Consider the following 72,089-nt stretch of genomic DNA (forward strand, 5'->3'; position numbering starts at 1 on the left):
ATGTGGAATTGGGGTGGGGGGATTGGATGGGAGGGTGGTCAGGGTGCATGTGAGTAGGGAGAGAGGGTAAGAGGGATGGAGGGAGAGAGAGGGAACTGGGATTGACATGTAAAATAAAAAAATAATAATAAAAGAAAAGAAAGAAAATGAATCTTCTGACAGTATATTGGTTGCTTTCTATCTTCTCTTTTATCATATTCACTTAAGGATATGTCATGTTCTTGGGTAGCAATAACTTCACAATATATTTAGGTATATATGTTGTTGCTAAATCTAGACTTAAATGTATTACACAATAGTGTTTTATCTATTGGGAGATGTTGTGGTTCTATATGAGTTATAGAATTTCTTTATATCTATTTCTATGAAAGATATAATTGAATTTACAATATAAATTACATTGACTACATGATATGAATATGTAAAAGTACCACTTGATTAGATTTCTACTTGCAAAAATGTCTAACTAAGACTCTTTGCTGACTAGCAAATTTTCCAAAGTCTCTGGTGGGTGGTGTACTTCTGTATATATGCTTCCCTTATTGATGAATAAAATACCTATTATTTTATAGCCAGGTATGAAGTGTTGGCAGAGTGGCAAGACAAGATGTATTCTGGGGAGATGAGGCTATGAGGAGCAGCTGGGGAGATGCTGTGTATCTGCCAAGGAAGAAAGGGAACCAGGCATCATCAGTAAGCCCAAGACTATGTAGAAATGCATAGATTAATAGACATGTTAATAATTAAGAGAGAGGTAACCAAATAAGAAGCCTGAGCCATCAGCCAATCTATTTATAATTAATATAACCTTCTTTGTGTTTATTTGTGGCTAATTAGTTGTGGGACATGGTGGAAAAGATATTCGATCTACAGTTCTCTCTGTATATTTAAAAGATAATGCATTTTCACATATATTAACAAATATTGTGGGTTTTTTTTTTTTTTACATTTATTTTCATTACCCAATTCCCCAAAGCAGGATATTGTACAGACTTGAAACTAAAGTATCATTAGGTGACTAAATGACACTGTAGAGTTTATAGTGTAGGACACATATTAAATATTTGGTTTGTAAAGCAATTATTCAGTGATTTTCTACGTTATATATCATACAGCAATATTTCCTTTTAATAAGTGGCCAATGTCACAGCATCTTCTTATGGGGGTGATAGGGACTCTGTATGTCTGTTTTGCTTATTACAGTAGTTACCCTACCCATTGTTGTGCCTTCACTGTCCTCAAAAAAAGGACATTTCTGTTTAAGGACTTCAGAGATTGACATTTATAAGAAAAATTGTAATGGTATTATCAAGCCCTCAATGACTATTGTAGAATTATGTTTTTTACATGGTGAAGATGTGTAATTCTTATTGGTTTAATAAAAAGCTGAATGACCAATAGGTAGGTAGAATTTTCAGGTATAGAGGACACTGGGAAGAAGAAAGGCTGGAAACCAGGAGATGCAGAACAAGCAGCATTGGCATTACAACCTAGCTATGTGAAAGAACATAGATGGAAAGGTATGGGTTAATTTAAATTGTAAGAGCTAGTTGGATGACTAAGCTAAGGGCCATGCTTTTAAAATTAATAAGAAGCTTCTGTGTTATCATTTGTGAGCTGGTGGCCCAATGAAAATCCAACTATGTAGAATTATGCAGATTTCAGTATCGGCTATAACCTATACCCTCTACCTCAAGAAAGAAAGAACGAAAGAAAGACAGAAAGAAAGAAAGAAAGAAAGAAAGAAAGAAAGAAAGAAAGAACAAAAAAACTACCTTATTGATAAAGGTGGACCTGAATGCTATCTACTAAATGCAATAGAAATTTCTTCAATTTTTTTTATTGCTTCTCAATAGGAATAGCCTTGCTTCTGTATTTTAGTTTCAGTATCAAAAATTTTAAAAAAGCCTTTGACCTTATTGAACAGAGAACTGAGAATAATATATTAAGTACCATTGCAAAAGATAGAAATCAAGATATGAAACAGGACAGGAGAGGAGAGGAGAGGAGAGGAGGGAGGGAAAGGAGGGGAAGGGAGGGAAGGGAAGGGAAGAGAAAAGAAGAGAGGAGAGGTGACAAATAAAGAAAAATTCATCAATAGAGAAAGCAACCTAATGTTAATATATGTTCTCTAAGTTACCATGGACACACAGCCATGGTACACAAAATTGTAATGCACATACATGCAAAATAAAAAGCAAATATGAACAAATTTTAAAAGCAAGATAATAAAGCAAAGTTTCTATCTCTCCATTCATTTAAAAGCAAAGCTTAGTTTAGAAATAAAAGTTATTCTACTCTTTTCTTCCATTGTGGGCAAAAAAAAAAAAAACTAATTACAAAAGGCTATTCTGGACCCTTATGGCCTGGAGATCCTATCAAAGAAATTCATATTTTTAAGGCTTTAACCAGCAAATTACCAACCACAGACACTCAAGCCTTTCTTTTGATCTTCATAATGTCTTAAAATTATTCCATTCTTTTTATTAACGCTGTTGGGTAATAATGTAGACACTAGTAGTTTAGTTAAATTATAATATGAACAATTTAGCTTTTATTAAAATTTCTTCCAACATGGCTGTAATAGTTTTATCAAAGAATCTCATCATACAAGTCTATTAACATGAGTTGTTATTTTGGATTTTTTCTTTAACTTGTGAAGATTTTTGCCCCTCCTCTTTTCCTTTGTCCCTTTGTTACACTCAATTGTCTTCTCCAAACATTATCATTGTATTCTGTATTCATGTTAATACTTACTTTCCTGATAATTGAATTTTGCCTTTTCACTTTTTAAGTTATCAATATTGTAAAGAGAAAAAATAAGAGTTTTGGGGGCTAGGGATATGGCTCATTGGTTAATTTCCCAGGGCAAATAGAGGAACAAATAAAGTAATGTATTTAAAGAAATGAAGAGGTTTTTTTAGAATGGCTTACAAGCTGTGGTCCAGGTAGTCAACAATAGCTATAAAAACTAATGGAAGTTCCAAAGTCTAGTAGTTATTCAGCTGAATGTCTCAGCTTGTCTTTAATGTGTTCCAGAATCCAAAAGAAGTAAGATCTAATGCCAGTGAAGGAGTCAATTTCCAGTGAGATCAAGATCAAACAATCAAAGAAAGCTAGCTTCCCTCTTCTGAATCCTTTCTATAGACCACAAAAGAAAAAAAAAACCCTATAGTGCAGATTAAAGGTGGATATTCCCGCCTCTAGAGATCTAGATTAAAATTGGGTCATCTCACTGTAAATGATTTTATTAAAAAATAATATCCTTCACACATGTAGATAGTAGCTTGAAGCTAGGGTTTTATATAATTTCAGATGTAGTGAAATTGGAAAGAAAAAATAGCCATCACAGTACATGTCAGTATATGGCTGTTGGAGAGGTCTGGGTTTACTTTTCAACACCCATAATACGTAGCTCACAACCAACCAACTGTAAGCTTAACTTAGCCCCAAAGAAACCTAAAGATTTGTCCTCGACATGTACCTACACTCATGTGTACAGATGCACATACAAATACACATCTCCATATATTAAAAGAAGAAAATAATTTTTTAAAAATATTTTATCTTCTACTGTATTCCAGTTGTATTATTTCATTGATATATCTTTCATACTAATCTTGTTTTTTTTCCTAATCAGGCATTGTGTTTATTTTTATTGTTTTAAACTGAAAATTGTTTTTAATCTACCTTCTGGTCATAGGCAAGAATAAATTTAACTCTAAAGTATGTATACGTTTCAAAACAACACTGTCAAAATACTATTTTTAATTTTTAAAATAATTAATATACAACAATAACTTTTCTATGAATTAAATCATATAGCAAAATGCAATATAGCCATATATATGATTTAATATATAATTAAATCATGTACCACATTATATATGGCTGTATTAAAATCTATCTTACTCAATAGTCTTATTCATGGCTGCACTTTTTATCATGACTTAATTTTGCATGAATCGTTTTCTATTATTATAGATTTTCATGTATTTCACCCTTTATAGTTTGCAATGCACTTGGTGACTCCCTCCTGCCTTTTTGCTAGATTTACTGTACATTTTAATTATGTGTGTACTATAATTAAGTACTAAAGCAATAACTATTTGTCTTCCAAACTTCAATTTTCTTCACATGCAGTAAAATCCAAGGGAAATTTATACTTATTTGCTTCTACTCCTCATATAGCATTCTGTATTTCTTTATAGAGAGCTGAGTTTCTGCTCACTTGCCAATCTATTACCTGAAATGCTTGCAATGGTATTTATTTGGTTCAGTTATAGCAAACAGCTGTATAAAGTGCAAATGATAGGCATTTTGCAGTACTTGCTTCTGTCCTGTTCTCACCTCTGTGGCAATCTTAAAGATTTTTCTTTTTCTTATGGCATGTAAACACCATATGACATACATAGCTATGAGGAGACATTTTATTTTGAGTTGCTGAAAATATATATCTAAACTCATCACTGTGAACATATCTGTAGTGATATATTATTTATGATTTGTTAAAGGTTGCCTAGAGATTCAGAAAGCAAACTCAGGTGCAAGCCATAGAAGCCAGGCACACACCTTTAATCCCAGCAGCCAAAAGCAAGGAGGTGGTGGTACACACCTTTAATCCTAGGCCTCCGGATTAAGAGGTAGACAGATCTACTCCAAAATGATCCAGTCCTAAAGAGAAACAGCTCACACAAAGATGACCTCAGAACCTGGGATCACAGGCCTTTAATCCCAGCATTAGAGACATACGACAGCAATAAGGAGTCAGTAGGAGGTATTAATTCTCCAGTCACATTGAGGATAGAAGGGATTCATTTTTCCAGCCACATTGAAGATACAAAGACATTTAACTCTCAGGTTTTTCCAGCCACACTGAGGAGAGGCAGCAGGATCAGCCCATTCAGCCTGATGTAGTGGTAAGAGCTGGAGGCCTGCTACTTTGCTTTTTGTACTTTCAGCTTGAATTTTGATCCCCAGTGTCTGTCTCTATGTCATTTATTTATCATGTTACATATATCTGAGTTTGAATATATCTAACTTCAGTACTGGGGATTTGGTGTTTTAAAATGTGTACATTTTCTGTTTTCTATTAATTCTTTAAAATTTGATTAGTCCCTTTCTCAACTCTAAAATGACAAGTATATGTATTACATTACTATGAGTCTACTTTTATATCTGTTTTGACATATTTCCAGAAAGACAGATCAGCTTTGTATTTGATGGCTTCTGACTTATTGAAATCTCTCAGCTGAAATTACTTACCTATTTTGTATGGTGCTATCATAAGAATTTCAGTGAAATCTTTTATATTGGTTATTTAAAATTATATCAGTGTGGCTGACATTTCAAAAAGGTCAAATCTAATTTATTTTCATACTTCTAAATATTGAAGTGTGTGATGTGTGCATAATATATAAAAATTAAATCATATAGCAAATCTAGTTCTGTTATAATAGTTTTGAAAAAATTAAAATAGTATATTAACAGGATGACTTTGAAAAATATAGGTCTGAAAATCTTAATTAATATAGACTATTTTAGATGAAATAAAATGATAGGTATTTGTAAGTTACTGACCTGGCTATAATGAGTTGGGCATTTTGTATATATCTAGTGTAGCTTTAAATTGATGACTACTATCTATCATTTAAGATAATATGCCAGCAGACTCAAATGGAATGAAATTAATTTAATTTTCATCTTCTGGTTTTAGAAAACAAATAAATGAAACTGTAAAGTGCTCAACATTAAATGCATATGATTTGATCATGAGCTTTGAATTAACCAAATTCCAGTAATATAGTCCTCACATATTTTACAATTGTTGTATTAAAGAAAATAAATTACTCCCATAACAGTATTCCATCTTCATTATGCTATATAGACCCATGCTCACAACACTGAGTTCTATAATAGGCAAATGCCCCAAAGACATTTGGTATTACAATTTTATCCTTCAAAGCTTTCAAATGTTGTTAAGCACACATCCTTGATCTTGAACATTTGCTTTATTTTTCCTCAAAATAAAACATTAAAATTAATACTTCTTTTGAACACTACATTTCCCATGTATGAAATCTTTTTCAAGCATGGCACACCAGTTACATTCCTTTTTGTGTCATCTAGCAATGCTTAGGAAGCTTATTATTCCAGAGAGAACCAAATATTTCATTTTGAAATAATGCTTAGTAATTGGCCATAACTATCCCAGTTATCATTTCTAGTTCGATCCTTTTTGCTGGGAGAAAAAAAAATGAATTTTAGTGTGGCAATTACATCTATTTCGTAGAAACCTCTGAGAGGTAAGGCTACATAAAACATGGGAATGGTGACTTTAACATTAATTTCTTGAAATGATTAGGGATTTTATTGCTTTTAGTTTTATTAGGTTAAAATTTGTAATGGGCATTTCCATTGAGCCATTGTCCTTTTAATCCTGAAAATTCCATTTTTACTATTGATGAAGCCCTAAATATGAATGGGAGCATTGCATTTGCATAATATTAGCAGCTTAAGGATGAGGAAAAGAGCTTGAATATCATCTAAGTCTTCATTGCCCTTCTGACTACAGAGATTTAAGTAATGTTGAGGAAATGAGATAATATAACAAATGTCACAAAGTTCTACAACTATGTAAGCTAAAACTGAGTAAGCAGATATTTTTAAGATTGGAGAAAGTTCTAGAATGTGAAAAGATGTGGTAACTGAGGGTGACACTGGAGAAAAATGAAGCAATTGAGTCCAAATAGAATATAAGATAAATTTTAACTATTAGTTCTTCTTGAATGTCTGGTAGAATTCTGCACTGAATCCATCTGGCCCTTGACTTTTTTTGGTTGGAAGGCTTTCGATGACTGCTTCTATTTCATTGCGGGTTATATGTCTATTTAAGTTGTTTGTCTGTTCTTGATTTAATTTTGGTAAGTGATAGTTATCCAGAAATTTGTCCATTTCCTTTGAATTTTCAATTTTTGTGGAATACAGATTTTCAAAGTATTACCTGAAAATTGTCTGGATTTCATCTGTGTCCGTTGTTATGTTACCCTTTTCTTTTCTGATTTTGGTAATTTGCATGTTCTCTCTCTGCTTTTTGGTTAAATAGGATAAAGGTTTGTCACTCCTCAAACTCTTCCACAAAATAGAAACAGAAGGTTCATTACCAAAATCTATTTATGAGGCCACAATAACCTTGGTACCCAAGCCTCACAAAGACACAACTAAGAAAGAAAACTACAGACCAAGATCCCTGATGAATATCGATGCAAAAATACACAATAAAGTACTGGCAAACCGAATTAAAAAAATGCATCAGAGAAATCATCCACCATGACCAAATAGGCTTCATCCCTGGAATGCAGGGATGATTTAACATATGAAAACCTATTAACGTGATCCACCATATAAACAAACTGAAAAATAAAAACTGTATGATTATCTCCCTAGATGCTGAAAAAGTCTTTGACAAAATTCAACACCCTTTCATGATAAAGGTCTTGGAGAGATCAGCGATAACAGGAACATACCTAAACATAATAAGAGCAATATATAGCAAACCAACTGCCAACACAAAACTGAATGGAGAGAAACTTAAGCCAATTCCTTTAAAATCAGGACCAAGACAAGGCTGCCTCTCTTTCCATATCTCATCAATATCGTACTTGAAGTTCTAGCTAAAGCTAAAGGAGATCAAGGGGATCCAAATTGGAAAGGAAAAAGTCAAACTATCTCTATTTGTAGATGATATGATAGTTTACATAAGCAACACAATAAACTCTACCAGGGAACTCCTACAGCTGACAAACAACTTCAGCAAACTAGCAGGATCCCTGGTGCACAAAAGGACTTTGTGAACACATGCCCCATGGAGGGATAACTGCCTTAATCTAGAGACAGGAGAGAAGCCCTAGTCCCTACTTCACATGACCTGTCAGATATACATGACCCCAACTGGATGGCATTCCCCTACATATGGAATTGGGGTGGGGGATGGGAGGGGAGGGTGGTTAGAATACAATTGAGAGGGCAGAAAGGGTAAAAGGGAAGGAAGGGGGGGGAGGGGACTCCAAAATTTAAGTTCAAGGACAAGTTACTGGGGGAAAGGATTTCTATTTTTGTTTCCACAGAAAATGAAAAGATGTGGATTCCTTCCAGACTAATGTGGTTTTTTCAAGCCAGATCGCCTGAAACAGAGTATGAGGTGATCCTACATTCAAAACAGCTGGACAAAGCAGCCTTACAGACTAGAGCCAGGATTTCTGAATCTTCTTCGAATCCCCCATGACAGTGCCCCTTTCCAGCAGGAAGTAGTTGGGAAAGAACCAAATTCCCAAATATTGTCTATAAATATTTGTTTTCATTTAAATGGACTTTGTTATATAAAATAAATTTTAAAAATTAAAAAAAAGATAAATACACACACACAAAAAAAATCAGTAGTCCTACTTTTTTCAGACGACAAAGAGACTGAGAAAGAAATCAGAGAAACATCACCCTTTACAATAGCCACAAGCAACATAAAGTATCTTGGTGTAACGCTTACCAAACAAGTAAAAGATCTATATAATAAGAACTTTGTGACTCTAAAGAAAGAAATTAAAGAAGATACCAGAAAATGGAAAGACCTCCCATGTTCTTGGATAGGTAGGATAAGCATAGTAAAAATGGCAATCATGCCAAAAGCAATCTATAGATTCAGTGCAATCCCCATTAAAATTCCACGACAGTTCTTCACTGACCTTGAAATAATCAACTTTATATGGAAAAACAAAAGAACAAAGATAGCCAAAACAACCCTATACAATAAAAGAACGTCAGGAGGCATCACCATTCCTGACTTTAAGATCTACTACAGAGCTATAGTTCTGAAAACAGCCTGGTATTGGCATAAAAATAGACAGGTAGACCAATGGAATCTAATTGAAAATCCTGATATTAACCCACACTCCTATGAACACCTTATTTTTGACAAAACAGCTAAAATTATAAAGGGGGCAGAGACGGCATCTTCAACAAATGGTGCTGGCACAATTGTATGATGGTGTGTAGAAGACTGCAGATAGACACATGTCTGTCGCCATGCACAAAATTCAAGTCCAAATGGATCAAAGATCTCAGCATCAATCCTGCAACATTGAACCTCTTAGAAGAGAAAGTAGGAGGTACCCTTCAACAAATTGGTATAGGAGACAGCTTCCAGAACGTAACTCCAGGGGCACAGACACTGAGATCAACAATTAATAAAAAGGACCTCTTCAAACTTAGAAGCTTCTGTAAGGCAAAGGACACATTGGACAAGACCAAAGGGCAGCCCATAGACTGGGAAAAAAATGTTCACCAAACCTATATTCGACAAAGGGCTGATCTCCAAAATATACAAAGAACTCAAAAAACTAGTCAATAAAACACCAAATAACCCTATTAAAAAATGAGGTACAGAAATGAAGAAAGAATTCTCAATAGAGGAAATCAAAAAGGCTGAAAGGCACTTAAGAAAGTGCTCAACATCCTTAGCTTTCAGGGAAATGCAAATCAAAACAACTTTGAGATACCATCTTAATCCTGCCAGAATGGCTATAAATAGAAACACCAATGACAACTCATGCTGGAGAGGATGTGGAGAAAGGGGAACACTCCTCCACTGCTGGTGGGAGTGCAATCTCGTACAGCCATTTTGGAGATCAGTATGGCGGTTCCTCAGGAAAATGGGAATCAGTTTACCACAGGACCGGGCAATACCCTCTTCGGCATATACCATGATCCACAACCATGCAACAAAGACATCTGTTCAACTATGTTCATAGCAGCACTATTTGTAATAGCAAGAACCTGGAAGCAACCTAGATGCCCCTCAATTGAAGAATGGTTAATGAAGATTTGGCACATCTACACAATGGAATACTGTGCAAAAAAAAAAAAAAAAAAAAAAAAATGGTATCTTGAAATTCGCAGACAAAAGGATGACACTTGAAGAAACCATCCTGAATGAGTTAATCCAGTCACAAAAAAGAGGAACATAGTATGTACTCACTCATATATGAATTTTAGACCTAGATCAAAGGATCACCAGCCTATAATTCACACCACCAGAGGAACTAGGATACAAGGTGTAGTCTAAGAGATTTATATAAAGTCCCTCACAGAACAGGGAAGGGACAAGTCCCCCAGAGCTCAGGGGAAGTGGGGGGGGGAGCAAATGGAGAGAGAAGTAGGAAAAAAACAAGGAAGAGGAAATAAAAACAGGTGTGACCAGGGAGATTGAGCCTGGTTAGGAATAGAAAACAGAAGAGAGAGAGAGAGAGGGAGAGAGAGTGAGAGAGAGAGAGAGAGAGAGGGAGAGAGAGAGAGCTTAAAAGAGGGAGCCAATAATGGTTTGAAGATAAAATTGAACACAAAGGAAGGTATAGAGAACTACAAGACTGCTACCAACTAACAATCTGAGCAACCATGGAAAGGCTACCATAAATGCCCTTCCAGGAGAGTGATATCAACAACTAACTTATCCATGGAGCCCTCATCTAATGCCTTTTGGAAACAGGAGCAAACACCCATACATAAACACTGAGTCAAACTAGAACCCAGATGCAGATGGAGAGGACAAGACCTGGCAGCAGAAACACATAGAGACAGCCTACCTGAGCAAGGAAGAGTTAATGGGCCCCAGACTGATAGCTGAGAAGCCAGTATGGCACTGAGTCACCACCCCCCAAATATGTGCCTCAGGCAGAAAGACTGAGCAGTCTAAGGAACCTCAAACAGTATCCCTGGTGCACAAAAGCACCTTGCTAACACATCCCCAATGGGATAACTGACTTAATCTAGAGACAGGAGAGAAGCCCTATTCTCTACTTCACAAGACCTGTCATATCTACATGACCCCAACTGGATGGCATTCCCCTACATATGGAATTGGGGTATGGGGATGGGAGGGGAGTGTGATTAGGGTGCATGTGAGAGGGAAGAGAAGGTAAAAGACAGGGAGGGAGAGAAGTAGGGAGGGAGGGAGGGAGAGGGAACTGGGATCGACATGTAAATTAATAAATTAAATTAAAAAATGCTTTGACTCCAATACTTAAGTTCAAGGACAAGTTACTGGGGGAAAGGATTTCTATTTTTGTTTCCACAGAAAATGAAAAGATGTGGATTCCTTCCAGACTAATGTGGTTTTTTCAAGCCAGATCGCCTGAAACAGAGTATGAGGTGATCCTACATTCAAAACAGCTGGACAAAGCAGCCTTACAGACTACAGCCAGGATTTTTGCATCTTCTTAGAATCCCGCATGACAGCACCCTTTACCAATGGGAAGTAGTTTAGAAAGAACAACACCCAAGTTCCCAAATATTGTCTATAAATGTTTGCTTTCATTTAAATGGACTTTCATTAAATGGACAGGTTCAGGTGCCCACTGTGCCAGAAGAGGGCATCAGATTCCCCAAAGCAGAGCTACTGTGTGAGTGCTTGGCACTGAAACTCCCCAGGCCTCTCAGCCAGTGCTGTTATCTCCACAGCCATCTCCCTAGTCCCCTTCTCATGGAATCTTAAAGGTAAGGGGATCAAGAAAGTCTTAAAATAACCTCCGACATTGTGTAGTCGTCCTATGCCCATTTTCTCATTACTAACAGAGTCTCAGTTATAAGTTCTCACTGTACAGTTAATTTGAAAACTTACACTAACTCAGGCAATTTTGGATTCAAGTACAGTTAAGGCCACCCTAGTGGCCTAGAAAGGTTGGCAATTCCCAAGGAAAAGGTAACCTGATGTTGGATGTACATGTTCCCTGGAAGGTTTTGACAATATAAATACTACCAGCACATCACTCATTTTCAGGGCATAAGTCAGGGCATAAAAAATAAATAAAAATTTTAACTACTATAAAATTTTCATCATTATTGCTGTCTCAAAGTTCCCGATATTGACCTTCACAGTAAAATCAGCAGTGGGGACACTTGCTATAGCTGGCAATCATTTCCAGCAGTGTCTCAAAACATATCTTCAGTTCTGACCCTCCTTTCATGATGTCAGACAGAAATATTTTAGTCACAAAATGATCTTCGTATGCTCTATGTCAAGAAACTTTGTCATGACCATCAACCACACTCCTTTCCGTACTATCAGAAAAAGATATAGAAAGTATGTTTTTTACCTTAAATAAATCTATGCTTTAACTTCATGCTTATGTTAAATGTCACACAATTTTATGTGTCTTAAGTTAGTGATTTCAAAAGACTTTTACGTCCTATTTGCTATATGTCTTGCAGTTATTCTAACCAAAATATTATTAAACTGTAACTTACTGAAACCAAATATCATGCATCATCTCTTAAGTAGCTTCGAAATTAATTTTCATTTTATGTGTATTAATGTTTTATGTATGCATACCCATGCACCAAATGATGGACAATTGCCAGTGGGGTTCAGAATGGAGCATCAGTTGCCCTGCACTCATATTATACACAGTTGTGAGCTGCCATGTGGTTTCTAGAATTGAAAATGAATGGAATATGAGCATGAGATTCTTTTTAAAGTTAAGCTATCTCTACAGCCCATTTAAGTAGATTACATTTTTCATATTTATTTTTTACATTTAGTATAATTTGTATAGGTGCTTTCTTCTCCCCAAGTCCCCCAATATCCTTATTAATTTCTTATACTTTAAGTCAATTTTCCTTTTTATACTTTTTTGTTAGATTAATATCTCCTTTTCTATTAACTTCTCTAAAGCTTATTTGTGTCCCAATTTATGAAGTGCTTATCAAATTGATGATATTTTAAAAGAAGTCTTCAGTCCTCTACCTGAAAATTTGAACTCTATTTAGTGAACTCTTTGGATATATTCATAAGGTGTGTCTTATAAATAAGTATCTACAAGGTCCTTGTCAATTTTGTCATAAATTACTTACGCGGCCATTGCAGTGTCTCTCACACATTAATGAAACTATTCCCAAGACCTGTAATTATGATCCATTGTTCTAAAGCAATATTCTTTTCACAGTAATCTTATTAACAGTCAAATTTGAACTTTTCCCCTCTGACACCAATGATTCACTAACTTTCAAAGATTAAAGTAGATCTGAGATTCCTTCATATTGCTAGGCAAGATGTGTTATTCTGTAGGTCTTTCTTCTCTAAGGCTCATTTGATGACCCCTGCTTATTTTTCTTGTTGGTGTTTACATCTTGAATATTCTGTCTATTATTTTCCCATGTCTGCTTGTTATTCATCCCTCTCATTCCTTTTCTCCACTGCACCTTTTATTTGGCAGGGCTTGAATGTCAGCTATCAAGGTAGAATTCACATAACATATAATTAATCAGTTTAGTGGGAATAATTCAATGCTGAGTTATTATGGGTGCTAAGTATAGTAGAATCCTGAAGAAATGTCTTAATCAGTTCTGATGTGCCCTTGTTATCAGGACGTCCCTCCACACAACTTTAATGCCTGTGGTTCAGTAGAAGACAGGAAGATTAAACACTCCACAGAGTCTTTCAGGGAACTGCTTTGTTGTACATTTGTGACAAGTGATACAATGAAAATCTATCAATTATGCTTGGCTAGTTAGTATATTTCTACTTATTGGAGAGTGAACTCTGAGTAGTGCTTAAAAGGTGATTCCAGTGTAAGAATTAATGTGGACCTAAACATACAACAACTATTTTGGACTTTATGTATACATTCTATGCATGAAGAAGTTCAATATTTAAATAAATACCTAACATTACTCTCCATTCCCATCTAAGCTTATGTACTGCTCTATAGTATCTTCAATCCCATAAATGTGTGTAACGTGTCATTAAATGATAATTTATTTTATTTGCATAAACATATATGTGCATATGGTGTATGTCTATGTGTATGTGTATATGTGTATGTGTGTTTGTTTTTCAATTACATTTCTGAGGTAGGGGTAAAATCAATGGTGAAGGTAAATTATATTACAGCATTCTATATTGTGTAGAGGAGAGATGGAGCTTTTCTTTCACTTACAGTGTCTCACATTAAAAAATACCATAATAGGTAATCCTCCATTTAGCTGAAGATAACACTCATCTGTCCTTCAAAGAATAGAGGCAGAGAGGAGGGACAAGACCAGGCTACAGAAACCCACAGACACAGCTGACATGAACAAGGAGGAGCTAATGGGCCCCCAGTCTGATAGCTGTGAATCCAGCATAGGACTGACTCAGACCACCTGAACATGGGTCCCAGGTAGAAGGCCTGAGCAGTCTAAGTGACCTTAAACAGTAGAATCAGGTTGTATTCCAAAAGGACTTTGGGGGCACATCCCCCATGGAGGGATAATCCCTAGAGGCAGGAGAGAAGGCCTAGTCCCTACTCCAGATGACTTGACAGATTTAGATGACCCCTCCTAGAAGGCACCACCCTCCCTGTGGAGTGGAGGAGGATGAGATGGGAGGGTGATATGGGGCTTGGGAGGGAGGGAGAGAGGGAAGCAAGGGAAGAGGGAACTGGGATAGATATGTAAAATAAGAAAAACAAATACATAAAAATACTTTAGGAAAGCACTAAACAACTCAGAATATACATTGTACATTTTCAATTATTTTTTCTATCACTTATCTATTTCTCCCAAACCACCAAAAATAGCTCTGCTTCCATTATTTCAGAAAGTAGTTCCCATTATTTTGGAAAACACACATGTAAGAAGCTTTATACTTAATGACTAGGTTGTAGTATTGTATTTTGGAATACATATGTATATACATACATGTATGTAACAATACAATAATGATGTTTGAATTTAAACGAGAGCATGAATGGGTGTGTGGGAGGTTGTGGAAGAAGTGATTTAATTATGTTTAAACTTCTAGAAAAATAAATTTTAAAAGCTAAAAATAGTGTCTAAGAAATGTAACTGTAGAAAGAATGATGGAGTCATTCTCTTTGTCTTCAAGATAAATTCTTTGCTATGTGAAATCATTATCTTCTGTAGATTTTTATGAAAATGAACACTCCTTGTTTTTAATTCATTCTATTATATAACCCTATTTCTTTTATTTTTGAGATATATTATTAATTTATAATTAATTAGTAAGTATTTTATTACTTTAAAATAATTTCCCTAAACAACAATTTATAAGATTTTGATATAATAAATTGAAAGCATTGAGCATAATTGATAGTAGAGTTAGCTCTTGGCATTGATTAATACATACATTAGTTATTATATATTAAAATTATTTAATAAATATATTAATACTCACATTTTGCAGAGAAAAATTGAAGTATTATACAATAGAGCAAAATTAATACTAAAGATGTACAATTCCTGTCACCATTTCAGTTCATGATTAGAGTAAAAATATCAAATGAGAAACATGGGTCCCTTATTTTTGGCCAATTTTTATTTTTCAACCTCCCTCATAATTTATATTTATGGCAGTGAAAAATGCTTCATTAGATCTTCATTGCAGCACCAATTGAAAGCTGTCATTAATAAACTAATTTTCTTTGAAGAACAATATCATCCATATTTGCAAAATAACAAAGACAAATGCCATTTACAGATATGAAGAAGACCAACTAAATAAACACAAAAGATGTTCTGGAACAAAATAAACATGAGTGTATTATTAATATATAAGCAGCTTACATAAATATCACCATAAGTGATAAATAAGAATTTATCAGCATGAATATTCTTCTGGGTTAACCCATATTGCATTAATAGAGAGTTTAAGACAGGGAAATGATAGCATCAGTGTCACACATTTTGATTAAAAATAATATGGAATTAGAATTCATGTCTTAAGGGATTTGTAAACAAGGAAATAATGACAATCGCTTTTATCATCACACTGATATTCCACTTTTAAATAACACAAAATCCATTACATGCAAACCACAAATGTAGACTCAGCAGATTTTGTGTGTGTGGTGTGTGTGTGTGTGTGTGTGCACGCGCGCACTCACACACACAAGTATAGTCAAAGAAAACAATGGATATAGTCTTGAAAGTAGGGAATCATTAGAGGGTGTCCAAGAGCAATTGAAAGGAGGAAAGGTGAAAAATGATGTCATTCCATTTCAGCTGAACATTTTTAAAATTATAGTGATTTTGAAATTGATGTATTAAAAATGCATTTTCTATATATGTATTTGATATACATATATATATACATACATATATATATACATATATATATACATAGTACATGATGGAATTCAATAGAGTAACCATATAAATGTATGTTATAATAAATGAAATATATAATCTCTGTGTGTTTGATAGTTAATTAAGAGTTAGATAAGTGAGCTAGATAATTCTGTAAGCAGACAATGGCAATTGTATAAATATATACAATTTGTTAAAAGATGTTCAGTGCTATGGTTCAATTTTATCCAATTACATCATCTTTCAATTTCATATCTTGGATAACAAAAAAGTTTGCTTCACTAGATAACTGACTTTAACCAACACTTTTAGTTTGTTTTTTCTTTTTGTCTAGTCCATCCTAAAATGTCTAGACAATCCTAAAATGAGCCACACACAGAGCATGTGTGTGCAGAATGTTAGGAAGCTCAAAAGGTTTTTAGGTCTCCTACTCTTATACATCTTGAAACTACAATAGCTAAACTGCAGGATAAATTTATGCAGTTGTTCCAATGTATTTTTAAAACATATTATTGATTTCTCCTTGTGTATGGTACTGTCATGCTGTTTGCCTTAAATCAACCTTAACATGTGTGTTAACAAACACTTCCATCCTCTAATCCTTCTCTTATTTTATCATATTTTGCCAATGGCATTTTCATAATGAGGTTATAGTCTCTGTCAGATTTGCATAAATTGTTCAGTTAATTCTGCTAACATCATTAAAAGTAATCAGTAACAATATTACTAAGAATGAAAATATAACTATATCAGAAAAGTGAAACATTGATTGATATCATTATAACTACCATTTAACATTTAATTTGAGTCTACTTATTGTGTAATTTTCAGGCATGCAACTCAGAAAATTTTAGAATTGATTCAGACTTCATTTTCAAAAGTTATAGCTGATATATGTAAATTGACACCTCAATACATATTTCATTGTCTATTTCATAAATAAAAATGCAAATTTATAGTATCATTGGAAAAACAAAAATTATAGGTTAAAATGATTAAATATTTGAGACTAAGAAATCACAGAGCTATAGTATTTTTTCAGTTTTAAAGGATTAATAGTTTTCAATGAGTAAATTTTTTCAAAGCGACTAGAAATGAAAGTTTAATTACAAATTAGGATACATAAACAACTCATAGTAAATCCTTGCCTCTGCCCTTTTACAATTAGTTTGCCTACTCCATTGCTAATTTATCATTGTCACACTATTTTTTTCTCATTAAAAACGCAGAAGCAGAGAGCATGTTTATCAAGTAACATCCAAAACAATGTATGTCACCTATTCTGTTTCAATCTCATGTATGCAGCTCATGTATACAGGAGTCTGGTGACAAGCACCTTGTGGGGCTTGAAAAGAAAAACTAATGAACATTCAAGAGGAACATAATCTGCATTTCATATGTTTTTGACTGAGACAAAGCTGTTTTTCTTTATAAGTAAATAATCTAACATATAAACAGCAAATATTGCTGAATAAAGTTCAATATAGGCATCTCGGGGTTTGCAACAGTGCCTGCTCCAGATGAAGTGGTTCCCTCTTTATAAAATTATGAAGCAGGCCTGTTTTATCACAACTCTGGCAAGGAAAGTGTTGTTGCTGGCCACCATCAAATTTAGTGAAAGACCTGCTTAAAGGCAGTTAAATTTAGTGTGTACCTTTCTTCTCCAATTCCAACAAACTAATCATTAAAATTTGGAATATGTAATATCCAAACAAAAAGCATAAATGGAAAATCTAATATCTATAATATGGTTACAGAAGGATGGAAAATAAATGAGTGGCAAAATAAGAAATGTGTGAGAGGCTATTTTCCTATAATCTCTCATTCGTGTTGTTTTTTCAAGTCAGGGTTTCTCTGTGTAGCCCTATCTCACATCTCTTAATATCATAGCATTAACAGCCAATTTTTCAGATATATTTATACCCTAAGATAACATGAAAACATTGTCTTCTCTCAGATATTCTTAGTCAAGACAGGAAACACACTCCCTCCTTCCTCAGAGATAGTCATAATTTTCTCAGAAATTTTCACAGATGAAGCTATCAGCAGTCCCAGAAACCACCTGTTCCTCTCCAATGATGCACCTGTTGCATAAGGAGACAATATCTGCTGTCCTTTTGATATGCTGTTTCAAACTGATATTTCAGGAAGCTGTTAATTTGTTAGTATTGTTGTAGGCAAACTGTTACCTAAATCCATTTTGGCTCCTTTCTTCTTATTGGAAAAATATGTAAATTAGTGCAAAACCAGTCCAACAAAACCATCACAAAATTGCCGTTAAGGGCAACTTTATTGCTTGGTAAAAGCGGCACAATAAATATTTCATAACTTAAAATATTAAATGTCTAGAGTCAAAACTATTTGATTACCAGTTTACCTATGTGCATATATGTGGTAAGGTTTGCTTATGTGGTTGTCTTCCTGTTTGTCTGTGTTCCATGCTTATGTATGTATAGGTGTGTCTGTCTGTCCATTTTTAATATGGCTAAATGTAAAATACATTAGATATCTTCTCTCTCTGTCTATGTTTTGCTACCTTTGGCAGGATCTCTCTTAGTGTATGCTTTGCTCCCTTCAGCATGAACTCTCACAGCTTGAAGCTCATGATTTCACACAGGACAAATGGCCAATGATCTTCCAGACACATATTGGTCTCTGACTCCAAGTAGTGAGTATGCCAGCTATGCTTTCATGCCTGTTGTTATACATGTGATCTGGGGATTTTAACTCAGGTTCTCCTGCTTGCACAGCAACTGCTTTTTCTCACTGAGTTATCAGCAACCCTCCAAGAAATGAATTTTAAAGGATGTAAGTTAATGATGCCTTGCAAATGTACTTCATTAGAACATCAGCTAGTACAACACAGGATTTTTTTCTTTTATTAAGTTGATAGTTCGCTATGCAACATTGCCAACAACTACTGAATATCTTGTCCCACCTTCGCCAAACACTCACTTGTTTCTGTCATTACCCGTTGTTTCATAGAATTCTGTACTAGTGAGATCATACAGTATGCATTATTATGTTTCTGCATCATTTTAGTTAGCATGATTCATGTTCAGACATACCAGCAAGTGTGCCCTTTATTTCTGGATAGCATGATATTGTAATGATACATCACAATTTGTCTATGATTTCAAACTTGGGGGATATTTGTGTTGTTACAAGTTTTCAGCTAATACTGAAAATCATATTAGAATACAAACTTTTGTACATTTATAACCTCATTTTTCCTCAGAAACCACAGATGAATTGGACAGTTTTATAAAAAGTGGATTTTTTAAGCATCCATCCATCCACAGATAAACCATTTACAAAGTAGATAACTCCCTCTGCATGACTACCATAAATGTGTGTGATAATTCCAATTAATGCAACATACTCATCAACACTTGTTCTCTTTTGATGTTTAAAACTTAGCTAATTAGTTATTCTAATGGATGGGTAGTGACATCTCCTTGTGATTTCAGCTTGCATTTTCCTCATTAGTAATTATGTTGAACATGTATTTTATTTCAACTGTTCATCTTTTACGTGTACAGATATCTGTGCAGGGTACCTACTGGTCATCTTCAGAGGATTGCTCAAGTTTTTAGATAAACAAACGTATATTCTGACAATATTTAACACTATTTTAAAATATTTTATGGATATTTTCATTTCTAGGATACCAATTTTTGACTATACATTGAAATCCTTAAAATGTGAAGAGATTTGGGAATTTTTAGTTTTACAAAATTGTTCTTTATGTTATCACAGTTCACTGTACTTTGATTCTGTGGTCTGATTTTGACAGCTTTACATTGTACATTCTTAGTTGAAGAACATGAGTTCTAATTATTAGTCCATATTGGCTTTGAATTTTTACCTTCTTATTCCAGACACTAGGATTATAGTTGCATAGTTGTTTCATGGTACTCTGGAAGAACAAACACACATGTGTGTGTGCGAACGTGTGTGTGCATGTGTATGTGTGTAAAGAGAGAATTTATTACAGTGGCTGATAGGTCATAATCCATATAGTTAGACAATGGCTGTCTCTTCTTAGACAGGACAAGATTCTTATACTTTTACAGTCCACAAGATTAAATGACTCATTTGGTCTTCAGTATATGTGAGATTCTGAAGAAGTAGGTTCAAATGCCAGTGAAGTTATGACTCAGCAGCAGGACAAATGAACTTGCCAGCAACCATGTAAGCAGTAGGCAAAATGAAAATCTTCCTTTTCCTGGGACTTTTTGTGCATACTCCCCCCAAAGGTACCATAGTTAGGGTAGGTGCTCCCATCTAAAATGACACTTCAAGAAACAAATGATTTAACCTAGTGGCCACTCCTAAATATCACAGGCAATTACCAATACTATTGGTTACTCTCCGCACTAGGGTAAGGTCCTATTGCTGAAGACAATAACTAATACACAGAAGTTGAGGTGGTACCTAACTAGAAGGTTCACCCTTACAGATTATTATTCCTGGTATTAGCAGGTAGCCTTCACACTACCAAATGAGAAATGTAATAATACAAGCTACATTACTTGCAACCTACAATAATGGCACAAATGGTTTGGAAGTAACCAACCTTTTTTTATTGGATTTATGGCTTACTCCAAAGATGGAGCCCCAATTGGTCAAAAAATTGATACTAGAAGAAACCCTAATATTAACATTCTGTTAAAAGAATGTATACTGGATCTTCATGACATTCTGTTATATGCATAGACAGTGCCTTCCTCAACTGTCATCAGGGAAGCTGCTTTTGGTAGATGAAAACTAATGCAGTGACTCACAACTGAATATTGTAGAGTGAGAAACTTTAGTGCACTCATCCCACAATGGGATGTCTTCATCAGAGTCTTCCTTCAAGTCTCAGAGATATACGCTAAAGAGAAGGCATAAACATTGTAAGATCAAACATGAATGAAGATGGGAACTTTGTACTGAGTAGCGAAGAGGACATAGGTTTCCCCACTCCCAGTCAAGAAACTCTCTCAGCGGTTGTTACCAACTAGCAAAAGGAAAATCAGTTTTCTCCAGTAAAGTATTATTCATATAGTAACCACATTTCATGTCAGGCCCCATGCCTAGGACTAGTTAGCCAACAGAACCAAAATCAATATTGTTTTTTGTGGACTGTTTGTCCACATATTGCTCATATTGCTGAGGTTGGGCATTTGTTGACTGATTGGTCTTTTGCTTGTTTGTTTTCATTTCTACAATTTTGTTTTTATGGTTTTTGTTTTGGGCTTTGTGTTTCTTCCTTCTAGGTTTAGTTTCTTTTAAAGGAAAGATAGAGAAAAAGCATAATATTAGGTGGGAAGGTAGAGAGATATGGGAAGAATTAGGGACAGGAAAAACATGAAGAAATAACATTTAGGGAAAATAAATTATTTTGAAAAAACAAGAAAAATCCCTTCTAGATGTGCCTAGCTTCTTGGTTTTAGTGCATTGCATATGTAGTCAGTTGACAGCCATAGTTAGCCACCACAGTTGTGTCCCAGCACATAAAGCAAGTAATGAAACATTATTGATAAAATTACTTTTCTTAGACATGTTAATCAAACTTCTGTTATATTATATTTTCCTTCCATCATAGTCAATTTCCTCTCCCAAATGAATAAATAAAGGTGATTTATCCTTCTCTAGGGTTCAATTTTGCAGGCCCACTTTGATCTACTACATAAATGAGTAACTGGATTGCAAAATTGTATTTCAAGAATTCTTTATATTAGCACCTTTATATTAGGATTCTTTATATTAGAAGAATATATATCTACCTATATATCTACCTTTTCCTCTTTCTCCTTCTGATTCTTTTTTCTTTCTTTCTTTTTTCTCTTATTTTTTTTCTCTTACTATATCTCTGCGAATTAATTTATGTTTTGAAAATAATAGAAAATTTATTTATGTGTTCCAAATCATCTTTAACTCATTAAGAAAATTACAATATTAAAATTTTACTTTCTGAAGTTTTTGAAAATATGTATAAAATATGTATCGTTTCCAGATACTTTACTGGGTATTTTTATGTGATATACAGAATACTTTCTTTTAGTTTCATTTGTAGTATATTCTTGAATTATATTTAACTCTAAATGTCATACTTTATTTAAAAACTTATCTGCATAATGCAGATTCACATTAGACTATTAAAGTATAAATGTAGTTTGGCTATAATGGTTATTAATGTAACTATTAATGTCTCACTAACATGTTCAAAGTAATTGCTAAATTGTTATTAATTTTATTATTCTTTACAAATGCTCAAATAATTTAAAAAGACTAGGACTTTTAATAGAGAAAGCTGAAGGAAATGCTTTCTGTACAATTTTGCCTATGTTGAGAAGTTTTTTTTCTTAAATGTTAACTAAATAAAATCATTAAATACAACATACTATCTCTACTTACTCTCTCAATGAATAAAATTGCATAAAAAACAAACAGCATCTTTTCATGCAAGGCATTTTTACATCAAGTGAATATTTAATAAAATTTTCAGGAATTTATCTGCTAAAATTGAAATGGTAAGGAGCAAAATAAATTCATAGAGACATTATTTTATAATTGAAAATATATTTCTATCCCGTACAATACATCCTGACTATGGTTTCAAATCCATCCCTTCCTCTAATCACCCACCACCTACTCTCTCCACAAGATACATTCCCCCTCCATTTCCTTTGAGAAAAAAGCAGGCCTCCAAGAGACAACAACAAATCCCAATGAAAGCAGTATACAATAAATCAAGGCAAACACACTCATATCAATGCTGGGCGAGGCAACCAGTAGGACAAAAAGGAATTAAAGAAGACCAAAGAGTCAGAGACATACCCAACTCTTCTCTTAGGAGTCACACAAAAACACCAAGGTAACAGCCATAACAAACAAGCAGAGGACATCGGGCATTTTTGAGAATATAGGAATAGGAATATGATGTGTGCTGTGATTTATAACAGAGTTTATTTCTGACATAAAATTTGGATTCTAAAGGCTAAAGAACATCACTTTTCTTGGTAAAGCAGTAGATTACTTGACAGTTGTCACAAAGGATTTATATGAGTTTTTCCAAGTAAAAAACAAATTCTTTGATCTTTGTCGAAGTCATCTCAGATCAAAAGCATTAGGAGTATGAATAGAAAGGAAAAATAATTTCTGAAAGATACTAACAACTAGTGGTGAAATGATAATTGACTGTGTATCTTTAATAAAGACTGTAAAGTAGCTGACTTTGAACTTTAAAAATATAAATAATTTTCAACACTCTACTTTTTCTGTTATAATTTCAGGTTGTGCCATATTTGTACTACTGGTATTAAAGGCATTGAACAGTAGAGCAGTTTTCCTTGTGTGTAATTGTGATGCATATATATATTAAACTACAATGTGCTGTCCATTATTTCTCTGGATTGCATTACTATTTTCTTTTTTCTCTTTTCTTATTTTACATATCAATCCCAGTTCCCCCTCCCTCACTCCCTCATTCACTGACTCCATCTCTCGTTCCCCCCTATGCCAGTTACCACACTCCCATCCCATAACTCCCACTCCACAGGGAGGGTGATGTCATCCAGGAGGGATCAACAAAATCTGTCCATTCATTTGGAGTCCTCCCCCTCTTGCCTCTAGGTTAAGGAAGTATTCCTACATGGGGAGTGTGCTCCCAAAGTCCTTTTGTGCACTAGGGAACATCGTGGTTCCACTATCAGAGGTCCTTTAGACTGCCCAGGACTTCAGTATGATTCGTTCCAATGCTAGTTTCCCAGCTATCAGTCTGTGGGTCAATTTGTTCCTCCTTATTCAGGTCGCTGTCTCTGTGGGATTCTACAGCCTAGTCTTATCTTCCCTGTCTGTATCTGGATTCCACTTCGGCTCAGTGTTTAGCTGAGGGTGTCTGCTTCTGTTTTCATCAACTACTAGATGAGGGCTCTATGATGGTGGATAAGTTTCCCATCAATCTACTTATCAGGGAAGGACATTTGAGGTATCCTTTCCACTGTTGCTCAAATTGTTAGTTGAGGTAAGTCTGGTAGGTCTCTGGACATTTCTCTAGAGTCAATTTTCTCTTCAAACCTGTAAAGCCCCTATTTTATGGTACCTATCTTTCTTTTTTTCCTCTCATCTATTCCTCCCCTGAATCAGTCTTCCTAGTCCCACATACTGTCCTAGCCCTCTTATCTTTCTTCTTGCTTGTTCTCCACTTACTGCCCCCCCCCTCCAAATATGCTCAGGAGATCTTGTTCCTTTCCTCTTCTGTGAGGTAACTTGTATGACCTCTAAGGTTCATCCTTGTATGGTAGTTTCTCTGGTGGTGTGAATAATAGGTTGGTGATCCTTTGCTCTATGTCTAAAATCCATATATGATTGAGTGCATACCATGTTCCTTTTTGTAACTGGGTTAACTTATTCAGGGTGATTTCTTCAAGTTTCATCCATTTGCCTAAAAATTCAAAGATTCCATTGTTTTTTGTTTCTTCCCCCACAGAGTAGTATTCCATTGTGTAAATGAGTCACATCTTCTTTATTCATTCTTCAGTTGAGGGGCATGTACGTTGCTTCCAGGTTCTTGCTATTACAAATAATGCTGCTACGAACATAGTTGAATAGAAGTTTTTGTTGCATGGATGTGGATAATTTGTGTATATGCTTAAAGGGGGATTGCTGGGTCCTGGGGTCGACTGATTCCCATTTTCGTGAGAAACCACCATACTGATCTCCAAGATAACTGTACATGTTTGAACTCACAAGAGTAGGAATGTATTTTGGGGTTGTTTAGATTTGCATTTCCCTGATAGCTAGGGATTTTGAGCACTTTCTTAAGTGTCATTCAGCCTTTTTGATTTCCTATCGAGAATTCTTTCTTCATTTCTGTAGCCCGTTATTTAATAGGGTTATTTTGTGTTATGTTGACTAGTTTTTTTAATTCTTTGTATATTTTGAGGATCAGCCCTCTGTCAGATGTAGGATTGGTGAAGATCTTTTCCTAGTTGTGGGCTGCCTTTTGGTATTGTCAACTATGTCCTTTGCCTTACAGAAACTTCACAGTTTGACTAGGTCCCATTTATTAATGTTGATCTCACTGTCTTTGTTAATGGTGTTATGTTCAGGAAGTGGTCTCCTGTACCAATTTGTTCAAGGATACCTCCCACTTTCTCTTGTGAGAGGTTCAGTGTGGCTGAATTGATGTTGAGGTCTTTGACCCATTTTGACTTGCGTTTTGTGCATAGCAATAGACATGGGTCAACCTCCAGTCTTCTACACATCATCATCCAGTTGTGCCAGCATCATTTCCATTGTATACTTTTAGTTGTTTTGTCAAAAATCAGGTGTTTGTAGGTGTGTGGATTAATATCAGGATTTTTTATTTGATTCCATTGGTCTACCTCTCTATTTTTGTGCCAATACTAAGCTGTTTTCAGGACTATAGCTCTGAAGTAGAGCTTAAAGTCGGGGATGGTGATGCCTCCTTAAGTTCTTTTATTGTACAGGGATTTTTTTTTTTTTTTGGCAATTCTGGGTCTTTTGTTTTTCCATATAAAGTTGATTATTATCTTTTCAAGGTTAGTGAACTGTTGTGCTGGGATTTTGATCTGGATTGCATTGAATCCATAGATTGCTTTTGGCATGATTGCCAATTTTACTATGTTTATCCTACTTATCCAAGAGCATGGGAAATATTTCCATTTTCTGCTGTCTTCTCTAATTTCTTCATTTAAAGACACAAAGTTCTTGCTATATAAGTCTTTCAATTGTTTGGTAAGCATTTACCCCAAGATACTTTATGTTGTTTGTAGCTATTGTAAAGGGTGATGTTTCTCTGGTTACTTTTTCAGCCACTTTGTCATCTGTCATCTATATATAGTAGGGATACTGATTTGTTTGAGTTTATCTTGTATCCTGCTAGTTGGCTGAAGGAGTTTATCAGCTGTAGGAGTTCACTGATAGAGTTTTTTGGGTCACTTATGTAAACTATCATGTCATCTGCAAATAATGACAGTTTGATTTCTTCCTTTCCAATTAGTATCCCCTTGTTCTCCTTTTGTTGTCTTTTTGCTTTAGCTAGAACTTCAAGTAGAATATTAAGAGATATGGAGAGAGTGGGCAGCCTTGTCTTGTTCCTGATTTTAATGGAATTGCTTTAAGCTTCTCTCCATTCAGTTTGATGTTGGCTGTTATTTTACTGTATATTATTTTTGTTTGTTTGTTTTTTATGTTTAGGTATGTTCCTGTTATCCCTGATCTCCAAGACCTTAATCATGAATGGGTGTTGAATTTTGTCAAAGGCTTTTTCATTCAGCATCTAGTGAGATGATCATGTGGTTTTTCTTTTACAGTTTGTTGATATGGTGGATCACATTGATAGATTTTCGTGGACCATCCCTGCATTCCAGGGATGAAGCCTACTTGGTCATGTTGAATGATTTTATTGAGTATTTTTGCATCAATGTTCAATAGGTATATTGGGAGATTTAAACAGTATTTGTGTGTTTTGGAGCCTCATCAGAGACTTGTTTTTAAAATATATTCTCCCAATATGGATTTTACTTTCTAAATATCTGTTGTGCCTTTTTCTGCATCTAATTTTTTTATATATTTCTTAAATTTAAATTAGAAACAAGCTTGTTTTAAATATCAATTTCAGTACCCTCACCCTCCTTTTCTTCCCTGTTCCCCCCATATCTCCATTCTATCCCCTTTCTGCTTTCTAGTGAAGGTGAGTCCTTCCATGGGGCATCTTTAACTTTTTTTTTTTTTTTTAATTCTTTCATGCTAAGCCTAGACTTCTTTGTACAATATCAGTTGCTTATCTCTGTATGTGTCTCCTACTTGTCTCTTGTCTCTGTCCCATCAATATGACTGTCCCTCATGTGCTTTTTGTTAAGTTCTTTCTGTTACTTTACTAAATTTACCCACTTTGCTACTGTCTCTTAAAAACAGCATTTTAAATTTTATAATATTTTTCTACAAATTTACTTCCTTTTCTCTATAGCATGTTGGCTTGATAAAATTTATGATGGAATTGGATTGAATCCATATGTAAATACATGAAGAACCATTAACTGAATTTAATGCATTTCTAGCCATTACCACAAATATTTTTCAGTTATCTCTATGGGCTATTTTCTGAAGTATGTATTTATTTATTTCTAGCTCAGTTCTCCTATTGTAATTAGCATATATTGTAGGTTTATATAACATTCCATGTTTAGGTCTAGATTATGATCTAGACCATATCTTATTGGTAAAATGGTTGATTAGCTATTTTAATATTGTTAGAAGAAATTCTGAATTAGACTGAGTTATTTAATAATATCACATAATTTAAATTTCCAAGTTGTAGAATTTTAAAAAGAATAATAGCACAAGTGTTAGGAGAATAAACTAATATGTATTTATTGACACAAGATATATTACTATTACAAGATCAATTGATATTTTGAAAGATGGGATATAAAGTTTCATTTTAATGCAAGCTAGAAATATTTATTCTAGTATGTATCATTGGAGCTCCCAAGACATGCAGTAAATAAAAATGTCAAAATCCCTTTTTATGATTTGATTGGAGGTAAAATAAAGAAAATATGGTGAGAGATAAAGATGGCATAACAATATTTATGGGGAAATTACAACAAACCTCCTACTATGATTTGAAAGTTATTTAACAATCAGTTATGCAGTTCAGAAAACTCACAACATTGAAATTATCCTTTTTAAGTTCTTGAGGTCCATAGGAAAGTCATTCAAAGAACAAAACCATAACCTGGACATGCCTAGATGACCCCATTAATCTTTTATAATGACAACTGAAGTTTTCCTAATAATCTACCATCATTTCTTGGACTGCTAAATGTGCCCTTTCATGAATTCCTCTCTTGCTTTCATGTCAATTTGAATATATATTAAATTGTTAAATACTAGCCTCTCATTTACTGTTCTGAATGTCATCCACAAGATCCTTAAGTATTCAGAGGTCATTAATGTTAAAAGGAATAAATTCTTACAGGGATTTTATTTGAGACAAATTTCTAAAAGGCAGTTGCAATATAGTTAAATATTCATATGACTTGCTTTGAAACATATTTCATTTTTGTATTCTGTTCTTCCTTAAAGTTATAAAAAAATATTTTTCTGATTTTACTATTTATGTTTAATCATTTAGAAGTGGTTTAGAGATACCTCCCCTCATTACAGCTGTGTAAATTGTTTTAAATGACAGAAAGAAGTTTATTATAATTTGAATGCTTAAAAACTGGTATTATTAAGAACTACAGATGTAGAAGTATAAAGAACAGACCATAGTAAAACAAGAAATTTAATTCATTAAAACTTCACAGTGGTGAGACTACAAAATGCATAAAATCTTAAAAATGAAAAGAAACTATGATTCTCTGATTCTTTCCACCTGTAACAAATGGACTCAGAAACCACAGGATGACAGGCTATAAGGAAACTTATATAAGGAAATTTCAGTGAGTCTTTCTGTTTTTGTTTTTTTTTTTAAATATTGATACTAAAACTTTATTTTAGAAATTAATTTTTTTAACTGATAACATATACTTTACATCAGACAGGTAAAGAGTGAAAAACTTTTCAATGGTCTAAGCCAACTTGTTTGTGGTACTATAACAGAGCAGCAGATAATGAGAAATTTATAAAGAACAGAATTGACTTCTCATAGTGTTGGAAATGGAAGGGTCCATGTGCGACAATCTCCTGAAGTTGGTTCCCGCCTACACATAGAGAAGGCGCTCAGAGGGACTCTTCCCTTTGTGAGAAATCCTTCATGAGAATATGTGTTCCCTCCAGTCTGTTCCCCTCCCCAAGGTACCAGCCTCTTGCCATGACTACACTGAACTCACTGAGCATGGCAGGGCCTTTGTTAGGTCACATGTTATCACACACACATTAATGTCACAGCAAGGTCTTCCTTAGATTATGTATTACCGTATATACAGTTACACACTCACAACACAGCAAGGCCTTGCTTAGGTCATGCATTATCATAAACAGTTTTGAAAGTGCTGGTAAAACAAGTTGTGAAAGGAAGGTAACAGAAACTGCCCAGGGAGGACGGCTGGGCCACTTGCTCTCTTGTTTTTGTCCCATGGCTGGTCACAGAGCTCTGGTGTCCTATTTCTTGGAGGACAGTTGGAGGTTACACTTGTCCTGAGGTCACAGTTATCTGTTCCTAACTCCCAGCTCTTCAGTCTGAGAAGTAGGGAGGGTGGGTAGAACAGGATGTCCTCACCCCGCCATTTGTGGGGAATTGGCAAATTGCAATGAAATCCACAGAAGCCACTGCATTAGCAGGCCAGGAAATGCCACCCTCATCCTAGCACATCTGGTAACTTTTTTTTTAAATGTAGATTTTGTTATTCGGGTATGGCCACACATAGCAGGGCAGGAATCAAGGCACTCAGAAGCTGTTTGCTTTTTTTCTTTTTTCTTCTCTCCCTCCCTCTCCCCCCCCCCCCCCACATTATTTAGCTCTTTCAGGAACTGAGAATGTTCTAGCAAAAACTGCACCAATGCCACCCCTGAAGACCAAATTACTTCCCATCCGGCCCCACACTTTCAAGGTTTCATGGCCAAACTGGGGACCAAGTCTGCAGTAGTGAGCATTGGGAGATGCTCAAGCCACTGTGCTTTGAGACCCATGACTGACTGTGAAGGCTGGGTCGTGTCACAGAGCAAAGCTGGCAAGAAGAAAGGGTGTGTCCCTAATCTAAGGCCAATCCTAAAAGGTGACCTTGACCAAACATGGCCAAGACTCACATAAAGGTCACTGACTCTGAAATTGCAACACAGCAGCTCCCAGTCTCAGTGGGTGCGACTGGAAGCTTGGTGCTAAAAGACAAAAAAAAAAGTAAAGTTAATGAAGGACTAACCTGGAAACCAATATCTGTTCCTTGGAATTTGCTAACTTCCTCTCACAAGGCCCTGAGATAACAAGAATTCACACTGCCCCTCCTTTCCTGTGAGTCAGCAGGTGGTGAATAGGATCCTTAGGAAACAAAGAGATAGCTACAACTCCTGTTTGCCCAGACAAAATTAATTAGCACATCCTGAGGCCCTAAAGTCTGTTGACCCTAATAGCAGACCATCCAGCCTCAAAGGGTCACAGACTCAATGGACAGAGGGTCTCACCCCCTCCATAAGCTTGTGAGTTTGCCTTTAAAAATACCTGTGCCTGGGGGAGGGGGCTTCTCTCTAGCTTGCATGCTAGAAGGGCCCATTTGCACAAACGTTTCCTGTTCATTAAAGCCTCTTGCATGTTGCAGCAACTGGACTGGACATTAAGTTCTTGGGGTACCGACCGAAACTGGAAGACTCCTTATTCTGAGGGTCTTACAGTGAACTCCTGTTGTCACTTTTAAAAGGTGACAAAGCCTGCTCCAGAGAGTCAGCTGCATCACCTAAAACAGTGGTGCTAAGAAAAAGGACAAAGACAACCATGGGGAACAGAAGGTAGAAGGAGTCAACCACTCTCAGCCACAAGTTTAGGTCAGAGCCTCCTTACATACAGACTAAATGCAGAACAAAGCACAACAGCCAGCTGGCCACCTCCTTATCCTGTCCTGGAGTCCAGGAACCTGCAGTCTCCCTATGTCTCCACATGCATCCAGCTAGCATGAGCGGCAGCCTAACCTTCACTGGATTCTGTGTTCTTGCTCATGAGCTTAATCAGAACATTCTCACAGCTCTCAAGGAGACTGGAGCAAGCAAGCTGAACTTACAAGCAAGAATAGACTCCAGGTGGAAACAGAGTCACACATGGGCTCCCACAAAAGGGGCACTGTTCTTAGTTCAGAATACAGCTTGGTGAAACAACCTAGGTGATAACCTCGGAATAAATGAAGAAAATGTGGTTCATGGACAACACTCTTTTTTTTTTATTTATTTAATTTATTATTTTACATGTCGATCCCAATTCCCTCTCCCTCTCTCTCTCCTACCCTCTCTCCCTCCCTTCCTCCCTTTTACACTCTCTGCCCTCTCACATGCACCCTAACCACCCTCCCCTCCCAAATCCAGCCCTATAGAAATTATTGGAAGGAAAACTCCAACCCAAAGAAGGTAACAACGCCCACAAAAAAATGTAGGCAACAGATAATCTAACTAAACCAGAAACCAAGGGTAAAGCAGAACAAATATATTCACAATACCACTGCCAACAACAAACCTAAAACAAACAAGCATCAACAATCAATCATCCTTACTCACCCTCAACATTAATGGTCTTAACTCACCTATAAAAAGACACAGGCTAACAAAATGGATAGGAAGACAGAATCCATCCTTCTGCTGCATACAAGAAATACATCTAAGCTTCAAAGATAGACATTACCTCAGGGTAAAGGGTTGGGAAAAGATTTTCCAATCAAATGGAACCAAGAAGCAAGCAGACGTGGCTATCCTAATATCTAACAAGTTAGACTTCAAAACAAAATTAATCAAAAGAGATGAAGAGGGTAATTTTGTATTCATCACAGGAGAAATCCATCAACACAAAGTCTCAGTTCTGAACATCTATACCCCTAATACAAAGTCACCCACATTTGTAAAAGAAACACTACTAAAACTCAAAGCTCATATAAAAGCTCACACACTTATAGTGGGTGACTTCAATATACCTCTGTCAACACTAGACAGGACCACAAATCAGAAACTCAACAAAGAAACAAAAGAAATAACAGAAATTATGTCTCAACTGGGATTAACAGACATCTATAGAACATTCCATCCAAAGACAAAAGAGTATACCTTCTTCTCTGCTCCACATGGAACCTTCTCTGAAATCGACCACATACTAGGTGGCATAACAAACCTCAACAGATACAAGAGAATAGAAAAAGTCCCCTGTACCTTATCAGACCACATGCTTTAAAATTGGAATTCAACAACAACACAAATAGCAGAACCTGCAAACTTATGGAAACTGAACAATGTGCAATATCACCACACCTGGGTCAAAGAAGAAATAAAGAAAGAAATTAAGGACTTTCTAATATTCAATGAGAATGAGGATACAACATACCTGAACTTATGGGACACCTTGAAAGCAGTGCTTCGAGGGAAGTTCATCGCAATAAGTGCCCATATGAAGAAAACAGAGGATAATCACCTAAGAGAAATAACAGAGAAACTGAAAAACCTTAGAACAGAGAGAAGCAAACTCACCCCGTAGGAGTAGACGCCATAAAATAATCAACTTGAGAGCTGAAATCAAGAAAATAGAAACCAGCAAAACTATACAAAAAATCAATGCAATGAAGAGGTTTTTTTTTTTTTTTTTTTTTTTGTTTTCTTTTGTTTTTTTTGTTTTTTTTTTTTTTTGAGAAAATCAACAACATAGACAAACCTTTGTCCAAATTAACAAAAAAGCAGAGAGAGAACATGCAAATTAACAAAATCAGAAATAAAAAGGGAAGCATAATAACAGACACAGAGGAAATCCAGACAATTTTCAGGTCATACTTTGAAAATCTGTATTCCACAAAAATTGAAAATTCAAAAGAAATGGACAAATTTCTGGGTAACTATCACTTAACAAAATTAAATCAAGAACAGACAAACAACTTAAATAGACCTATAACCCACAGTGAAATAGAAGCAGCCTTCGAAAGCCTTCCAACCAAAAATAGTCCTGGGCTACATGCATTCATTGCAGAATTCTACCAGACATTCAAGGAAGAAATAATACCACTACTCCTCAAACTGTCCCAAAAAATAGAAACAGAAGGTTCATTGACAAACTTTTTTTTATGAGGCCACAATAACCTTGGTACCCAAGCCTCACAAAGACACAACTAAGAAAGAAAAGTACAGACCAATATCCCTGAGAAACATCGATGCAAAAATACTCTATAAAATGCTGGCAAACCGAATTTAAGAATACATCAGAGAAACCACCCACCATGACCAAGTAGGCTTCATCCCTGTATTGCAGGGATGGTTTAACATACAAAAATCTATCAATGTGATCTACCATATAAACAGACTGAAAAAGAAAAACCATATGATTATCTCCCTAGATGCTGAAAAAGCCTTCGACAAAATTCAACACCCTTTCTTGAGAAAAGTCTTTGAGAGATCAGCGATAACAGGAACATACCTAAACATAATACGAGCAATATACAGCAAACTAACTTCCAACATCAAACTCAATGGAGAGAAACTTAAGCCAATTCCTCTAAAATCAGGAACAAGACAAGGATGCTCTCTTCCTATCTCTTAATGTCTTACTGGAAGTTCTAGCTAAAGCTATAAGACAACAAAAGGAGATCAAGGGGATCCAAATTGGAAAGGAAGAAGTCAAACTGACTCTATTTGCAGATGATATGGTAGTTTATATAAGTGACCCAATAAACTCTACCAGGGAACTCCTACAGCTGATAAACAACTTCAGCAATCTAGCAGGATACAAGATAAACTCAAAAAAATCAGTAGCCCTACTTTTTTCAGACAAAAAAGAGACAGAGAAAGAAATCAGAGAAACATCACCATTTATAATAACCACAAGCAACATAAAGTATCTTGGAGTCTTTTTTGTTTTGAAATAAAGATGAAAAGCATTTTTGGATGAATATCTAGCAGTTCATGATAGAAACGATGTTTAAATCAAACACTTGATTTCCTTTGCCATATCATTGAATTAATTTCACTAAGTTGAAGTTCTATATTCAATTATCATTTGGTGAGAAGTGTTTGCCTAGCATTGAATATGAGCCCAGAATGTCAGGTGGTTAAAAATTACCTATAATTAATGAGGTCATTGTTCTCCTTCAAACATCCCACAAAATACTATTTTTTACAAATGTATAGTTTTTCCCACTAATATTTAGTACTCATTAGTACTAAGATTAATACATTTGTGGAATGAGACAAGAAACTTAGTTTTGTTGGCTTTTTAAGAGTTGAATATTGTATCATAAAGCCTAATATTTTTATATTTTGTAAATTAATATTTGTTTTTCATTTATTTTGGGTATTACCACATTTTTCCTTCTTTGTTATTTCACTGTATAATAAGTCATATTGTTTGTTTCTGCAGGTATATATTAATATACTCTTTCAGTCTCACTTTCCACCCTTTAGCCTACCTTTCTCCTCCCAGAGAGTATTCTTTCTACATCCATATGGTTTTGTAATCTAGATTATGTACATAAATGAAAACATATAGCAACACTGTTTCCTCTACCGTGCTATTGGAACAGGAAAAATGCAAAGTAACACTAAAATATTTCAGTTTTTAAAACATTATATATATATACATACATACATACATACATATATATATATATATATATATATATATATCATAGATCTAAGTTTTGAAATTTTTTAAATATTTTCTCCATGGTGGGAAAATAAAATGAGCCATCAGGAAATAATAATTTTTCTGTATATGTACTATCTTAGTTAGTGTTCCTATTGTTTTGAAAAGATAATGACAACAGCAACTCCTATAAAGAAAAACATATCTAGTTCAAGGGGGAGCACATGGACTCCAGTCTTATAGCTGGGAGACCAGCATAAGTTTGACCCAGATTCCCTGAATGTGGTGTTAGTTGGGTGGACTGGGGAGTCTATAGGGCCTCTGGTAGTGGATCAATATTTATCCCTAGAGGGATACTTTCTCAGTCTAGACATATGGAAGAGGGCCTGGTCCCTGCTCCAAATGATATGACAGACCTTGAAGACTCCCCATGGAAGGCCTCACCTTCCCCATAGAGCAGAAAGGGATGTGGTGGGGGTTAGTTAGGGAAATGGGAGGACTGGAAGATATGGAAAGTGAGATTCATGTGTAGAACAACCTTGTTTCACATTTAAATAAAAAATAAAATAAAAAATTAAAAACTTCAGAAGATGAGTGCATTATTATCATGATGGAGCATGGCACCATGCAAACAGAAATGATGTTAAAGAGGTAGCTGGTAGTTCTCCACCTTTTGCAGGCAACATAAAGTGCGTAGTTTCACTGGGCATAGCTTGTACGTATATGAGAACTCAAAGCCTACCTCCAGAAAGAAACATTTCCTCCAATGATACCACACCAACTCCAACAAGGCCATGCCTCCAAATAGTGACACTTCCCTTGAGGCTATTTTCTATTAAACAACAACATGTACCATATTTTAGTTATCATTAAAAACTTGATAGACATATAGGCTTACTAATATCACCATGAAATTTTATTTCCTTGTAAAGAAAGTTAGTTATAAAATTTGCAGGTGAATATGTTGACTTGAATAAATTATATGCAGTAAGTTAACCAGAGATATATTCTCTGATGTTTGTGGACCATAGCATTTACCTTCTGACTTTTTGTGCTTAACTTTGAGTACTTCTAGAGCTAGAAAAATAGAAGTCATTTGGAGAGGGAAACCTTAGAGAATGAGAGATAGTAAAATAGATTATAAAAGTATGATCATACTGGGGTTGGGAATACTTAGTAGGGAAGAGGTAGGGGTAAGGATGATACATCTATGGGGAGAGTTAACCAAAATGAATAGAATATTTAAAAAGCTATGGAAACCATCCCTCTTGCTATCACATTTAAAAATATACTTAATTAAAAAAAAAAAAAAAAAAAAGGAAAGTTTGAAGGCAGATATCCTGCATGGCTGGCAAAAGTTGCTCCCAGAAACTGTAGGTAATTAAACAAAAGGAGTCCCACAAATGATATATGCTCTTATCATTCCTCTGGGTATCCCACTAAAATTAGATGATAAGATGTTATTTCTGAAGAGACCACACATCTTACTCTCATAATATAGACATAACAAGCTATGTATATGTCAGAGAATACTGTAAAGACTTCTATAAAAGGAAAATCACCAATGATCTTGTCAAGCTGTGTATCCACAAGAAAAATCTTCCAGGCACGTTGTCTACCTGTTCAATAAGGGAAATACTGCAATGCAGTAACAAACTAGTCTCTGATTTGTTTTCAATCTGCTTCACAGTAGGGAATCTATGCTTTCAAGGAAATGAATAAATGCTGTTTAACAAAATTGATGTAATATTAACTGTCTTCTAGGAATATTTACTCATAAACAAACTTTATTATCAGCCTTGATCCAAGAATCTCTTTTTCCAGTAGACAATATGGCTATACAAGATACTGAGAATAGTGGCTGATAAATACTCAGCCCTAAACAAGATGTTTAGACTGTTCACTCGAATTTTCAGGAAATACTGCAGAATAGGGAATGAAAGAATGTAAGAGACAGAAGATATGATAAAAGGTGACAAAATGTCATTTCCTAAGTAAAACACAACTAATGTATTCAAAAACTCACAGTATTTGCAGATTTATGCACTGCATATGCAGATGAATGGGCATTCATAATCAGACTCAGGCAGAAAAGAACTCTGGAGGCTTTCCTCCTCACTGATAAGTTATTTGCTAGTGATAGACTCTGAGAACATGGAAATAACTAGCCTCCCTTGAATTAATTTGCTTCCAATTCTTGTGATATCTATGACTAGAAGCAATTTTAGGGAAGAAAGTATTTATTTCACATAATAGCTTACAAGTAGAAAAGTCAGGATTTTCCTGTCCAAGACCACTTGACCAGGGTTAGCACCACCTCGAGTCTGCAGTATACTTCTACATAAATCATTAATATCAAGAAAATATCTTACAGACTTATCTCCAGGTTATCTGATGGAGACATTTTCTGTATCAGTGCTCCCCTTCCCAGACAATTGTTGATTGTTTCAAGTTAACAAAAAGAATCAATCATGAGAATTGTGAACTTATGTATGACATCATCATGTTTTAATAGACAGTTTTTATTTTTTATTTTATTTTTTTCTGATCAAGCTGACAAATTTTATTTTCTCAGGGGAGGCTTATAAAGGGCCGTAGGCAGGATGTGAGCAGGGTTTGCACATAGGCAAAATGAAAGGGTCATAACAAGGAAAGCCTTGAACTAATCTTTAATTGGCTATAAAACTGTAGCAAAAGGAATATCTTGAGCTATTCTTTAACTGGCTGTAAAGCTACAACGGGAAGAATATACTGAGCTATTCTTTAACTAGGTGTAAAACCACAAGCCTTTGTCCAGGAATGTTCTGCTAAACATTCTGCTTATTTATTAACAGGCAGTAATTTTCTATCTCAGAAACCTGAGGTAGTGAGGATGGTGATGGTCCCCAACATCTCCCCCTCTCTGGTATAATAATAGAGAGGAGCAGTCGAGATGTTTCTCCAAGAGGACCTTAGGGCTGATGGCTGCCTGTCTTAGGATCATTCTGAGGGGCTCTCACTTGGATATCTTTGCCAGCCATCAAAGTTCCTGTCTTAGGAGGATGGAGCATCAGAAAGGGGCCAGTCTTTGGCAAGCCACTGCAGGGAGAGAGATCTTCATTTTTATGGGGGTGAGGGCTTTCTAGGTCCCCAGCTGGGGCTGCTCAAGTGTCCTTGTCCAAAGGCCATTTTGATTCTTGGGAGGAATTGTGCCTGTTCAAGTTAAGTAGGAACTAGGAGTGTTAGGCAAATGTCATCTTCCCCATTGTCACCTTCACTCATGGCCAGCCTCTGGTAGTGGATTTGAATAGGCTTTGTTGCAAGGCTATCTACCTGTTGCTTGATAAAAATTCTGTCAATTGCCTAAAGGCCCATGGGCCAAAAAAAAAAGCAATATAAGACCCACAAAGTGGTCCAAAAGACTAGGCAATAAAGTGGATAACCAAGGGGAGGTCGTTGTCTGGTAAATGGACTGCCTGGTATTCTTCATTATAGGTCACTGAAAGTGAACAGGATATCTGCTAAGGGAAAATGTAGGTAGAGATAGGTAAGTTGTTAGCAGGGGAAAAGGTCTCTGGAGTTTCTAAATAACTATATAAGGAAGGATTACTAAGTAACCTGACTGCAATCTTGAAAGGCCTAAATTCTACTTCTCAGGAAGAAGGTAGATTGGGACTGAAAGTAGCTATCTTTTAACTTGGGCTATTCTAAGAAAAAGCTGGCAATCTCTAAGGCTTATGCCACAATCACGCCTGACTCCTGATAACCTCCCCCCCATTTTTCCAGGAAAGAAGGTAGGCTATTGACACTATCTCACCACAAGTGGGGGCAGGAATCCTGGACCCCCTAGATGGTTATGCAACATATATCCTGAAGCAAGCTAACCCAGCCTTCACAGGCAAGATTGCACAGGCCTGCCTTTTTGAGAAGGGAAGGGTTTTTCTGACATCAACCTTCATGCAACCAGGTATACTCCCTTGAAGCCAAGCTTTTTCACACAAGGTGTACCTCGGCAGGACATGTTTTTGCTTTGTCAATAGCAGAAGGAGGTTTCCCTGGGAAGTGGCCCAGGTAGTGGGTTGTCACCTGTGACCATTAACCTTGAGGTCAAGCCTGTGATAATGTACTTGGATAGGCTTTGCCATTAGGGAGTTGATCTGTTGGCTGATAAAGGCTGTTAACCTCTTACTGGCCCAAGGGCCTAAGGCAAGCAGAATTAAGAAGCCAGTAAGGGGTCCTAAAATGGAAGGGAGTAGGGTGGTAAGCCATGATGAGGCTTAGAGCCAATTTTGGAACCAGCCTGGTTCCTATTCTCTCTACTTCCTTTTTTTCTAGCCCTTCTCTGACCTAGGCCAAACTGTCTCTTATCACTCCTGTGTGAACTGTATAGAAACAACATTCCTCCTTGAGTGCTGCACAAATTTCTCCTTGATATAAATACAATAAGTCCAAGCTTTTTCTGTTCTGGAGATTGTCATCTGAGAGATACTAAGAGAGAGAGAGAGAGAGAGAGAGAGAGAGAGAGAGAGTAGGGGAGAGAGAGAGAAGAGTAAGGATAGGAGGTAATTATGCTCCTGAGGTCACAGGTTTGGTTTTCCTCTGTTCCACACATCTCACCAAATGGTCTGGCAGCTACCGGGCCTCATTTCCTTCCTGAAAGAAAACACAAACATGCACTTTACCCTCCTCAGCCCCATATTAGGATAGGGTTGGGCACTTTTCATAGTCTAGTGCACGGATCTTTCCATTTTTCTTGAATAATAGTCTCTTGAGTTCCATCATGCCAGAATCTGTCTGCCACAGATTACTCATGGGCATCCACATGATTTAATGCATCATGTGGAGACTGAGGGCATGATTCTCTTCTTAGAAGTTGTATTTTTAAGGAGCTATGAGAATGCTCCATAATGCCTTGCCCTTAAGGATTATAAGGAATGTCTGTCATGTGTTTAATTTTTTTTATTGGGCACATGATTGTTGAAATGCTTTACTATATCCAGATCCATTGTCTATCTTTATAATTTTTTGGAACTCCCATGTAAGCAAACTATTTTTTCTTTTTATTTACTTATTTTTCTTATTTTACATATCAATCCCAGTTCCCTCTCCCTTCCTCCCTCTCTCCCACCCTCCTATGCCCCCCGACCACCCTCCCATCACACCCCACCCACATACTACACAGGGAGGGTGATACCATCCATGAGGGGTCAACAATATCTGTCAAGTCATTTGGAATAGGGACTAGGCCCTCCATCCTGCCTCTGGGTTAAAGGAAACCCTCCATTGGGAATGTGCTCCCAACATCCTTATTCACCATCATTGAGCCATTATTTAGTAGCTGATGGAAATAGAAGCAGACACCTACAGCCAAACACTGAGCCAAACTGGAATCCAGATGCAGAGAGGGAGGACAGGACCAGGCTACAGAAACCCACAGAGACAGCTGACCTGAACAAGGGGAACTATAGGACCCCCCCCCCCAGACTGGAAGCTGGGAATCTAGCATTGGACCTATTCATACCCTCTGAGCATGGGTCCTACTTAGAAGGCCTGGGCAATCTAAGGGACCTCTGACAATGGACAATTTTAAATCCAATATCAATACAAATATATGTTTAAACATTTCTTAGGGACACGTTTATCTAGTTGAAAGCATTGGTAATTAATGTAGGGCATCACAAATGGGAGGAAATGTTTTACCATTGAGCTACATTCATTCCCTTTGTCCACCTGAAAGAAATTATTTAGCATCCTGACATTTCCTTTCAAATTTTGTATATTTTCCTCCCCAAGTACTTGCCTGTAACAGCAAAGGATCTTTTTGATTGGATATGTTGACCTGGAATATTCAACAAAAGAAAAATATATAATATATTTCTGATCACTGACTATAATGGTTATTGTTGTGACAATATCAACTTTAAGAAAAATTGTAAGTGCAGGTATACAGCACTTGTCCTATTATACTTCACTGTCAATAATTAACATTGTGCTATATATCTTCTTTTTATAATAATCACCTTTCTGTTACTTTTAACAGAATATTTCATATGGAAGTTAGGATATGTTGGTTTTAAGCATGATCTAGAGTGACATTTGCTTCCATGAATGGCAATTATATACAGAGATACAGCAAGACCATAAATGCATATGGTAGAAATATGAAGCTGTATAAACATGGAAATTAAGTGGCAGCTTTTCCAGAAAGCCTTTCCTGCAATGTGTTTCTGGATTTGTAATGACATTCAATTATAGAAACTTAGCAAATGTTTAATGAATGAAAGGATAAAAGTGAGTGTCATTTTGAAACAATGAACATAATTAGATTCTGAGAGTTGGGTTAATTGAATTTCCTTGGGCTATTAAAAAGAATCAGAATCCGGGAAATCAGAGGTTCAGTTCAAATTTAACTCATGTTTAGTTCATAAGCCATTTGCTGCCTCGAGCCACATTCTTCCAGAAGCCATTTTTCAAAAGTGAAAGACAGAGAAAACAAGTTTGAATGTAAAGTATTTTAAAACATATTACCTGTAAATATATGGAGTTCACCTTATCTTCTTACATGCATATAAACAGTATTGAAAATAAAATCAGCTTCAATACAATTTAACAGAATGCTGCAATAGTGCATATGCAGTCCCAGTTCTATAGAGTGATAACAATCTGTGTGCATTGAAAGTGTTTAGCATAACAACCACTTCCTTTTCTTGACAATTTTAAGAGGTATTAGCTCATATATATATAAATATATATGTGTGTGTATGTGTCTATACATATATATATATGTATATAGTCTATACATATATATATATATGAGTGTATTGTGTATGTATGTGTTTATATATATATGTATATATATATGCTGTCAATCTTAAAGTTCTATTAATAGCATCATAATTGATTGTAACATTCAAATTAATAGGTTTTCTTTGTGTTTGGTTGTTGCTGTCAGGAACCTGAGCCTTTACATGCTATGAGAACAAATTAGCTATCAGCACAGAATTAAAAAAGAAACTGCTGAAATATGAAAGTTATGTATGCACTTCATTTAACATGTTTTAGTATTATGGGAAGTAATTGGTTTTTTGAAAACCATAGAGCACAGAACCATATTCACAGTTCTATGAATGATTGCAATTTTGGAAAGATAAATTCATAGATAGTTGTGTACCTTTGTTCATATTGTTTTGATAAAGATTCAAAAAAATACCACTCAGTGAAAAATGAATGGCTTTGTTACAAAATGATATACAGCTGTAATTTTCTCATTTCCTTCCTACAAAGACAGTTAAAAAGATAAAAACATAGAATTAAATGCTAGATCATAAATCAATAAATTTGGTTGAAATTTATTGTACAAGAAAAATATGTACAATTTACCCATAATTCAAAGTGGAACTAATAGGCAACAGAGTTGGGGACATTACCCAAATACAAAAAGCTGAGTTTGTTCGTGGTTTCATGTTTGTTCCTCTCAGTGAGTGAGATCAAATCCCAAAAAGGTCTGTGGTGACAGCATAATTTTGCCATTTTTGTTTTGGGAATGTGCCATCACTAAACCTACCATGGCTCAGAATTGTTGTGATCCAATCTTTGGTTGTAATAGGAGCTTGTAATACCAAGACAGAAGCTAACACATGTTCCCAACAGTTTTTAAACACTTGGATTGAACTATTATGAAGACATGATGGGAAGTTGCAAGGGTTAGTTACACTAACATGGTATGCATGCAAATCTTACTCTTCCAGAATGCTATAATTTCAAATTATGCAATTTAATCATTCATACAGATTTGTAATCTGTAAGCTGTGAAGGAGATATACTTTAGCATCCAATAACTCTGCTCGGCACCTAAGGCAAATATTAATATTTGTGAAGATGTGGTATATGAAAAAATTAATACTTGGTCCTTAAATAATTATTTCATTAAACAGAAATAAAGAGCAAGTGTTGGTTCATTATCAAAACTTTACAAATAAATTAATGAAAATATAATTTTTTTTGAAATTCCAAAAACAACTAAAGAAATACATTGTCAAATGTCTTAATGTGACTTAGTTATTTTATAGATTAATATTTTCATATTTTTTAAATTATTAAAATTTATCAATTTGTTATGCTTTAATTATTTTAAATAAAAGTCTGTTTTAATGAACTTATAAGAAAAAAATTATACAGACAGAATAACCAGAAAAATTAATATATTATTTTATTTTGTTTTGTAACTAAGGGGTTTATGTACCATATACATATAAATTCAAAAAGGGCAGAAAAGGTCATCATGACATATTCTGGAACTTGAGGTACAAGTGGTTGTGAACCTACATGTGTGTACTGGGAATTGCATTCAAGACTTATGAAAGCTAGTGCTCTTAACTTCTGAACCATGTCTTCATCACCACTACCACCTCTAAATCATTAATTTTAATTTGCTGAATATGATTGTTTACTTTCTCACTTCAGTAATTAGTTTTAATAAAATAAGTAATATGAAATATAAGAGTAACACTATACTATAAATTTAACAAATTATCAAAAGGGTAACAATTCTTTTTTTTTTTTTTTTGCATGTCAATCCTTTTACACTCTCTCTCCCTTCCTCCCTCCCTCCCTCCCACTTACCCTCTCTGTCCCCTTTCATGCACCCTGACCACCCTCCTCTCCCATCCCCCCACCCCAATTCCACATGTAGTGCAATGCCATCCAGGTGGGGTCTATAAATCTGTCAAGTCATTTAAAGTAAGGAGTAGGACATCTCTCCTGTCTCCAGGTTAAGGAAGTATCCCACCATGGGGGATGTGTCCACAAGGTCCTTTTGTGCACCAGGAATACATCCTGGTTCCACTGTCTGAGGTCACTTAGACTGCTCAGTCCTTCTGGCTGAGACCCATATTCAGGGGTCCTGTGTCAGTCCAATGCTGGATTCCCAGCTATCAGTCTAGGGGGCCGTTATCTCCTCCTTGTTTAGGTCAGCTGTCTCTATGTGTTTCTGCAACCTGATCTTGTCCTCTCCCTCTGCATCTATATTCTGGTTCGACTCTGTGTTTAGTTATGGGTGTTTGCTCCTCATTCCAACAGGTACTAGATGAGGGCTCCATGATGGTGGATAAGTTAGTTGTAGATCTCACTATCCAGGACAGGCATTTACAGTAGCCTTTCCATGGTTGCTCAAATTGTTAGTTGGAAGCAGTCTTGTAGGTCTCTAGGAATTTCTTTAGGTTCAGTATTCTCTTCAAACCAATAATGTCTTCCTCTATTATGTTCGTTTCTCTCTCTCTCTCTCTCTCTCTCTCTCTCTCTCTCTCTCTCTCTCTCTCTCTCTCCTGTCTTCTATTCCTACCCTGACTGACTCAATCTTCCTAGTCTCACGTGCTTTCCTCTATCCTCCCCTTCTCTTTCTCCTAGTTCTCCATTCACTGCTCCCCCACTTTCCATGTGCTCTGGGGGACTTGTCCCTTCCTGCTTTGTGAGGGACTTTATATGACTCTCTTAGAATACACCTTGTATCCTAATTAACCTGGTGGTATGAATTATAGGCTGGTGATCCATTGCTCTAGGCTAAAATCCATATATGAACAAGTACATACTATTTTCCTATTTTTGTTACTGGGTTACCTCGTTCAGGATGGTTTCTTCAAGTAACATCCACTTGCCTATGAATTTCAAGATTCCATTATTTTTTTTTCTGCAGAGTAGTATTCCATTGTGTAGATGTGCCACATCTTCGTTATCTATTCTTCAATTGAGGGGCATCTAGGTTGCTTCCAGGTTCTTGGTATTACAAATAATGCTGCTGTGAACATAATTGAACACATGTCTTTGTTGCATGGAGGTGGATCATTTGGGTATATGCCTAAGAGGGGGATAGCTGGGTCCTGTGGTAAACTGATTCCCATTTTCCTGAGGAAACGCCATACTGATCTCCAAAATGGCTGTACGAGTTTGCACCAGCAGTGGCGGAGTGTTCCCCTTTCTCCTTATCTTCTCCAGCATGAGTTGTCATTGGTGTTTCTAATTGTAGCCATTCTCGCAGGAGTAAGATGGTATCTCAAAGTTGTTTTGATTTGCATTTCCCTGATAGCTAAGGATATTGAGTACTTTCTTAAGTGTCTTTCAGCCTTTTATATTTCCTCTATTGAGAATTCTTTCTTCAGTTCTGTACCCCATTTTTAATAGGGTTATTTGGTGTTCTTGTCTAGTTTTTTAAGTTCTTTGTATATTTTGGAGATCAGCCCTTTGTCAGATGTAAGATTGGTGAAAATATTTTCCCAGTCTGTGGGCTGCCGTTTGGTCTTTTACACTGTGTCATTTCTCTTACAGAAGCTTCTAAGTTTCAGGAGGTGCCATTCATTAATTGTTGATCTCAATGTCTGTGCTCCTGGAGTTATGTTCAGGAAGCAGACTCCTATCTAATTTGTTCGAGGGTACCTCCTAATTTATCTTCTAAGAGGTTAAGTGTGGCTGGATTGATGTTGAGGTCTTTGATTCATTTGGACTTGAGTTTTGTGCATTGCTACAGACATGGGTGTATATGCAGACTTCTACACACCATCATCCAATTGTGCCAGCACCATTTGTTGAAGATGCTTTCCTTCCCCATTGTATTCTTTTAGGTCTTTTGTTAAAAATCATGTGTTCATAGGTATGTGGATTAATACCAGTATTTTAGAGTTGATTCCACTGGTCTACCTCTCTATTTTTGTGCCAATACCATGCTATTTTCAGGACTATAGCTCTGTAGTGAGCTTAAAGTCAGGAATGGTGATGCCTCCTGAAATTCTTTTATTTTACAGGGTTGTTTTGGCTATCCTTGGTCTTTTGTTTTAAGATATAAAGTTGATTATTATCCTTCCAAGATCAGTGAAGAATTGTGCTGGGATTTTAAGGTGTTTATTAGTGGTCGGAGTTCCCTGTTAGAGTTTATTGGGTTGCTTGTGTAAACTATCATATCATCTGCAAATAGAGACAGTTTCACTTCCTTTCCAATTTGGATCTCTTTGATTCTCTTTTGTTGACTTATTGCTTTAGCTAGAACTTCAAGTACAATATTGAAGAGATAAGGAGAGCTATGTTAAACATTTTACTATATGATATGTATTTGCATAATCTTTGTTTTTACATGCTGTGAAGATATGCCTATATCTCACTTGCATAAGGCATCTTCTTTTTTTTTCTTTAATTTTTTTTTTGTATTTTACATATCGATCCCAGTTCCCACTCCCTCAATCCGTCTTTTGCTCTCTCCCACCCTCTCAAGACCCCACCAAACACCCTTCCCTCCCATTCCCTCTCCTCATTCCACATGTAGGGTAATGCCCTCCATGATGTCATCGAAATCTGTCAAGTCATTTGGATTTGGGACTAGACCTTCTCTCCTGTCTCTAGATTAATGGAGTATGCCTCCATGGGGGATGTGTGCACTAAATACTTTGTGCACCAGGAATACATCCTGGTTCAACTGTCAGAGATTCCTTAGATTGCTCAGTCCTTCTAGCTGAGACCCATGTTCAGGGGGTTTAGTCAGTCCCATGTTATATTCCAAGCTATCAGTCTGGGGGCCCGTTAGCTCCTCCTTTTTCTGGTCAGCTGTCTCTTTGTGATTCTACACCCTGGTCTTATCCTCCCTCTCTGCATCTGGGTTCCATTTCAGCTCAGTGACTAACTGTGTATGTTTGCCTCTGTTTCCACCAGCTACTAGATGATGTCTCCATTATATTGGATAAGACACTCATTAATCTCATTATCAGGGAAGGGCATTTATGGTAGCCTTTCCATGGTTGTCAAATTATTAGTTGGGGTCAGTCTTGTTGATTTGTGGACATTTCTCTAGGTTCAGTTTTCTCTTCAACCTATAAGTGCTCCCTCCCTTTTTTATGGTCTCTCTCCCTCTCTCTCATCTCTCTTTTCTCGCATCAATTCCTTCCCGACTCAATATTCTTTGCTCTTCATGCTTTCCTCTCCACCTCCCCCCATCTCTTTCTCCTAGTACACTCTCAACTCACTGACTCACTGCTCTCTGAACTACCCACAAACTCTGGAAATCTTGTCCCTTTTCTCTTCTGTGAGTGAATTTATATGGCTCTCTTAGAATCTTCCTTTTATCCTAGTTTCTCTGGTGGTGAATTATAGTCTAGTAATCCTTTGCACTATGACTATATATGAAATTCATCTATATATGAGCAAGTCCATACCATGTTCCTCTTTTTGTGATTGTGTTACCTCATTCAGGATACTTTCTGCAGTTCCATCCACTTGCCTGCAAATTTCAAGATTCCTTTTTTTTTTTTTTTTTTTTTTTTTTTTTTTTTTTAAGCAGAGTAGTATCCATTGTGTAAATGTGTCAGATCTTCTTCATCCAAACTTCTGTTGAGAGGCATCTAGGTTGCTTCCAGGTTCTTGATAATACAAATAATGCTGCTATGAACAGTTGAGCACATGACTTTCTTGCATGGATATGGATCATTTGGGTATATTCCTATGAGGGTGATTGCCATGTGGTATGCTGATTCCCATATTCCCGAGGAACCGTCATACTGATCTCCAACAGGGCTTTACAAGTTTGTTCTACCACCATCAGTGGAGGAGTGTTCCCCTTTCTCCACATCCTCTCCAGCAAGAGTTGTATTTGGTGTTTCTAATTTTAGCCATTCTGGCAGGAATAAGATGGCATCTCTGAGTTGTTTTGATTTGCATTTCCCTGATAGCTAAGGACGTTGAGCACTTTATTAAGGTTCTTTCAGCTTTTTTGAGTTCCTCTCTTGAGAGTTCTATATTCAGTTCTCTACCCATTATTTAATAGGGATATTTATTGTTATGTTGACTAGTTTCTTGACTTCTTTGTATATTTTGGAAATCAGACCTCTATCAGATGTAATATTGGTAAAGATATTTTCCCAGTCTGTGTACTGCCGTTTGGTCTTGTCAACTGTGTCCCTTGCCTTACAGAAGCTTCTCAGTTTGAAGAGACCCCATTTATTAATTGTTGATCTCAGTGTCTGAGCTACTGGGATTATGTTCAGGAACTTTTATCTGTTTTGTCAAAAGTTAGGTGTTTGTAGGTGTGTGGGTTAATATCAGGATTTTCCATTCAATTCCATTGGTCTACTCTCTATTTTTGTGCCAATACCAGGCTGTTTTCAGGACTCTAGCTCTGTAGTAGATCTTCCAGTCAGGTGTGGTGATGCCTTCTGAAGTTCCTTTATTTTACAGGGTTGTTTTGGCTTTCCTGGTGTTCTATATAAAGTTGATTATTATCCTTTCAAGGTCGGTGAAGAATTGTGGTGGGATTTTAATGGGGATTGCATTGAATCTGTAGATCGCTTTTGGTAAGATTGCCATTTTTACTATGTTACTCCTACATAGATGATCATGTGGTATTTTTTCTACAGTTTTTAATATGGTGGATCATGTTGATAAATTTTCATATTTTAAACTATCCCTGCAACCCAAGGATGAAGCCTACTTGGTCATGGTGGATGATTTCTCTGATCTATTCTTGGATTCAGTTCTCCAGTCTTTTATTGAGTATTTTTGCATCAATTTTCATGATGGATATTGGTCTGTAGTTTTCTTCCTTGGTTGTGTCTTTGTGTGGCTTAGGTACCAATGTGATTATGTCCTATTAAAAAGAATTTGGTAATGAATATTCTCTTTCTATTGTGTGGAACAATTTGAGGAGTATTGGTATTAGATCTTCTTTGAATTTCTAGTAGAATTCTGCACTGTAGTCATCTGTCCTTGGATTTTTTTTGGTAGAAGGCTTTTGATGACTGCTTCTATTTCATTGTGGGTTATAGGTCTATTTAAGTTGTTTGTCTGTTCTTGATTAAATTTTGGTAAGTGGTACTTATTCAGAAATTTGTTCATTTCTTTTGAATTTTCAAATTTTATGGAGTACAGGTTTTCTAAGTATGTCCTGTAAATGTCTGTATTTTGTCATCGTCCATTGTTGTGTCTTCCTTTTCCATCCTGATTTTGTTAATTTGCATGTACTCAATCTGTTTTTTGGTTAGCTTGGAAAATATGTTTGTCTATCTTGTTGATTTTTCTCAAAAAACCAACTCTTTGTTGCATTAATTGTTTTGCATTATTTTCCTGGTTTCTACATTATTGATTTCAGCCCTTAAATTGATTATTTCCTAGCATCTACTCCTCCAGGGTGAGTTTGCTTCTTTTTCTTCTAAGGCTTTCAATTGTGCTGTTAATTCTCTAATATGACTATCCTCCTTTTCTTCATATGGGCACCAATGCAGTGAATTTCCCGCATAGAACTGCTTTCAAGGTTTCCCATAAGTCCAGGTATGTTGTGTCCTCATTCTCATTGAATTTTAGGAAATTCTTAATTTCTTTCCTTATTTCTTCTTTAACCCAGGTATGGTGCAATTGTACTTTGTTCATTTTCCATGAGTTTGTACGTTTCTGTGATTTATGTTGTTATTGAATTCCAACTTTAAAGCATGGTGGTCTGATTAGATACAGGGACTATTCCAATTTTTTTTTTTTTTTTTTTTTTTTTTTTTTTTTGTATCTGGTGAGATTTGTTATGTCACCTAGTATGTGGTTGATTGTCGAGAAGGTTCCATGTGGAGCTGACAAGAACATATACTCTTTTGTGTTTGGATGGAGTGTTCTATAAATGTCTGTAAATACAATTGAGACATAACTTCTGTTAGTTCTTTTGTTTCTTTGTTGAGATTCTGATTGATGGTCCTGTCTAGTGGTGAGAGTGGTGTGTTGAAGTCTCCCACTATAAGTGTGTGAGGTTTTATGTGAGCTTTGAGTTTTAGTAGCGTTTGTTTATGCCTTTGTATTTGGGGCATAGAAGTTAAGAATTGAGACTTTTTGCTGATGACGAATACAAAATACTGTCTTCATCTCTTTTGATTGACTTTGGTTTAAATCTAACTTGTTAGATATTGGGATAGCTACACCTGCTTTCTTCTTGGGTCCATTTGATTAGAAATTCTATTCCCAACCCTTTACACTGAGGTAATGTCTGTTTTTGAAGCTTAGACGTGTTTTGTATGCAGGAGAAGGATGGATTCTGTCTGTGTATCCATTCTGTTAGTATTTATCTTTTCATAGGTGAGTTAAGACCATTAATGTTGAGGGAGAGTTAAGACCATTGATTGTTAATGCTTGTTTGTTTTAGATTGGTTGTTGGTGGTAATATTGTGAATATATTTGCCCTGTTTTACCCTTTGGTTTAGGTGAAGTGAGATTATCTATTGCCTATGTATTTGTGAGTGCAGTTAATTTCATTGGGTTGGAGTTTTCTTTCCAGATCTTTCTGTAGGGCTGGATTTGTATTTATGTATTAAGAAAATCTGCCTTTGTCATTAAATATCTTGTTTTCTCCATCTATTGCGATTGATAGTTTTGCTGGTTGTAGTAGCATGGGCAGGCATCTGTGGACTCTACATATTTGTGGAACATCTATCCAGGACCTCTGTCCTTGACAGTTTCCATATAGGTGCAATTTTGATAGGTCTGCCTTTATATGTTACCTGTCCCTTTTCCTTCACTGCTCTTAATATTCTTTCTTTATTCAGGATGTTAGGTGTTTTAATTATGTGTGTTCAGGGGTCTTTTTTCTTTGGTCCAGTCTTTTTGGTATTCAGTATGCTTCTTGTAATTTCATGAGTATGTCCTTCTTCACATTGGGAAAGTTTTCTTCAATGATTTTGTTGAATATATTTTCTGCACCTTTGATCTGGACTTCTTCGCCTTGCTCTATGCCTATTATTCTTAGGTTTGGCCTGTTCACAGTGCCCCACATTTCCTAGATGTTTTATGTTAAGGATTTGTTTTATTTCATATTTCCATCGGTTGATGAATGTATTTCCTTTAGTTCATCTTCTGCGCCTGAGATTGTCTCTTTCATTTCTTGTATTCTGTTGGTTATGCTTGTGTCTGTACTCCCAAATCATTTTCCCAATTTTTCTCTTTCTAGCATTCCTTCAGTTTGTGTGTGTGTGTGTGTGTTTTAATCTTTATTTCAGTTTTCAACTCTTGAACTGTTTCCTTCACCTGTTTAAAATTTTTTTCCATTGCTTTCCTTACTTTCTTTAAGAGATTTGTTCATTCCTTCCAACTTTTTGTTTTTTCTTCCATTTCTTTAAGCGATTTTCTCACATCGTCTTTAAGGGCTTCTATCAGTTTTTATGAAGATATTTTTTAAGTTGCTCTCTTCTGCTTCATCTGCTTTGGGGTGTTCAGGTCTAGTTGTTGTAGAGTCCCTAGATTCTGGTAGTGTCATGTTTGTCCTTCTGTTGTTAGGTGTTTTCTTGTATTGTCATCTTCCAGTAGGTGTAGGTGGGGTCTGTCTCTCTCTCTGGTACTCCTCTGGTAGGTTTATGTGGGTCAGAAGTTCGATGTCTGTAGCTCTGGGTAGTCCAAGCTCTCTAGGAGGCCTCTCCTCTAGCAGAGGCCCAGCGATCAGGGTCACAGATCCACCAGGCAGGGACTCAGGATGGTCCAGCAGGGATAGGCAGATCTGGCTTAATTGAGGTGAGGGATTTAATTGAGCCATTCCATTTAGGACTGAGTGTTCCAAGGTCTCTTATTCACTGCATACTCTTTGACTGTGTATCTGTTTATTAGTTCCCATCTGCTGCAATAGGAAACTTTTCTGCTGATGACTGAACACTGACACTTATCTATGAGTGTATGCAGGATATCATTTTCCTTTTTCTTTTTTGGTGTTTTGAGACAGTGTCTCTCAGTAGCTATGGAGCCTGTCCTGGAATTAGCTCTTGCAGACCAGTCTGTACTCGAACTCAGAGAGATCCATCAAACAGGATGTCTTTAAGTGTCGTTGTATTGTTATCTTCCTTTAGCAGTACAGCAGTTTGATTTTCTGCTAGGTTCATGACCTAGCTAGTCTCAGCTTCTTTCCCACCCTAGCATTTACAGGGATGGGTCCATCTCATGGAGTAAGCGTTAAGTCTAATGAGATGTTGGTTGGTTATCTTCACAATCTTTGCATCATTATTGCAATAGTCATATTGCAGGCACAGCATCATTGTAAATCAAAGGTCTTGTGGGTAGACTGGTATTTTTTTTCCTTTGGTAAGGTGCAAAATACTACCAGTACCATAAGTAATCAACAGAGGTGAAGACTCGAGGTAGGTGCCAGCTTGATTCTTCATGTTCAATGAGTTGTGTAGGTGTTGTTTTTAGAAATAGGGTCTTGCCAGCAGTTTTTATAGAGCAACCAATAGCCTTGGTAATAGCCAGGTTTGTTTGTAGGTCTCTATAGGATCCATTTTGACCAACAACTCAACTGTACATAACCCATTCCCAGTACAGGAAGATATTTTTGGTGACAAAAGATATCCAATTGGGGCTATATCTCTCCTGTTATTTGCTAATTCATTTAGATTTCTTTTATGGATGTATATATATATATATATATATATATATATATATATATATATCTTAGGAAGCTTCTATTGGATTGGCTTCCCATATGACCCCTGAATTTGCCCATAGTTTTGGATATCCTTCATTCTAATACCACCTCATTTGACTTTTCCCTCCTCCTCCCAGTCAGATTCCTCTTATCCAGTCTTCCCTTTCATCCATCATAAATATTATATTTCTCCTATCTAAGAAGATCTATCATTCTCACCTAGTATTTACTTAATACATAATGTCTGTGATCATATGAATTGTAGTTTGCCATCAACAACATAACAGTTAATATTCACAAATAAGTGAATACATAACAAATATGTCTTTTGGGTCTAAGGTAGATCATCTGAGATTAATTTTTTTTCTTGCTCCATTCATTTACATGATAATTTCAGCTTTTTTCAATGCTGAGTAATATTACATTTATACTCTTTATCCTTTGATGGATATCTAGTTGTTTCCAATTTTCAGCTATCATGAATAGAAAAGCAATAAACATGATTGAATAATAGAGTCACCCGTAGAGTATTCTTCCAAGAGTGGTATAATTGGATTGCAAAGGAGACTAATTCCCAGCTCCCTGAGGAAGCTCTGAACTGATTTCCATTGTGGTAACACAAATTTCCACTAACACCAGCATTGGATAAGTGAACTGTTATTTATTATTGATCTTTTCCTAGATATTTAGACCTGTTTAAAATATCACAATATCAATATATACTGAAATATTACAACATATATATATATGTACATACATATATATATATATATATATAATTTCATGCTCTTATATTTTACTTAGTGTGTTTATAGGCCATAAAGGAGCTTAGTACTGCTATATTCATGAACTTTTGTAATTCCATAATGCATTCTAAGTAGATATTTTTACATCTACAGATAAGCATAGCCTTCGCCATCCATGAAAGAAACTTGTGTTTTCTTGCAGCAAAGACCATTACAGAAATCTACAACTGTTGAAAATGCAGAGATCAACTTAACTTGTGCTCAAACCCAGTTGATACATCTACAATAGAAATCCTCCACCTAGAATCAGGGACTTTCACAGCAGGGGGGATTGAAACAGTGAGAGACTGAAAGGACTAGTACAACCATTATAGTGCAGTGTTTTCTGTACATGACAGTATGACAGGGGATTGCATCCATGATATAGTTTTACAAACAAGACAAGGACAACACTGATTGGCATGCCAAGCATATGGTTAAGGAAAATTTCAAAAACCCTGCCCATGGATGAAGAGCTATATGCAATTATTGGTTTCTGAGAGATGAAGAATCAATTTTTCTACATATAATATACAATCCAGGTCAACCATAAATACATACCTGTAGAAAGCACTAAATAAACTCCACACATTGTCCATGCATGCACAAACATACACACTTACATGTATAAAAATAATAATTAAAAATGAAGAGGTCATGAAGTTAGGGGAGTAGTAGAGAGGACAAAGGAGTATCCATACTAGGGAAGTATAGCTGAAAATGTGATAAAGGCAGTACTTTTGCATGACATATTAAAATTAATATATATATATGAATAATAAATTGTATTTAAATGTAAAATAGAATGCTTTGTAGGAAACAACAAACATTTCAATTTCCATTTCTATGTTATTTTTCTTTTATTTCTATGAAGTACACAACATTGCCAAGAGTAACATAACTATGAAAACCAAGAAAAGCTAATTATATTCCTTTTATGACTGTAAGATATTGATTAATAATATTTTATTAATAGAATTGCTAATCATGAACAATGGCAGATTTTGTTCCTATACTAACAGCCTAAATTGGACTTAGCAAACACTTCATCAATCTATAGGGTCCCAATTGAAGGAAGAAGGAAATAGTAAACATAATCACTAAACTTTCTCATTCCATCTGGTGGACACCAAAGAAAATGTCATACATTTTTCCCATTAGGAACAAATCCATTATCTCTGCACCCACAAAATATGCCAGTCTTTACTAGTATTTGTTTTTATTGTTGTCCTGAAAAGAGAAGTGTCCAGTAATTTGAAAGACAATGATGGTTGAATCATTCATAAGACCTCATGTTCTTTGTCATTTTGTGTCATTCTGACTGTCCCTAAAGCTGTGTCGAAACATGATTGTGACAACAAGATTCCTAACCTTACATGACCTCATTTTAATTAGTTTGTTTGATCCTCAAAGTATTACCTGCAAAATGAGCCAAACAGAAAATAAATAAAAAGCAACACTGATAATGTAAATTATATAATATTCAATTGGGATAAAATTTCACTTTACAGGTAAAGTTCACACTATTCATTTGTTTATTTAGACCATGGGAATTTATACTGAAATTATGGTCATATGGTCATGACAGATTGAGAAGTATTATTATTCAGCCAATAATAAAGTTTCCAGCTTACAATGATGAACTATGAGCTAAAGTTGGTTAATATTTATACTCTAAAATGGGCCAAATATACTATGCTACAGCCATCTGCAGTCAAATCTGTGCTCTGTGATGGGTAAATGGAAAAACAAAGTGCTAAACTGACACTATTTGCCAGCAAATAATGGATATTGAGAAACTTATTTCCATATTGGGGCCTCTCAGAATTTTACTTATTCTATACTTGGAGATATATTTTCAATTAATAGCATCTCTGTCAGTATCCAGTCTGCAGTCTGGATACTAAAACTCCATCTCTAAGGCCATCATTGAGTCCTATAAAAATATTAACCTCATTTGACTCCTATAAATATGTTAGAATAAAAGGAGATAAAAGAATTAGAGATGAATCTCTACCAAAAGAATAGAGCTATGGAAGAATGAAGTACCACACAGGTGTGTGTGTGTGTGTGTGTGTGTGTATATATATATATATATATATATATATATATATATATATATATATATATCCTTCTTCTTCATCGGAGTGTTTCAATATTAGGCATTTAAAATACATACAGAAATATAGTCACTGTTACATTAATTTTAAGAGACACAAATACCATAGAAACTCTTTCAGAAGAAATAATTTAAGTTGGCCTTCCTTTTACTCTCAGAAGTTTTGCTCATTAAAACCATGATAAAGTAGAGGCAGATTTGGTGCTGGAAAATAGCTCTAAATTTGGATCTGCAAGCTGCAGTCAAACAGAGATTTGACCTTTGAAACCTCAAAACCTACCACCAGTGAGATATTTGTCACCAAAATGTCACACCCACTTCATCAAAGTGGTACCTAATTCTTTTCAGGTACTACCATTCCCTGAAGAGCAAGCATTCAAATATATGTATTAGTCCATGGGTCATTTTTATTCAAACCACCACAGAAAATTACTATCACATAACTTCCTTTAGAATAATATAGTGCACTAATATAAGAGCATTTTCATGAATTGTATATTCTTATAGTTAGAATAAGAAGTTGAATTGGAACTTTGCTGGGATTCACTGAAGAAACAAAAAATAGATATTCTAGAATTATCAAGAGTGAAACATATAGTTGGTTATTTTACCAAACTTAATAGATTAAAGAAAATATGTTTGATGAGCCTAAGGCTCAGTAAGTTACCATCTTGTGGTGAAGAAAGCATTCCAGGACACAAGATTAAAAATTATTGATTAAAAAATTGGTTATTATTTTCCCGAAGACTTACATTCAACTTAATTTGTCTTTAAACACTGAAACCTAATAAATCTATGGGCAACTAAAGCCAAATACCTAAAGTTTTGTCATGTGACAGACTTCAGATAACATGTACTCAATATGCTTTTTGTGTTGACATCAAAGAATTGTTTGGTTTGACAAAGATATAACAAAATGAGAGTACAAAGAAGAAAGTCGTAACATTCAGAGCCTGTCATTTTCTAAGAATACCCTAATAATAACCAATTTTCATGTGTACCATGTATCACTGTGCAGAGGATGGCTTAAGTTATTGTACCATCTTGTCCATACAATTATGTACTTACACACAGTATTTTTTGTAATTTAGGAATTTATAATCAAGAACACTAAAATTTATAGAAGTAATTTACTAGCTGTTAGGTAAAATGAAGAGAGGGCCTGGTCTTTGCATTCCATATCTGCTGTTTTAATTACACTCATTATTTGAGAAACTATTAAACATTTATTATGCAACATCATATTTACATTAGTCATTTAAATATAAGTCTAAGTAACTTTTTAAACAGTAATTCTTCAAGTACATGCGAACATAAGCTGTTCTTCCTCTGTCTGAACAGACACTAAATTTTTCATGAACTCTAAAATATCTGGAGTTGTATAAAGCAATGTATCAGCTAGATTATAATAAAATATTGGCTTTATTTCACTTCCCAATTTGTATCACAAGTGGAATTTAACATATAAAGACATTATTAGCATTTCCATCTGCTCTCCACCACACTTCATATATCTGATTTTATTTTCATTTGTTTTCATTCCCAAGTTTTACATATCATCTGATATTTTTTATATAGATTAAATTCCCTTAAGGAGAGAAATTACATGGATTGTTCTCTAGTACTTGATCTAGGTTTACTGGCATATTTTTAAAATGCTTTCTTCCACCAACTAATAAAAGTACCTAATTTCACCTCTCCAGTCAAAGTGAACATTTATTTTATATTTATTCAACAGAATCAATGAACACAGAAATTAATCTTAAATTGTAGTTAATTCTATGAATGTATGCTTTTCTTTAAATCGAGAATAGAAATCTTGTATTCTCCATTGACTGTCTCAAGAATTATATAATTTATGTACAAATAATCTGTTAATTACCAACTGCCTGATGAAAAGATAAAAATAAAGCATAATACTTGACCTTTGAATTCTTGTGTTATAAAATGAAACTTGTCAAAAGTTGATACAGAAGCTGTTACCATTATTAATAAAAAACTTTTAAAAGAATTGATAAAATTCATTAATTCTATAAAAAGGAAATAATTTTATACTATTTTATATTCATGAATTTAATTTCATAGTTAACAAAAAGTTCAAAACTGTCAATGAGCAATTGCCTTCAACCTAATTAATGTCAACTTTTGGAAATGTGCAAGCTAGGTTTGAAAACTGATATTTCTAATTTAGAATAAAAATCTTTAAGCCTTGTAATATTTAAAAGTTGGTTCCGTTATCTATATTTTTCATGAAATATTCCCCCAATACATTTGAATCTGTCTTCAGCCCTACCCTAATGCTGCTTAGATAGTTGTACACAATATTATACCATTTCATGCTCTTTGAGCACTCAGTCTGTCACCATTCTCTATAGTGCAAAACGTAATAAATAACTGGTGGTTGGTTAGATCTGGTGTTGGTTTATGTGATGTAGACTTAGGAAACATTATTCTTTTGACCTTAGTGTTATACATCCAAATTTATGTTCAGTTCTAAACTATTTTAGTTCAAATTCTTCCTTATAATGTATTAGAATTATATATATATGATTAGGGTATCCTTAAAAACAACATAATTTGTAGAAGTTTTATAAATTTTATTTAACTGTACTGATAAAATGCCTTTTCCAAACTACTAGAAATCTCTCCATAAATTTTTATATCATTACTGTGTCAAAAGTCTATACTTTCTCTTGCCTTTTTCTACATGAACCATATTTATATTTTTTACCTTACAGAAATTTTGCCCTACTATGTCTAGCATATAGGAATATCTAATTGTCTTTGGTAATTCAATTTCATTAAATTCAAACTCACACATAAAGTCAAGAATTATGTTTAGCTCTAATTCTCAGTATCAGTATGCAATATCCTAATAATGTTTCCTGAATAGACAGGAGAATATTAGAATATTAGAAAATAAAAAGGAAGGAAGGTACAAAAAAAATTAATTTACTTGTTATTGTCAGCAAAGTCAGAAAATATTTAGCAATCAGGATAGCATTTGCTTTATGTATATGTATAAAAGGCAGATACTATTACCTCTACATAAAAGGCTTTATATTTGTAGATCACTGATTAACATGTCATTGTCACATACAAAGGAGTAATCTACAAATCTAAAGATTGAGTGGGGTCAAACGTGCATTTCTTGCAAATTAAATTGTTTCAATGTTTTCTTTACAAACTCCATACACAATTTCAACCATGTAATTAGAATTCTTAACAATATTTTGCATATTGCAGACTGTGGGAGTTCAATCTCCACCCCAGATGTACTCTAGGCAAATGAAGAGAAAGTCCCAGAGTAGTGGGCAAGATTTTTATCTGAGGGTTACTAGATTTTTCTACTTGAGGGGAAAAGTAACAAACACATAGTTTCCACTGATAATCTAAGAAACAGGAACAAGCCCTTTCCTGATGGTAAGTAAACTTCCCTTTTACATCATTCTTTTATAGTCTTTCTTTCTTGACAAAGTTTCTGTATATAAACACTTCTCTCCTGCCCAGTACATATTTCTTTTATAATGAGTTAAAATTACAAATCTCCATGAAGCCATAGCTATGCATCTCATTCATGTCTTCTATCATCATAGAGTACTTTACACAATTCTTAGGCATAGCTTCACTATATGGCAGCAGCTCTTTGACACAGTTCTCACACACTCATTCACAAATACATACTTCTACAATAGTCATGCATTCTTTACTCACTCTTTCATTCTGTCACTCTTTTCTCTCCCCTCTTTTTCAACTCTCACTCTAATATCAGCCTTCTGCATAGTTCTACATGCTGCCTCTGTTGTCCTTTCATTGCTGTTCTTTCTCTCTGCCTTGCCGTCACTCTTCCTTGCCTCTCCCCTGCTCTCCTTCTCTGCCTTCTCATTCTCCTTTCACTGTCTCTGCCTCTTCCATGCTGTCTCTCCCCCCTCACAGCCAGACTCTGGATAATTATAGATTGTTTTGTAGGGCCCTTTCCAAACTCAAAACTTAAGTTATGTCACATAGTTTCTCTCAGGCAAGGAAAGTCAGTGAGATTCCCATACAGAAAATGACATTTGAAATCAAGACTTAACAATAACATGTAGTTAGTTGGACTTTGAGCCCCAGACTGGTACTATTTGCAGATTAAAGTTATTTCCAGCTCTGGCTTTGACAGCACCTGAAACATGACCTTTGTATTTTTCCCTAGAGGCAACCAGAAAGTGTCTCAAGGGGCAACCAGACTACTTTGAATTTGCTCACGTCTAAAGTTAGCTTGTCTGTGTGGAAGGCTCTCTTTGTGCCTGAACGTTATAATTTATGTCCATCAATATTACACAACTTAAGAAAAAAGTTATCCTCTGACCATTCACAGTTATATGTGTGCCCAACAAGTATAAAGCATACCACCAAAGGGCTGTGTAAAGAAACCCAAAGCTGTTCATATTGTGGAGGCATAGCAATGGCACTTGATAAAGTTACAGACAGAAAACAACAAGTAATCTACCCATGACTTTGAAAATATGGGTTCCCAATAATACCTGGGGAGTTGGCCTTGCAAAGAGGGATTCTCCAGCAACATCATGTGGGTGCACTTGTTAAATATAGCTGTCCCTGCTGTTGAGTTCCATAGTGTTCTGCAGGGAACACTATAAAACATTACAAAATAAGTCACTTAAAAATGATTTCCTAGGTTGTTCAAAATTTAGTCTGAATCCACAAATCCTCAGCTATTTAGAATGTTCTGGTGAATAAATAGTTGCAGATGAATTAGAAATCATCACATATGCACCCTAGTTTCTTGTTACTAAAGGAAGCATGTTGGAGTCTGAGATCAGTTAACACATTTAATTTTAACATTTTAAGATAATATTGCCAAGAATTTAAATTCTTGTGTGAAAAAGGCAAAATGGTAAAATTCCCTTAAATTATTTCCCATTTCTCATTTTTATTAATTTTCTAAACCTTTTATTTTTTTCAGATGTCAACCTGGTTCTTGTTTTTATATTTTTGTAGATGTTAAAATGCTATTGATTAATTGTGATATACCATAGAGAATTTGTAGATTCTTTGAGTTCTTTGAGTAATTATATATTTTTGACAAAAATTTAATTTTATGTAACACACTAAATTCTGGCAAGAACATTACCATTATTTTTTGGAAACTTTCTATGCTCTTTATCTTTTAATATTTTCTACCTCTAGAAACAATCCCATCTTCTTTTATAGACCTTGAGTTAGTTTATATTCAATTAGTTTATATTTTGTGTTTTTATTGATAAAAAAATATAGCTTAATTTCCTGTTTGAATTTCTTTTCCATTCCCCTAATTTTATCTATTTCATCTTTAGTTGGTTATGAATAAGGCATATATGTATTCTTTAATGGATAAGTATATAATCATACATGTAATTAAATGCAACATTACTTTGATATGCCTTTATTATATTTTTTTCTTTTTTTTTAAGACAGGGTTTCTCTGTGGCTTTGGAGGCTGTCCTGGAACTAGCTCTTGTACATCAGGCTTGTCTCAAAGTTACAGAAATGTTACTGCTGTAATTAAAGTCATGTGACACCATCACCAGGCTAATATATTATCTTTGAGATTATAACCAGACCATTACTACTTATCTTTCCTCCTACTGAATGCATTCCAATTCCTTTCCTTGCTCTCTTTCAATTCATTATCTCTTTTTTCTCAATTGTTATGTGGGTAGATATGAATGTACATATACATATACACTCTAAAATATAACCTGATTAGTCTGTATAATGCGACTTCTATGTTTGTTTCAGGGATGCTATTTGTGATTGGGTATCCGATTGGTGTGTTCTTCCCTGTGGAAGACTATATCTCCTGTTCTCAGAATTTCTTAGTTGTTTGTAATAATTTGTGTAGGATTGAGGCTGCATTACCTTTCCCCCCTACACTTCAGCATACCTATATATGTCACTTTTCTTTAGCTCATATTTATGCAATTGTGTTGTTGAGACATTTTGTCCAGTGAGAAGATTTAGTTTATTACTAACTGGTGCAAACTAAGAACATCAGGCAACTGAGGATGGAGAAAATGCAGCCTGGCATTGGTGGTTCAAGCCTTTAATCCCAGCACTCTGGAAGCAGAGGCACGCGAACCTCTGTAAGTTGTAGGCCAGCCTGGTATACAGGCTAGTTCAAGGACCCTGTTTCAAAAATATAAACAAATAAATAAATAAATAAACAAATGATGCAGAAAGTGGAAGCAATAGTTCTCTTTCCCTATAGAAGAACCATTCAATTGCTACCAAACAACAGGTGTTCAGCTCTGAAAAATATTTATACATATAAACAATATCAAAGGGACTGAGGAGGGTGTTATTTATAGATTTAGAAGTATAACTCTGTACTCTGTGTGTGTGTGTGTGTGTGTGTGTGTGTATGAAACAGAAATTGAAAAAAGTGGCCATGAATTTTTAAAAAAGCAAGATGTACATGGGTGGTGGGATTTGTCAGATGAAAGAGGTAAATTGATGGAATTACATACAAATTTCAAAATTTAAAAATGTAAAACAAAATAAAAATTAGATCAATATAGGATACCTTGTGATATTTAAAATAAAATGTATGCTCTGAACTACTTAAATCTGGTTAAAAATTTCTCTCTTTGCAAATATTTGCCGTTTCTTTATGAGGAAAACAAATTTTTTCTGTCATTGTAAATATACAGTTCATTATTATCATATGTTATCATGAGGATTTATTATAGGACATGGTACTTCTAACTCTTATTACTAATAAGTTTGGACCTACTGGTCAACCCCACACCTTTGCTTCTTCCCCACTCTTCTTTATTGCTTCTGAAAACCAGTCTTCTACTCCCAGTTCCTGTAAGATTCACGCTTTAGAGCCACCAAAGGAGTCAGATTATGCAGCATATTTTTTTTCTGTATCAGTTCTGCATGGCAATCAGTTTACTGATTGTTTACACATTATTACCAGTGATAAGTTTCATTTGACTTCAAATGTTAAATAATAACATATCTTCCATGTATGGTAGAGTTCTAGAAACTATTAAGAACTGGTTAAATACTTAGAATCTTTCAAATGTTTTCATTTTTTAATAGTCTTATCACCCACTTAGGTGTACAGATGTCTATTTCATATGCACATTTTATTTTCTTCACCAATATATCCGTCCACAGAAAGCTGTATGAAATTGTGAAGGTTTTTTTGTTTTATTATTTTTGAGGGTCTTCCATGCTGATTTCCATAATGACTATGCAAATCTGCATCCTACCAACAATGTGGGAGGAATCTCCTTTCTCTAAGTCCTTATCATCACTGGTTATTTTCAGTCATTTTTTTTTTTTTGTCGATTGTTTTATAATCAGGATGAGGTGATGTCTCATAATTGTGAAGGGCATTTTCCTCCTTATCAGTGATACTGACCATTTGTCAAATACCAATTAGCAATGTTTTATGATTTGATGTCTATTTAGACCTATTTTCCATTTGAAAACTGGAATTTTTGTTATTGAACTATACTGACATATTATTTGTGATTTATTAAAGCTTGCCTGAGGATTCTGAGAGATTTTTCTCTGTTTCTTAGGGCATGTGAAGTTTGTGTGAAATATCTAGCTATGACGAAACATTTTATTATGCTTTGCTGAAAATATATATCTGAACTCATCACTGTGAATATATCTGTAGCGATATATTATTTGAAATGTATTAAATCTTTCCTGAATATTCAGAAATCAAAGTCACCCACAAGCCAGAGAAGCCAGACATGTGCCTTTAATTCCTGCAGCCAGAAACTAGGATGGTGGTACACACCTTTAATCCTAGGACTCCAGACTAAGAGGTAGAAGGATTTCTTTCAGTCCAAGACCACCCAATGATACAAGAGATTGAATCTAAAAGGAACACACACCCTTAATCCAAGCAGTAGGGGGTATAAAAGATCTATGTAGTAGGAGGCATTCTCTGGACACACTGAAGATAAGAGCAATCATTCTCCAGCCACACTTAGGATCAGCAGAACTAACCCATTAAGCCTGTAGTAGTGGTAAGAACTAGTGGCTGGCTACTTTGCTTTTCTGATGTTCGGTTTGAAGGTTTACCCCAATATCAGTCTCTTGGTCTTTTACTTATTCATTGTACATTGCACTATAAGGAAACTTCAAGTACACTTACAATTAACCCTTGGTAAGATACATAGTTTGCTATCTTTCACTCTCATTCTTGTCTGCTCTCTAGTGATATCTTTTGTTAGTTAGAAACACTTTAACTCCATGTAATTCCTTGGATGCTGTTTTTCATTTATTTTCTTTGGATTTCTTTGCAAATTTTTGGCTCATTCTTTCATGTAGTTTTTTGTTTTGTTTCAGCGATGTCATAGTTTCTAGGGCTATATTTGAATTTTGGTCCATAATTCATTAAGTAATGAGATATTTTGTCATTTCATTCATTTTCATATGGATAACCAATTTTACCTTCAACATTAATTGAAAAGACTTCCATGTAAACCAACTGAGATACTATGCATGCCAAAATGTTATTTTAATGTGATCTCAGAATACTTATTTAATGTTGTTACAGTCTGTCCTGAGTTCTTCCTGTTCCCTCCTTGTTTGATAAACTACCTGAAAATTCAACTTCAAGAGAGAGTAGTCTGCTCTTTGTCAGGTTCACAGTGCATGTCATGGTGGCAGGGACATAACTACTGTAATCAGGAAGCAGAGAAAGATGGATGCTGATCACTTTCTTTTCCTTATTAGTCATAGAAGGAGCTCTCATCTTCAGTACACTGAATATTAAGAACTACATTTCAATTACTAGGAAAAGTTATCACACACTATCAAGAGCAGGCTGTTTCAGTTATGCACTGAAATGTTGGACATTTGAATAGTCAAGCAGAGACTGCAGAAGTTACCGTGTTAGTCCTCTTCCCATCACTATAGAAAATAAACAGGAAGAGTCAGCTTATTAAGTAGTAGGACATAGTGGGAAGAGTATATTTGTTTTGGCTCATGATTTTTGAGGATAAAGTTCATGATAGATAAATGAGCCTAATAGTTTCTTGGAATTGGTAGGATGTGAATGGAAATACTGGCAAAGCAAAAGTGCCTACCCCAGAAGTGAAAGAAACTACAAAAAATAGAATCCCAAGGCTCAAATAGTTCTACTAGATCCCTCATTTGAGTGGATCACCACATAATGGTACCATGGAACTGTAAATAGAATTCTAACACATTGGCTTTGGGCAGACTTTTTTATTCCATCTGGAATAATAGTGGGTCTTACCAGTTTGTTTCTTTTTGTTGTTGTTGTTGTTTCTTACCTTGTGTTTGCAAAAGACATCAAGACATCTTATGTTCTGCCAATGTCAAATGGGAAAAAATTTTCAGAAAATGAAATTACTATGAGGTTATTTTAGAAACTATATTTTAATTAATTAATTTAACTTAAAAACAATCTTATTTTACATACCAACTTCAGTGTTCCCTCTCCTTCCCATCCTACCATGCCTGCTACCAACCCTAATGCACCCCCCATCCATTCCCCAGGGAGGGTGATCCCATGTGGGATCAAAGTCTGTCACATCATTTGGGAGAGGACCTAAGACGCCCTTCTTGTATCTGCACTGACAGAGTATCATTCCATGGGAAATGGGCTCCCAAAGTCTATTTATGCACTAGATATAAATACTGGTTCCACTTACAGATGTCCCATAGACTTCCCAGGCCTCCTAACTGTCATCTATTCAGAGGGATTGGTTCAGTCCAATGCTGGTTCCCTAGCTTTATGCTCTCTCTTGGTTAGGGAAACTTTCCCTGTTGGATATTCTAGCATGATGTTGACCCATTTGCTTATCCATCCTCCCTTTTGGCAAATGGATTCCTGGAGTAAAGTTCGCTTTTTAGATGTGGGTGTCTACTTCTGCTACCATCAGCTATTGGATGAAGGCTCTAGGATAGCATTTTAAGGAGTCATCAATCTCATTATCTGGGAAAGGTGTTTACGGTAGCCTCTCCACTATTGCTAAGATTTTTAGTTGTGGTTATCCTTGTAGATCTCTGAACATTTCCCAAGTTCCACATTTCTCTTTAAAACTGTAATGACTCCCTCTATTAAGGTATCTCTTTTCTTGCTCTCCTACATTTTTGCCCTGACTTAGTTTCCTGATCCCTCATGTTCTCCTCCCCTATCCTTTTTGTCCCTTCTATTTTTCTGGACTTCCTCCCTACAACCCACATGCTTCCAATTTTCTCAGGAGATTTTGTACCTTTACTCTTTTCTGGGGGAACATTTATGTCTCTCTTAGGGTTCTGATTGTTACCTAGCTTCTCTGAAGGTATGGATTTTAGGCAGGTATTTCTATGTTCAATGTTTAATATGCATATATGAGTGAATTCATACCATGCTTGTCTTTCTGTGACTGTGTTACCTCACTCAAGATGGTTTCTTCCAGTTCCATTTTTTGCCTGCAAATTTCAAGATTTCATTTTTTTTTTTTTTTTTGCTGCTGAGCTTACTCCATTGTGTAAATGTACCACATTTTCCTCATCCTCCATTCTTAGATTGTGGAGCATCTAGGTTGCTTCCAGGTTTGGGCTACTACAAACAATGCTGCTATGAATATTGTTGAACAGATGTCCTTGTTGTATGAATGTATATCTTTGGGTATAATCCCAAGAGTGGAATTGCTAGGTCTTAAGGTAGACTGATTCCCATTTTCCTAAGAAACCACATACTGTTTTTCCAAAGTAGCCTCAGAGCAGTGGAGCAGTGTTTGCCTTTCTCCACATCCTCTCCAACATAAGCTGTCATTGATGTATTTTATTTTAGCCATTCTTGCATGTATAAGATGATATCTCATTATTATTTTCCTGATGGCTAAGGTATTGACCAAGTTCTTTATATTTTTGACCAATTATATATATATATATATATATATATATATATATATATATATATATTTAAATTAGAAACAAGATTGTTTTATATCAGTCCCAGTTGCCACATCCTCATATCATCCCCTGTTCCCCCCACCAACACTGCTCCAATCATCATTCTACTACCCAGGGAGGGTAAGAGCTTCCATGGGAATTTTTAAAGTCTGTTATATCATTTGGAGCAGGGTCCAGGCCTAGCCCCTTGGGTCTATGCTAAAGGAATATCCTTCTATGTGGAATGGTTCCCCAAAGTTCATTCATATAGTAGGGATAAATACCACTACCTGAGGCCCCTTAGACTGTCCAGATCTACCAAATAACACCACATTAAAGGGATCTGTGTCAGGCCTATGCTGGTTTCCCAGCTATCAGAATAGAGTACATGAGCTCTCCCTTGTTCATGTCAGCTGTTTCTATGGGTTTCTCTAGTCTGGTCTTGATCCTGTTGCTCATCAGTCCTTTCTCTCTGTTCCAGGAGTTTGGCTCAGTGTTTAGAAGTGGTTGTCTGTTTCTGCTTCCATCAACTACTTGATGAAGGCTATAGGATGGCATTTAAGGTAGTCATCAATCTCATTATCCAGAAAGAACATTAATGGTAACTTCTCTACTATTGATTAGATTGTTAATTGGGGTCACCATTGTAAATCTCTGGACATTTCTCTAGTGCCAGATTTCTGTTCAAACCTATAATGGCTCCTTATATTATGACATATCTTTTCTTGTTCTCCTCTATTCTTCCCCTGACTCAATATTCCTGCTCTGTCATGCCCACCTCTACCCTATTCTTCTCCTTAACTCCCTCTTCCCACCCTCCATGCTCCCAATTTTCTGAGGAGATCTTGTCCCTGTCCCCTTCTCCAGAAAACCACGTAAGTATCTCTTAGGGTTCTCCTCGTTTCCTAGATTTTCTGGTGGTATAGATTGTAGGCTGGTATTCCTTTGCTCTATGTCTAAAAGCCATATATGAGTGAGTATATACTGTGTTTGTCTTTTTGTGATTGGATTACTTCACTCAGGATGGTTTCTTCCATTTCCATCCATTTTCCTGTGAATTTCAAGATTCTATTGTTTGGTTTTTTGTTTATTTGTTTGTTTTTTGATTTTTCTCAATTGTATAATGTGCCACATTTTCTTCATCCATTTTCAGTTATGGGCATTTAGGTTGCTTCCAGGTTCTGACTATTACAAATAGTGCTGCTATGAACATAGTTGAAGATATGTCCTTATTCATAGGAGTAAGCATATTTTGGATATATGCCTAAGAGTGGAATTACTGGATCTTGAGGCAGACTGATTCCCATTTCCATGAAGGACTATCATATTGATTTCAAATGAGACTGTATGAGTTTTACTCACACCAACAGTGAAGGAGTGTTCCCCTTTCTACACATCCTCTCCAGAATTAACTGTCTATGGTGTTTTTATTTTAGCCATTAGACAGAAGTAAGATGTATCTCAGAATTGTTTTGGTTAGCAGTTTTCTGATGGCTAAGAATGGTGAACAATTTCTACAGAGTCACTAAGCCATTTTTAGATTCCTCTATTGAGAATTCTCTATTTAGTCCTGTACCCCACTTTTCTATTGGATTATTTGGTGTTTTTGTAACTAGTTTGAGTTCTTTTTATATTTTGGAAATCAGCCCTCTCTCTGATGAGTGGTTGGTGAATATCTTTTCCCATTCTGTGGGCTGCTGTTTTGTCTTGTTAACTATGTCATTTGCCTTACAGAAACTTTTAAATTTCAGGAGGTCCCATTTATTAATTTTTGATCTCAGTAACTGTGCTACTGGTGTCATGTTCAAGAAGCTGTTGACCAATTTCTTAAGTGTCTTTTCGCCATTTTAAGATTTCTCTCTTGAGAATTCTCTATTTATTCTTTACCCCTATTTTTAATTGGATTGTTCTTAGGCCAGGAAGAGACATTTAATCTTTCTTAGTGGGGTAATCTGTACTATGGCCTTAAAATATAAGGTAAACATTCTTCATTATAATGAGTTATCTCTGGATTCCAGTACCATATATATGACCATATACTACCTAAATCCATAGGTAGTAGCACAGCGGCTGATTGAATCTCATCTGAAATATAGAAGTATGATCAGATGCACTTTGATTTTCACCTTGCAAACTAAGGCAAAGGTGGGTTAGACCATGATTAACCCACTGTAATGTACAGTCACAGGATTCATTCAAATTCTATTTTTTCATTCTTTTTTTTTATTTCAAATGTCGATACCAGTTCCCTCTCCGTCCCTCCCTCTTACTCTCTCTTCCACCCTCACATACACCCTGACCATCCTCCCTTCCCATCCCCTCACCTCCATTCCACATGTAGTGCAATGCCATCCAGGTGGAGTCATATAAATCTGTCAAGTCATTTGAAGTAGGGACTAGGACTTCTCTCCTGTCTCTAGGTTAAGGCAGTATCCCTCCATGGGTGGATGTGTCTCTAGATCTTTCTTTAAGTTCAGTTTTCTCTTCAAACCAATAATTGTTCCCTCTTTTATGTTCTCTCTCTCTCTCTCTCTCTTCACCATCTTCTATTCCTACCCTGACTCAATCTTCCTAGTCGCATGTGCCTTCCTCTCCTCCCCTTCTCTTTCTCCTAGTTCTCTCTCCATTCACTGACCACACACACACACTTCCCATGTGCTCTGGGGGGGGGGACTTGTCCCTTCCCCCTTTTGTGAGAGATATTATATGAATCTCATAGAATACACTTTGTATCCCAGTTCCTCTGGTGGTGTGAATTATAGGCTAATGATAATTTGCTCTAGGTCTAACATCCATAAATGAGCAAGTACATACAATGTTCCTATTTTTTGTGACTGGGTTACCTCAATCAGGTAAAAGATTGGCTGAAGTTTATAAAAAGTGGCTCCTATTAAGTAACCCAAAAGAAAAGACAATCTCATGAAATAGCAGTCATTTCAGCTTTATGTCACCAAGAGAAATAATGTGACAAGGAGGATTTTACTAGATCCTATAATAATTTTATACCATCCATCTAAAAAGAACTTATTAATCATAATGGATGAATGGACATTAATTATTTCATATTCCAGAATACAAGTCAACAGCATGTAAATGTAGCACCATGCTTCTCTCTCTAAAATAGGATATTAAGGAATGTATAGGCTTCAAATGTTACAATAAAGTAGAACTGAAGAATACAGAATTCAAAACTATCTTTTTGCAGATAGACACAGTCAGTATACAAAATAAGTATATAGGAGCTACGAAGAACAACTACAAGTTGGTAGCTGAACCTGGTTGTGAAAGGAGGATTTGATGTTCAACTACGAAGCAAAAACAATGCATTGCTTATTCTGACATCACACAGACAGTTCATGGGTAAACTGAATGATAGCATCTACTTTTAAATCTAGTAACAACCCTACTTTCATCCTCTGGCTAGCAAACAAATTTACTGTCAGACACATATATTTGGGACACATGTCTGTCTAAAGTTTTGTTTTTAACAATACGTACACTGAAACAAAAACTACTGTTTTTTCCAAGTTAATGTTTACACCATTGAAATAAACATAATTTTATTTCTCTGAAATCATTATGAAATAAATTCTCTTTGAAATTGTCGATCTCACACTGTAGTACTTATTTTGAGAAGCCTATACATATTCAAATAAGCCTTTGCAATTCCATATTGATGTTTTGGCCCATAATACCATTTTCTACAAATTATATGGTACATAAGCAAGGTATTGTGCTATTTGAATATACCTAATCTGGAGGTTCAGTAAACAGTTGGTTAATTGCCTTATGTGCAATATTTTTGTATTTTTGTGAAATCAATGCTGTCAGCCCGGGATAAAGCTTACTCTTAAGTTACTTCTTAAGTTTCTGATGTCAATAGCTTTTGTTGACTTTTCAACCCAACCTTATCTTTGGTATTATTCTGTTTCTCTGATGTACTGAAAGGAAAATATTGAAACCTCATGCTACAAAAACTGACTTCTTTTTCTCACCACAAGAGTGATTATTATCTGTCTTTCATTCTGTTTCTGCATTTTTCTGTCTCTATGTGTCTCTGTGTCTATGTCTATCTCTTTAGTGTGTGTGTGTGTTTGTATGTAAAACATAATTTCAAGTTGAAAGCTGCAAAGGTATCTCCTGTTAAAACCAATGGATTTGAAAATTTGCACTAAAACAAATACTTGCTTAGTTTCATGACATATAGATATGTTATAATTTGGGTTGAATTATTTCATCTCCCATACCTCTACTTAAAAGAATTTAATTCACTGTGTTACCCATATACCTCTACATAATAAATATATTGGGATTAATGGAAATTGTTATGCATATAGCCTTACAAATCTTATGTTTGTTTGGCAAATAGTTGAATGAACAAATTCATTCTTTCAAAGGCATTAGGTATCAGAAAAAATATTGTAAGTTTGAGATACAAAGACATGTTCTATAAATCTTTATGATCCTCTCATCAAAAAAAATGGCTGAACCCAGAAATGAGTACAAGGAATTAATCCTTACCTTTGATCACCAACCCATCATAGCAAGAAATGTACATCAGCCAGCAATATCCAGGCTGACATTGTTTCTGTTCCCTGATATCAACCAATCCCTTGTTCAACTATTAAAAGTGTGTCTTTCTAAACATTAAATTGTTCCCCAATATTTTCTGCTGCAAAGTCATTAATAAAAATATTTTAACGGTATAAACTATAGACATTTCTGAATTCTATCTAAATATGGCTCTGAATCATTAATCTGCTCCAGCAGCAATTCTTGGAAAAAGTCAATCACTATTATTGTAAGTACCAGTGATCCTGCCCAGTGATGGAATAGAAACCCCCTGAAAGTTTTCATACATCCCTAAATTATGCTCAATATCAGTATGAGGTCTTCAAGACACATAGTCCTCAGGGTTTTGCCTCTCCAAGCTTCACTCAGGCATTGCTTTACCAAACAGCCAGCCATGTTGCATGACTTCCAGTGTGACTGTTCATCTCCTCACATGGCCTTCCAACAATATACATACTTGTATATGCAACAACAATTAATTTTTAAAAGAGCATATTAATGAGAGAGAGAGACAGAGAGAGCATGCAGAGTTTATGGGAAGGTTTTGGATGTATGAAAAGATAGTGAAATGATATAGTAATATTATAATCTCAAATCTCAAAAATTACAGTATAAAATTATAAATGAACAAAATACAGGACAACTGTAGAGAGCCACCGGTGCCATTCCCGAAGATGGCACCGGTTTCCTGTCCATAAGCCAGCAAGGTGCGGATGTGTGATCCACGTCATGGGGTGACCGTTACGACGGTTGCAGGCTGCAACTGTCAGCAACAGACACAGCTCCTCTGCAACTGTCAGTAATGGACACAGATCCTCTGCAACTGTCAGTAACGGACACAGCTCCTCTATATAAACAGAGCCTTTTTTCCTCCTCGGGGTCTTCCCTTAACTTGCTGTAATGAGCCGCGCAATAAACATAGCTGCAGAAGAATCCTGTTGTTGAGCAACGTTCTTGCAGGCAAGGCGATAGCGCTTGACAGACAACCTTATTTAAGAAATAGAAAACAACACTAGTGATGTATATTAATTTTCTTTTAAGTTTGTGTGTATATGACTTCATGCACACAAATGTGTACATGTCAGTGTTGAACACATACTAGTTGGCCATGTATAGTTCAGAAGAAGAGTCTGAGAGTTGGTTTTCTTCTGCCATGTGTTGAGGGAATGAGATGCAGACTCTCTGTCTGGTAGGTATGTACTTGAACTTGCTGAGTCCATGGTGTTGTCCCTATACCAGCCTTCTAAATCACTTATAACAAGCATAGCTTAGAACAACTGATATATAAAAAAATATTCATAATAAATAGATCAATACATTGAATTACTGCAAATGAATAAAAGGTTCTGTAATAGCTTCTATAATTTTTACTTAAGATTTGGTGTCATATGCTATTTTTTTGTAAGGAGTAAGGTTTTTCCCCCTGTCACTGGTCTGGTTCTGCCGCTGCACCTGCCCCAATTAACACACAGAGACTCTGTATTTTATATAATGCTGTTGGCCAATTACTTGTTTCTTATCGGCTAGCTCTGTCTTAACTATTAACACTTATCAAGTAAGAATCACAGTTAACAATATTTACTCCATTAATATTTAGTACGACTTAAAGAAAACATTCTATCATATATCCTATCTTTGTGAGGCTAAAGTCTTTGTAACTTATCTTTAATCCTAACTAAGGAAAACTATAACCATAATTATCTGTCTTCAACTCCTTCAAAGATCATAGAAGGATAATATATAAACTCTAGAAATGACAGAGGCAACTCACTGCCTGTTCAGTCATCTGAAGTTCTTCTGTAATCTTCCATCTTCAGCCTATAGGCCACAGTGTGTCTAGCAGGCTCTTCAGCAAAGTAGGAAACTTTAAACTGTCTTCTTGTATTGGCAGTTTGT

The sequence above is a fragment of the Phodopus roborovskii genome, unplaced genomic scaffold, assembly GCF_943737965.1.
Source record: "Phodopus roborovskii unplaced genomic scaffold, PHOROB, whole genome shotgun sequence".
NCBI lineage: Eukaryota > Metazoa > Chordata > Mammalia > Rodentia > Cricetidae > Phodopus > Phodopus roborovskii.